The following is a 72,089-nucleotide window of genomic DNA, read 5'->3' as shown; positions in this document are numbered from 1 at the left end:
TGATGGTTCATTCCTATGGTACTGAAAGTTTCTCAAAGTCCTAACATGAAAATTTCTCAATGCCTTTCTAAACTCATATGCATTGGTGAAGCAAAGGTCCTTGCACAGTTGCTCATGTGCATCAGGTACCTTTGGGTCATACCATTTCCTCTATTTCTTCTTCTTCAATCTTCTCTTTCTTCCAGAAGGTAGTCTTGGAGTCTCTCCATCTGAGTCAGAAATGCCCACATCACCAGGGAAGCAATACTCATCAGCTTCAGGTACAAAATCTTGAAACTTTGGGATCTCTGGCTGACTGTGAGCTCTGGAAGTTGGACCTGGATTTGTTGTTGCTCTTCTCACAGGCTTGAGTTTCTCAGGACTGCATTTTTCCACAACTATTTCCTCTCCACTGTCAGCCTCTTCCTCCTCCTGCCAAAACTCTGAAACATCACTGTCACCTTCAAACTGTGGTCTGTCTTCTAAAACATCTCTTTCTTCTTCATTTCCAATATTTTCTTCACCTCTCTTCCAAGCCTTGTAAGACATCTTTATCCCTCTATAGCCACCGCTATCAATCTCAAAGTCTAAGGATGATTTGTCAATATCATCATCCTCTTCACCAGCAGCCTGTCCATCATCATCTCCACCATTAGCATCTGAAATGTTCAAGTTACAGCTTTGTTGTGCATTCAAATTAACTTCAAGAGGGTGGACCACTCCATCTTGTGACAGACTTAACACAAAACCAGGACCCCCCCACTGGACTGCCTATTGAAATTTGTTCTTCACAAACATTGTGAGCCCTGTTACATTCAACATCTGTATCTTCATTTGCCTTGGAAACAATGATATTGAGCACTGTGAAATCTGAGTGGTCTACCATTTCTTCAACTGCATCTTGATTGTCCAGAAGAAATAAACCTTCCTGTCCAATCCCTTGTTCTTTTACCCAATACATGTAGTCATCTGACCCATAGCCTTCAGTCTCAGTAAGTGCTATCAAGTTCAGAAAAGTGATGTCTGAAATAGAAAACCTCCTTTCCATGTTATCTCTGCCCTGGAAATGCAGCCTAACCTCCCAAATGTCATCATCCAGCCTGCATTACATAATATGTTATTTGAAAAGCCCAACTAACTAAGTGTTTTTTGCTACAAAAATTCAGTGCACACTAATTATAAAGTACAGAAAGGAATCTGAATCCAACAAATGCTTCTTTGAATCCACCATGCATTTCTACTAAATCTAACTAATCCTTCAGTGCTTAGTGATACTGTTGCATCCAAAACTTGCCACAGAGTGTTTGCTCAACTATTATTCAGTGCATGTTCATGTTCTAAGATGAATCACAGCAACATCAACCTATGGTTTGGTCAAAAAACTAACTAAATTGTGCTATGTTGTTTGAAATGAACAAGCAGAAATGCAGAAACTGTTGAAGGAGCTCATAAGAGAGAAAAAACTTACTCCACCCCTCCAAATGCAGAGGCCCAGTGCTGGGAGTTGGCCGGATCTGCCTGCATGGCGCTAGCAAAAGACCTCGCTGCTCTGTACTCAAGCGAGAACTGGCAATCATCAGGCGACGGCGGTGTAGCCTGTGGCGTAGGAGCCTGCATCAGAGCTGCAGCCTGTGGTGTCCACTGCGGCAGTGGCGGCGCCACCGGCTGGGTTGCGAAGCTACCGCTCCCCAGCCAGTTATCAACCTCTAAGAACTCGCCGCCTCCATCCCCCTTCCACCTCCACCCGTTGAATGGCCGCCATCACCTGGTTTCGCCGCTGCCGCCATCTGAGAGGGAGGTGCGTGAGAGAGAGGGAGACAGAGAGGGGGAAAACAGAGTGAGGGCGGGCCGGATCCGTTTGACCTGGTCGGGACGGCCCATGCGCCCTAACAGCCATCACCCGCGCGCCGTGAGCACTGTGGCCGACAAAACCCTGACGGGCGGGCCCCACATGTCATAACCCCATTTAAAACTTAACCGTTCGACCACTTGGGTTTTTTGGAACAGCCAGCCACTTTTGTGGTAGTTTTTTGAAAAATTAAAAAAAAGCAGTAGTTTTTCGGAACGATAGCACGTAATGTGGTAGTTTTTTGCTATTCAATCTGCGCCCTTCGTATAGATACAATAGCATCCTTCTTTCCAGCCAACTAATAGTGAGAATCCTGATAAAGATCCGGCAAAAGTTAGGTTTTGCAAGCACTAAACTAAATCTCTCTGGCAACAAGTACAAACAAGTTGACAAGCGTGCAGCACTACATAAGGAACCAATGCTGTTCTTGCTAAAAGAGAAAGAGTAAGATTACCTCCTGGATTGTACGAGGGTGCGATGAAATTTCGTTTCAGTAACCCATACTCTAATAACATAACAAAGTAGGAGTAGTAGGCAGAAGGAGCATGTTCCAGCTACAGTCAGAGAGAGATATGGTGTTATTGCAGCATTCTCTTCCCCAGACTGTTGTAGCAAAAATTTAACTCCTAGCTACAAAAACATAGAGGCGTAGCCTACAGGTTGACCTTTTGCCAGTGTCAAACAAATGCTACATGTAAGCAAAAGACCAAATCAGCAATTAAGCATCTCGTGCATGTGTATAACTGAAAAGACAATTAAGTTCCCCACACAAGCAAGTGTTTCTTTCTAGCCCAACTTAGGCAGAACAAGGCCATAGTTGTGCAGGGTAAGACTGTAAGAGAAGTTTCAGCAGACTGGCAGTATTCTCATCCCCTTCCCATGGAAAATTTCCACAGGGCACTATTTTTGGATTCAGGAACATCTTTTGCAGTTTTAACAGGGGTAACTTAATAAGTTACTGGAAATATTACCAAGGAACTTTTAGACTAAGACTACCCACAATGGGAGTAACATAGGTGGTAACATCACATTTATCTAGGCAAAATAGATGATGTGGCATGTAATTAATGAAGAAAGAGATGCATGTGATAACATAGCTAGTTACTGTAACATCACACATATCAAGAAAAGATGAGTCTACAACCTAATAAATGAAGTGATGCATGACACTACACATATGTTACTACCCACTATGGAGGTAGTAACATAGACTAGTAACATATGCATGTTACTATTCTAAGTTACTCCCCATTGTGACTAGTCTAAGAAATAGATGAGACTTATGCGGAAGACGATGAAATCTTCAGGCATCAACACCATCTACAAAATGAGCACAAGACAGTGAAATCTTCAGGCATCAATGCCGTCTATGGCTTGGTTGGCCACTGACAAATCATGAATTCAAACCGAGCATCTCGAGAAGCTCTGTTTTCCACCTATAGCAGCATGTGCTGATAAGCCGCCGTTTCACTGTTGTACTCATTATATATACTTCAAATTCAATTTTGTCTAGCGCCTTTGCATTCAATACAAAGAACCTCGCAAATTCAAGATGTTTCCCATAGCCCAGGAATGACTTAAACACCACTTTTTTCTAGGTGGGTACTAACATTTTTCCTCTATATACATGCCACAAGTATTGGGTACCAACACTTTTCCTCTACTTGTGTCCCTGGAAACATTTTCTCTTCTACTGATTTACCAGAGCCCACAACGAGGTTTCTTGATGATTCTTTTATGTTCGTGGGGAAGATACAAGAATCTCCAGCGACGAGATGCTGTCAATTTCATTGAAACTGCTGATGTACCTCAGGATCTCAAGCTTCTTTTAGGGGCTTTTTACGATAGGGACGGAGAAATATAGGCCATCCAGCCAACATAGCTGGTGATCTAGATTGAACAATACTAGATGACCAAAGGAGTAGTGTTTTTCAATCAAAGGGCAAATTAGGTGGATTAAAAAAGCATTCGACACAACGAATGGTAGTTTTGGCAGACCAAAATCTAGTCTTGCAAGTAACAAATTTATATCTATCTTTAGCAACTAGGATTGAACTATCTTTAGAGATGTTTAGTAATGATGTAAACAAGTTAAGAAGCAATATACAACAGAATCACTGGCAAAGCCAACACTATCTTCAGGTCCTTAGCCCAATACGACGCTGTTAAGGATGTGATCAATTCAATTTCGGTGAACTCAACTATAATAAAGAACAAACAGTAGCCAACTGAAGCATGTTGATCATTAGCAGAACTTCTAGCTGATAACATACACAGATATATCTTAAAATTATAGAGATGCATCTCCTTCCTAGCTAGAAAATCATAGGGGCCTAAGCCACAGGCTGACCTTTCATGAGCATCAAACATCTCGTGCTTCTTCATACAAATGAAAAGACAATTAAGTATCCAACACCCAGCATAGGCAGAACAAAAGCCATAACTGCACAGTTACAACTTCCAGCAGTAATATTTTTGCATCCCTGCCCATCAGAAATTTACTTCAGTGCACTTATTTTTGCATCCATAAACAACTTTTTCAGTTTTAACAGGGGCAACTTCATAAGTTACCAGAATAAGAGAGGAACTTCAGACTAGAAATTGAGCAGACTTATGTAGAAGATGATGCAGCCTTCAGGCATCAATAGTGTTTACAAATGAGCAGAAGACACTAAGACAGTGCAATCTTCAGGCATCAATCCTGTCTATGGCTGATGAAGGTGTCAGCCAGTGACAAATCATGGACGTGTGCTCTACGAGCTGATGCTCGGTACGAATATATCTCCTGAATTCAAATTGAGCATCTCGAGAAGCTTTGTCTTCCTGTTGTAGAAAACTGTGTTGATAAGCCAACGATACACTGTTGTAGTCACCGAATCCTTCAAATTCAACTTTTTTTAACACTGCTGCATTCAAAACAAAGAACCCGGCAAACTCATACTGTTTGTCATTGCCCGTGAATGGCCCAAACACCACTCTCTTGAGATGGGTTTGAAGGCATTCAATTGGATGTAGTGGGTCATACTGAGGCCATTTTTCTTATCCTTCTCATTGTGTTTGTGAAACTGCAAATGGAAATAAGAGGGATATGTTAAAGCTGTTGCAAACTAGACTAGATACAAACAATGACATTCAAAGCAAGCAAAGATGAGTACTCACAATGACATAGAGCTTTTCCAGACAGGGAAACCACCTGAGGATGTTAAGAACTGCGTCCAATTCATGTCCAGAAGACCTGAGAGCAAAAATCTTCATGGTGCGCATCGAGTTTGCCGGGCTGACTGGGCTTATTCCCTGAAGGAAACAAACAATAGACATGACAGATAATTATCTGCATGAAGGAATGCCAAATACAAGATTCAAGGATGCTGCTGCTGCTACCTGGGAGATTAGCTTTGAGGCGACGGGTAGCAAAGGGCCCAATATCTCCAGTTTAGGCACCCTAATTACCCGGATAGTAACACAATAATTAACACGGGAACTGTAAGTTACTATTAGTAACCTTACCAGGCAAGGAGCATCCTCGATGACCAGTTCTCTTTCTGGTATGGAGCTACGGAAGCAGATGCTCCTGATTGTGGGCGAGCTAATACGGAGGCATCGCACACCACTAACTTCGAAAACGTAAAGGCTCTCCAAGGCATGGAAACCAGAGAGCCAATGGTGGAAGACATCCTCCGAGATGGAAACTTCCATCAAGGAGAGCTGCTTGAGGAGGGGGGAGTTCATGGACGACCCGATCTCGTTGGGGAAACGACAATGGCTCATCTTGGCAACTAGGAGAGTGGACGCAGAGCGGAGCGCAGATGGCATCAGCCGGCGGTTGGCGTAGCTGATGTCGAGCTCCTGGAGCTTGGCGAGTACCAGGGAGTGAAGCCAGCTCTCCACCTGGGCGCAGAGGTCGCCGGCGCCGGGGTCGTCGGGGCCGGGTCAATGGAAGTAAAACCGGCGGGCGGGGCCAGGGTGCTGGGAGATTATATCAGAGACAGCAGAGGGTGGGGCATCGGAGGAGGCGCGGACGGGGGCACAACTGACCTTGAGGTTGAGAGGCGCGGAGCGCCACAGGTGGCGCCATCAGCGGGAGTGGACCGGCATGCGGCCGCCGTGCTTGGTGGGGAGGAGGGAGATGATGGTGCCAAGGACGACATCGGGGAGCCCGCTGATGAAACCGTCGGCCGTCTCGTCGCCGTGGCCACTCCTTGGCCGCTTCTCTGCGGCTCCGTGGGGTTCGGGCTTGTCGGGCCCAGGCGTTGCCGCCGCGGCCTCCCTCTTCCCCATGGCCGGCGGCTGGCGAGCGCGAGACGGAGGATTTGGATCCTCGCCACCAGTCACCGCTCGATGCAACTGGAAATGGGGAGCTAGGGTTTCGGCGAGGCTCGGGATTTGGGGGAATCGGCCAGGCTCAGCCTCAGTGCTCAGTGGGTTTGGCCGTCTGGGGAATGCGGGCGCTCGGACGCTTCGAATTTGGAGACATTTCACATTTCCTCAAGCGCACACGCACGGTGCTCCTGGCCAGGCTGGTTGTACTCCCTCTTTCCGATTTATAGGGTTTAATTTAAAAATCTCACCAACCAAGATAGATGGTGAGTGGTGGAATGATTGTTGTAGTTTGTAAAATCACTTAATTAATGTGCTTGTTTTTCTCAAACAATTATGTTTACCAATGCATTAATTGCAGTGCATGCATGCATAAAGCACATTACAAGAGAGTAGAGGGGGAAAACTCAAATCCTTAAAGACTCAATCCGATAAGATAACTTCAAAGGGAAGACTCAATCCATTATAAGAGAGTAGAGGGGGAGAAACATCATAAGATCCAACTATAATAGCAAAGCTCGCGATATATCAAGATCGTACCACCTCAAGAACATGAGAGAGAGAGATCAAACACATAGCTACTGGTACATACCCTTAGCCCCGAGGGTGGACTACTCCTTCCTCGTCATGGAGAGCGCCGGGATGATGAAGATGGCCGCCGGAGAGGGGTTTCCCCTCCGGTAGGGTGCCCGAACGGGTCTAGATTGGTTTTCGGTGGCTACGGAGGCTTCTGGCGGCGGAACTCCCGATCTATTCTGCTCCCAAAGTTTTTAGGGTATATGGGTATATATGGGAGGAAGAAGTACGTCGGTGGACCTCTGGGCTGTCCATGAGGCAGGGGGGCCCGCCCCCCCACCCTCGTGGGCAGCCCGGGACTCTCCTGGTCCAACTCAGATACTCCATGGGCTTCTTCTGGTCCAAAAATAAGTTCCGTGAAGTTTCAGGTCAATTGGACTCCGTTTGATTTTCCTTTTCTGCGATACTCTAAAACAAGGAAAAAATAGAAACTGGCACTGGGCTCTAGGTTAATAGGTTAGTCCCAAAAATCATATAAAATAGCATATAAATGCATATAAAACATCCAAGGTTGATAATATAATAGCATGGAACAATCAAAAATTATAGATACGTTGGAGACGTATCAGCATCCCCAAGCTTAATTCCCGCTCGTCTTCGAGTAGGTAAATGATAAAAACAGAATTTTTGATTTGAAATGCTACCTAACATATTTATCCATGTAGTTCTCTTTATTTTGGCAAGAATATTCAGATCCATAAGATTCAATACAAAAGTTTAATATTGACATAAAAATAATAATACTTCAAGCATACTAACCAAGTAATCATGTCTTCTCAAAATAACATGGCCAAAGAAAGTTATCCCTACAAAATCATATAGACTGGCTATGCTCCATCTTCACCACACAAAATATTTAAATCATGCACAACCGCGATGACAAGCCAAGCAATTGTTTCATACTTTTGGTGTTCTCAAACTTTTTCAATCTTCACGCAATACATGAGCGTGAGCCATGGACATAGCACTATAGGTGGAATAGAATGGTGGTTGTGGAGAAGACAAAAAGGAGAAGATAGTCTCACATCAACTAGGCGTATCAACGGGCTATGGAGATGCCCATCAATAGATATCAATGTGAGTGAGTAGGGATTGCCATGCAACGGATGCACTAGAGCTATAAATGTATGAAAGCTCAACAAAAGAAACTAGTGGGTGTGCATCCAACTCGCTTGCTCATGAAGACCTAGGGCATTTTGAGGAAGCCCATCATTGGAATATGCAAGCCAAGTTCTATAATGAAAGATTCCCACTAGTATATGAAAGTGATAACATAGGAGACTCTCTATCATGAAGATCATGGTGCTACTTTGAAGCACAAGTGTGGTAAAAGGATAGTAGCATTGTCCCTTCTCTCTTTTTCTCTCATATTTTTTATTTATTTATTTTTATTTGGGCCTTTCTCTTTTTTATGGCATCTTTTCTCTTTTTTTATTTGGGCTTCTTTGGCCTCTTTTATTTATTTATTTTCATCCGGAGTCTCATCCTGACTTATGGGGGAATCATAGTCTCCATCATCCTTTCCTCACTGGGAAAATGCTCTAATAAGGATGATCATCACACTTTTATTTACTTACAACTCAAGAATTACAACTCGATACTTAGAACAAAATATGACCCTATATGAATGCCTCCGGCGGTGTACCGGGATGTGCAATGACTCAGGAGTGGCATGTATGGAAGAATTATGAACGGTGGCTTTGCCACAAATACGGTGTCAACTACATGATCATGCAAAATAATATGACAATGATGAAGCGTGTCATAATAACGAAATGGTGGAAAGTTGCATAGCAATATATCTCGGAATGGCTATGGAAATGCCATAATAGGTAGGTATGGTGGTTGTTTTGAGGAAGATATATGGTGGGTTTATGGTATCGGCGAAAGTTGCACGGTACTAGAGAGGCTAGCAACGGTGGAAGGGTGAGAGTGCGTATAATCCATGGACTCAACATTAGTCATAAAGAACTCACATACTTATTGCAAAAATCTATTAGTTATCGAAACAAAGTACTACGCGCATGCTCCTAGGGGGGTAGATTGGTAGGAAAAGACCATCGCTCGTCCCCGACTGCCACTCATAAGGAAGACAATCAATAAATAAATCATGCTCCGATTTCGTCACATAACGGTTCACCATACATGCATGCTATGGGAATCACAAACTTTAACACAAGTATGTCTCAAATTCACAACTACTCAACTAGCATGACTCTAATTGAAGGAAATATGCCCTAGAGGCAATAATAAAGTTATTATTTATTTCCTTATATCATGATAAATGTTTATTATTCATGCTAGAATTGTATTAACCGGAAACATAATACATGTGTGAATACATAGACAAACAAAGTGTCACTAGTATGCCTCTACTTGACTAGCTCGTTAATCAAAGATGGTTATGTTTCCTAACCATAGACAAAGAGTTGTTATTTGATTAACGGGATCACATCATTAGTTGAATGATCTGATTGACATGACCCATTCCATTAGCTTAGCACCCGATCGTTTAGTATGTTGCTATTCCTTTCTTCATGACTTATACATGTTCCTATGACTATGAGATTATGCAACTCCCGTTTACCGGAGGAACACTTTGTGTGCTACCAAACGTCACAACGTAACTGGGTGATTATAAAGGAGCTCTACAGGTGTCTCCAAAGGTACATGTTGGGTTGGCGTATTTCGATATTAGGATTTGTCACTCCGTTTGTCGGAGAGGTATCTCTGGGCCCTCTCGGTAATGCACATCACATAAGCCTTGCAAGCATTGCAACTAATGTGTTAGTTGTGAGATGATGTATTACGGAACGAGTAAAGAGACTTGCCGGTAACGAGATTGAACTAGGTATTGGATACCGACGATCGAATCTCGGGCAAGTAACATACCGATGACAAAGGGAACAACGTATGTAGTTATGCGGTCTGACCGATAAAGATCTTCGTAGAATATGTAGGAGCCAATATGGGCATCCAGGTCCCGCTATTAGTTATTGACCGGTGACGTGTCTCGGTCATGTCTACATTGTTCTCGAACCGTAGGGTCCGCACGCTTAAAGTTACGATGACAGTTTCATTATGCGTTTATGTATCTTGATGTACCGAAGGTTGTTCGGAGTCCCGGATGTGATCACGGACATGACGAGGAGTCTCGAAATGGTCGAGACATAAAGATCGATATATTGGAAGCCTATATTTGGACATCGGAATCGTTCCGGGTGAAATCGGCATTTTACCGGAGTACCGGGGGGGTTACCGGAACCCCCCGGGGGGTTATTGGGCCTACATGGGCCTTGAGGGAGAAGAGAGAAGGAGGCAGGAGGTGGCCACGCGCCCCTCCCCTTCCTAGTCCGAATAGGACAAGGGAAGGGGGGCGGCGCCCCCCCTTTCCTTCCCCTCTTCCTCCTCTTTCCCCCCTTCTCCTTCTCCAACTAGGAAAGAAGGGAGTCCTACTCCCGGTGGGAATAGGACTCCCCCCTGGCGCGCCCCTCCTTGGCCGGCCGCCCCCTCCCCTTGGCTCCTTTATATACGGGGGCAGGGGGCACCCTAGAACACACAAGTTGATCTTCGTGATCGTTCCTTAGCCGTGTGCGGTGCCCCCTCCACGATATTACACCTCGATCATATTGTAGCGGTGCTTAGGCGAAGCCCTGCGACGGTTAAACATCAAGATCATCACCACGCCATCGTGCTGACAAAACTCCTCCCCGAAGCTTTGCTGGATCGGAGCCCGGGGTGCGTCATCGAGCTATACGTGTGTCAAGAACTCGGAGGTGCCGGAGTAACGGTGCTTGGATCGATTGGACCAGGAAGACGTACGACTACTTCCTCTACGTTGCGTCAACGCTTCCGCTTCGGTCTACGAGGGTACGTAGACAACACTCTCCACTCTCGTTGCTATGCGTCACCATGATCTTGCGTGTGCGTAGGAATTTTTTTGAAATTACTACGTTCCCCAACAGTGGCATCCGAGCCTAGGTTTTATGGTTTGATGTTATATGCACGAGTAGAACACAAGTGAGTTGTGGGCGATATAAGTCATACTGCCTACCAGCATGTCATACTTTGGTTCGGCGGTATTGTCGGATGAAGCGGCCCAGACCGACATTACGCGTACGCTTACACGAGACTGGTTCTACCGCCGTGCTTTGCACACAGGTGGCTGGCGGGTGTCAGTTTCTCCAACTTTAGTTGAACCGAGTGTGGCTACGCCCGGTCCTTGCGAAGGTTAAAATGGCATCAACTTGACAAACTATCGTTGTGGTTTTGATGCGTAGGTAAGATTGGTTCTTGCTTAAGCCCGTAGCAGCCACGTAAAACTTGCAACAAACAAAGTAGAGGACGTCTAACTTGTTTTTGCAGGGCATGTTGTGATGTGATATGGTCAAGACATGATGCTAAATTTTATTGTATGAGATGATCATGTTTTGTAACTGAGTTATCGGCAACTGGCAGGAGCCATATGGTTGTCGCTTTATTGTATGCAATGCAATCGCCCTGTAATGCTTTACTTTATCACTAAGTTGTAGTGATAGTCGTAGAAGCATAAGATTGGCGAGACGACAACGATGCTACGATGGAGATCAAGGTGTCGCGCCGGTGACGATGGTGATCATGACGGTGCTTCGGAGATGGAGATCACAAGCACAAGATGATGATGGCCATATCATATCAGTTATATTGATTGCATGTGATGTTTATCTTTTATGCATCTTATCTTGCTTTGATTGACGGTAGCATTATAAGATGATCTCTCACTAAATTATCAAGAAGTGTTCTCACTGAGTATGCACCGTTGCCAAAGTTCGTCGTGCCCAGACACCACATGATGATCGGGTCTGATAAGCTCTACGTCCATCTACAACGGGTGCAAGCCAGTTTTGCACACGCAGAATACTCAGGTTAAACTTGACGAGCCTAGCATATGCAGATATGGCCTCGGAACACGGAGACCGGAAGGTCGAGCATGAATCATATAGTAGATATGATCAACATAATGATGTTCACCATTGAAAACTAATCCATTTCACGTGATGATCGGTTATGGTTTAGTTGATTTGGATCACGTGATCACTTAGAGGATTAGAGGGATGTCTATCTAAGTGGGAGTTCTTAAGTAATATGATTAATTGAACTTAAATTTATCATGAACTTAGTCCCTGATAGTATCTTGCTTGTTTATGTTGATTGTAGATAGATGGCCCGTGCTGTTGTTCCGTTGAATTTTAATGCGTTCCTTGAGAAAGCAAAGTTGAAAGATGATGGTAGCAATTACACGGACTGGGTCCGTAACTTGAGGATTATCCTCATTGCTGCATAGAAGAGTTACGTCCTGGAAGCACCGCTGGGTGCCAGGCCTGCTGCTGATGCAACTGACGACGTTAAGAACGTCTGGCAAAGCAAAGCTGATGACTACTCGATAGTTCAATGTGCCATGCTTTACGGCTTAGAACCGGGACTTCAACGACGTTTTGAACATCATGGGGCATATGATATGTTCCAGGAGTTGAAGTTAATATTCCAGCAGAATGCCCGGATTGAGAGATATGAAGTCTCCAATAAATTCTATAGCTGCAAGATGGAGGAGAATAGTTCTGTCAGTGAGCATATACTCAAGATGTCTGGGTATTGTAATCACTTGATTCAACTGGGAGTTAATCTTCCGGATGATAGCGTCATTGATAGAATTCTCCAATCACTTCCACCAAGCTACAAGAGCTTCGTGATGAACTATAATATGCAAGGGATGGATAAGACAATTCCCGAGCTCTTCGCAATGCTAAAGGCTGCGAAGGTAGAAATCAAGAAGGAGCATCAAGTGTTGATGGTCAACAAGACCACTAGTTTCAAGAAAAGGGCAAAGGGAAGAAGAAGGGGAACTTCAAGGAAAACAGCAAGCAGGTTGCTACTCAGGAGAAGAAACCCAAGTCTAGACCTAAGCCTGAAACTGAGTGCTTCTACTGCAAGCAGACTGGTCACTGGAAGCGGAACTGCCCCAAGTATTTGGCGGATAAGAAGGATGGCAAAGTGAACAAAGGTATATGTGATATACATGTTATTGATGTGTACCTTACTAGAGCTCGCAGTAGCACCTGGGTATTTGATACTGGTTCTGTTGCTAATATTTGCAACTCGAAACAGGGACTACGGATTAAGCAAACACTGGCAAAGGATGAGGTGACGATGCGCATGGGAAATGGTTCCAAAGTTGATGTGATCGCGGTTTGCACGCTACCTCTACATTTACCTTCGGGATTAGTATTAGCCCTAAATAATTGTTATTTGGTGCCAGCGTTGAGCATGAACATTATATCTGGATCTTGTTTGATGCGAGACGGTTATTCATTTAAATCAGAGAATAATGGTTGTTCTATTTATATGAGTAATATCTTTTATGGTTATGCACCCTTGAAGAGTGGTCTATTTTTGATGAATCTCGATAGTAGTGATACACATATTCATAATGTTGAAGCCAAAAGATGCAGAGTTGATAATGATAGTGCAACTTATTTGTGGCACTGCCGTTTAGGTCATATCGGTGTAAAGCGCATGAAGAAACTCCATACTGATGGACTTTTGGAACCACTTGATTATGAATCACTTGGTACTTGCGAACCGTGCCTCATGGGCAAGATGACTGAAACGCCGTTCTCCGGTACTATGGAGAGAGCAACAGATTTGTTGGAAATCATACATACAGATGTATGTGGTCCGATGAATGTTGAGGCTCGTGGCGGATATCATTATTTTCTCACCTTCACAGATGATTTAAGCAGATATGGGTATATTTACTTAATGAAACACAAGTCTGAAACATTTGAAAAGTTCAAAGAATTTCAGGGTGAAGTGGAAAATCATCGTAACAAGAAAATAAAGTTTCTACGATCTGATCGTGGAGGAGAATATTTGAGTTACGAGTTTGGTGTACATTTGAAACAATGCGGAATAGTTTCGCAACTCATGCCACCCGGAACACCACAACGTAATGGTGTGTCCGAACGTCGTAATCGTACTTTACTAGATATGGTGCGATCTATGATGTCTCTTACAGATTTACCACTATCGTTTTGGGGTTATGCTTTAGAGACGGCCACATTCACGTTAAATAGGGCACCATCGAAATCCATTGAGACGACACCTTATGAACTGTGGTTTGGCAAGAAACCAAAGTTGTCGTTTCTTAAAGTTTGGGGCTGCGATGCTTATGTGAAAAAGCTTCAACCTGATAAGCTCGAACCCAAATCGGAGAAATGTGTCTTCATAGGATACCCAAAGGAAACTGTTGGGTACACCTTCTATCACAGATCCAAAGGCAAGACATTCGTTGCTAAAAAATGGATCCTTTCTAGAGAAGGAGTTTCTCTCGAAAGAAGTGAGTGGGAGGAAAGTAGAACTTGATGAGGTAACTGTACCTGCTCCCTTATTGGAAAGTAGTTCATCACAGAAACCGGTTTCTGCGACACCTACACCAATTAGTGAGGAATTTAATGATGATGATCATGAAATTTCAGATCAAGTTACTAGTGAGCCTCGTAGATCAACCAGAGTAAGATCCGCACCAGAGTGGTACAGTAATCCTGTTCTGGAAGTCATGCTACTAGATCATGATGAACCTACGAACTATGAAGAAGCGATGGTGAGCCCAGATTCCGCAAAATGGCTTGAAGCCATGAAATCTGAGATGGGATCCATGTATGAGAACAAAGTATGGACTTTGGTTGACTTGCCCGATGATCGGCAAGCAATTGAGAACAAATGGATCTTTAAGAAGAAGACTGACGCTGACGGTAATGTTACTGTCTACAAAGCTCGACTTGTCGCAAAAGGTTTTTGACAAGTTCAAGGGATTGACTACGATGAGACCTTCTCACCCGTAGCGATGCTTAAGTCTGTCTGAATCATGTTAGCAATTGCCGCATTTTATGATTATGAAATTTGGCAGATGGATGTAAAAACTGCATTCCTAAATGGATTTCTGGAAGAAGAGTTGTATATGATGCAACCAGAAGGTTTTATCGATCCAAAGGGAGCTAACAAAGTGTGCAAGCTCCAGCGATCCATTTATGGACTGGTGCAAGCCTCTCGGAGTTAGAATAAACGCTTTGATAGTGTGATCAAAGCATTTGGGTTTGTACAGACTTTTGGAGAAGCCTGTATTTACAAGAAAGTGAGTGGGAGCTCTGTAGCATTTCTGATATTATATGTGGATGACATATTACTAATCGGAAATGATATAGAATTTCTGGATAGCATAAAGGGATACTTGAATAAGAGTTTTTCAATGAAAGACCTCGGTGAAGCTGCTTACATATTGGGCATTAAGATCTATAGAGATAGATCAAGACGCTTAATTGGACTTTCACAAAGCACATACCTTGACAAAGTTTTGAAGAAGTTCAAAATGGATCAAGCAAAGAAAGGGTTCTTGCCTGTGTTACAAGGTGTGAAGTTGAGTAAGACTCAATGCCCGACCACTGCAGAAGATAGAGAGAAAATGAAAGATGTTCCCTATGCTTCAGCCATAGGATCTATCATGTATGCAATTTTGTGTACCAGACATGATGTGTGCCTTGCTATAAGTTTAGCAGGGAGGTACCAAAGTAATCCAGGAGTGGATCACTGGACAGCGGTCAAGAATATCCTGAAGTACCTAAAAAGGACTAAGGATATGTTTCTCGTATATGGAGGTGACAAAGAGCTCATCGTAAACGGTTACGTTGATGCAAGCTTTGACACTGATCCGGACGATTCTAAATCGCAAACCGGATACGTGTTTACATTAAACGGTGGAGCTGTCGGTTGGTGCAGTTCTAAACAAAGCGTCGTGGCGGGATCTACATGTGAAGCGGAGTACATAGCTGCTTCGGAAGCAGCAAACGAAGGAGTCTGGATGAAGGAGTTCATATCCGATCTAGGTGTCATACCTAGTGCATCGGGTCCAATGAAAATCTTTTGTGACAATACTGGTGCAATTGCCTTGGCAAAGGAATCCAGATTTCACAAAAGAACCAAGCACATCAAGAGACGCTTCAATTCCATACGGGATCTAGTCTAGGTGGGAGACATAGAGATTTGCAAGATACATACGGATCTGAATGTAGCAGACCCGTTGACTAAGCCTCTTCCACGAGCAAAACATGATCGGCACCAAGGCTCCATGGGTGTTAGAATCATTATTGTGTAATCTAGATTATTGACTCTAGTGCAAGTGGGAGACTGAAGGAAATATGCCCTAGAGGCAATAATAAAGTTAATATTTATTTCCTTATATCATGATAAATGTTTATTATTCATGCTAGAATTGTATTAACCGGAAACATAATACATGTGTGAATACATAGACAAACAAAGTGTCACTAGTATGCCTCTACTTGACTAGCTCGTTAATCAAAGATGGTTATGTTTCCTAACCAAAGACAAAGAGTTGTTATTTGATTAACGGGTCACATCATTAGTTGAATGATCCGATTGACATGACCCATTCCATTAGCTTAGCACCCGATCGTTTAGTATGTTGCTATTGCTTTCTTCATGACTTATACATGTTCCTATGACTATGAGATTATGCAACTCCCATTTACCGGAGGAACACTTTGTGTGCTACCGAACGTCACAACGTAACTGGGTGATTATAAAGGAGCTCTACAGGTGTCTCCAAAGGTACATGTTGGGTTGGCGTATTTCGAGATTAGGATTTGTCACTCCGTTTGTCGGAGAGGTATCTCTGGGCCATCTCGGTAATGCACATCACATAAGCCTTGCAAGCATTGCAACTAATGTGTTAGTTGTGATATGATGTATTACGGAACGAGTAAAGAGACTTGCCGGTAACGAGATTGAACTAGGTATTGGATACCGACGATCGAATCTCGGGCAAGTAACATACCGATGACAAAGGGAACAACGTATGTAGTTATGCGGTCTGACCGATAAAGATCTTCGTAGAATATGTAAGAGCCAATATGGGAATCCAGGTCCCGCTATTGGTTATTGACTGGAGACGTGTCTCGGTCATGTCTACATTGTTCTCGAACCGTAGGGTCCGCAAGCTTAAAGTTACGATGACAGTTTCATTATGAGTTTATGTATTTTGATGTACCGTAGGTTGTTCGGAGTCCCGGATGTGATCACGAACATGACGAGGAGTCTCGAAATGGTCGAGACATAAAGATCGATATATTGGAAGCCTATATTTGGACATCAGAATTGTTTCGGGTGAAATCGACATTTTACCGGAGTACCGGGGGGTTACCGGAACCCCCCGGGGGGTTATTGGGCCTACATGGGCCTTGAGGGAGAAGAGAGAAGGAGGCAGGAGGTGGCCGCGCGCCCCTCCCCTTCCTAGTCCGAATAGGACAAGGGAAGGGGGGCGGCCCCCCCCCCCCTTTCCTTCCCCTCTTCCTCCTCTTTCCCCCCTTCTCCTTCTCCAACTAGGAAAGAAGGGAGTCCTACTCCCGGTGGGAATAGGACTCCCCCCTGGCGCGCCCCTCCTGGGCCAGCTGCCCCCTCCCCTTGGCTCCTTTATATACGAGGGCAGGGGGGCACCCTAGAACACACAAGTTGATCTTCATGATCGTTCCTTAGCCGTGTGTGGTGCCCCCTCCATGATATTACACCTCGATCATATTGTAGCGGTGCTTAGGCGAAGCCCTGCGACGGTTAAACATCAAGATCGTCACCACGCCGTCGTGCTGACAAAACTCCTCCCCGAAGCTTTGCTGGATTGGAGCCCGGGGTGCGTCATCGAGCTGTACGTGTGTCAAGAACTCGGAGGTGCCGGAGTAACGGTGCTTGGATCGGTTGGACCGGGAAGACGTACGACTACTTCCTCTATGTTGCGTCAACGCTTCTGCTTCGGTCTACGAGGGTACGTAGACAACACTCTCCCCTCTTGTTGCTATGCGTCACCATGATCTTGCGTGTGCGTAGGAAATTTTTTGAAATTACTATGTTCCCCAACACTAATATCACCATCTTCATATCTCAAAACAATCATCAAGTATCAAACTTCTCATAGTATTCAATGCACTCTATATGAAAGTTTTTATTATAACCCTTTTGGATGCCCATCATATTAGGACTAGTTTCATAACCAAAGAAAACTACCATGCTGTTCTAAAGACTCTCAAAATAATATAAGTGAAGCACGAGAGTTCATCTAATTCTTCAAAATAAAACCACCACCTTGCTCTAAAAAGATATAAGTGAAGCACTAGAGCAAACGACAAACTACTCCGAAAGATATAAGTGAAGATCAATGAGTAGTTGAATAATCATGCAACTATATGAAGACTCTCTAACATTTAAGAATTTCAGATCTTGGTATTATATTCAAACAGCAAGCAAAACAAAAGTAAATAAAATGACGCTCCAAGCAAAACACATATCATGTGGCGAATAAAAATATAGCTCCAAGTAAAGTTACCGATGAACGAAGACGAAAGAGGGGATGCCTTCCGGGGCATCCCCAAGCTTAGGATTTTGGTTGTCCTTTAATATTACCTTGGGGTGCCTTGGGCATCCCCAAGCTTAGACTCTTGCCACTCCTTATTCCATAGTCCATCGAATCTTTACCCAAAACTTGAAAACTTCACAACACAAAATTTAAAGTAGAAAATCTCGTGAGCTCCGTTAGCGAAAGAAAACAAAACACCACTTCAAGGTACTGTAATGAACTCATTATTTATTTATATTGGTGTTAAACCTACTGTATTACAACTTCTCTATGGTTTATAAACTATTTTACTAGCCATAGATTCATCAAAATAAGCAAACAACACACGGAAAACAGAATCTGTCAAAAACAGAACAGTCTGTAGTAATATGTAGCTAACGCAAGATCTGGAACCCCAAAAATTCTAAAATAAATTTATGGACGTGAGGAATTTATCTATTAATCATCTTAAAAAAGAATTAACTAAATAGCACTCTCCAGTAAAAACTGGCAGCAATTCTCGTGAGCGCTAAAGTTTCTGTTTTTTACAGCAAGATCAACAAGACTTTCCCCAAGTCTTCCCAACGGTTCTACTTGGCACAAACACTAACTAAAACATAAAAACTCAATCAAAAAAGAAGCTAGATAAATTATTTATTACTAAACAGGAGCAAAAGGCAAGGAATAAAAATAAAATTGGGTTGCCTCCCAACAAGTGCTATCGTTTGACGCCCCTGGCTAGGCATGATGATTTCAATGATGCTCACATAAAGGATAAGAATTGAAATATAAAGAGAGCATCATGAAGAATATGACTAGCACATTTAAGTCTAACCCTCTTCCTGTGCATAGGGATTTTGTGATCAAACAATTTATGGGAACAATAATCAACTAGCATAGGAAGGCAAAACAAGCATAACTTCAAAACTTTAAGCACATAGAGAGGAAACTTGATATTATTGCAATTCCTACAAGCATAAGTTCCTCCCTCATAATAATTTTCAATAGCATCATGAATGAATTCAATAATATAACCAGCACCTAAAGCATTCTTTTCATGATCTACAAGCATAGAAATTTTATTACTCTCCACACAAGCAAAATTCTTCTCATGAATGATAGTGGGAGCAAACTCAAAAAAATAATTATCATGTGAGGCATAATCCAATTGAAAACTAAAATCATGATGACAAGTTTCATGGTTATCATTATTCTTAATAGCATACAATTCATCACAATAATCATCATAGATAGCAACTTTATTCTAATAATCAATTGGATCCTCTTCCGGAATAGTGGAATCATTACTAAATAAAGTCATGACCTCTTCAAATCCACTTTCATCAATATAATCATCATAAATAGGAGGCATGCTTTCATCATAATAAATTTTCTCATCAAAACTTGGGGGACAAAAAATATCATCTTCATCAAACATAGCATCCCCAAGTTTAATTTGTGGCTTTGCATATCATTAGCATCATGGATATTCAAGGAATTCATACTAACAACATTGCAATCATGCTCATCATTCAAATATTTAGTGCCAAACATTTTAATGCATTCTTCTTCTAACACTTGGCACAATTTTCCTTTCCATCATACTCATGAAAGATATTAAAAAGATGAAGCGTATGAGGCAAACTCAATTCCATATTTTTTTGTAGTTTTCTTTTATAAACTAAACTAGTTCTAAAACAAGAAACAAAAAGATTCGATTGCAAGATCTAAAGATATACCTACAAGCGCTAACCTCCCCGGCAATGGCGCCAGAAAAGAGCTTGATGTCTACTACACAACCTTCTTCTTGTAGACGTTGTTGGGCCTCCAAGTGCAGAGATTTGTAGGACAGTAGAAAATTTTCTTCAAGTGGATGACCTAAGGTTTATCAATCCGTAGGAGGCGTAGGATCAAGATGGTCTCTCTCAAGCAACCCTGCAACCAAATAACAAAGAGTCTCTTGTGTCTTCAAAACACCCAATACAATGGGAAATTGTATATGTGCACTAGTTCGGTGAAGAGATGGTGGTACAAGTGGTATATGGATGGTAGATAAAGGTTTTTGTAATCTGAAAATATAAAAACAGCAAGGTAACTAATGATAAAAGTGAGCGTAAACGGTATTGCAATGCTAGTAAACAAGGCCTAGGGTTCATACTTTCACTAGTGCAAGTTCTCTCAACAATAATAACATAATTGGATCATATAACTATCCCTCAACATGCAACAAAGAGTCACTCCAAAGTCATTAATAGCGGAGAACAAACGAAGAGATTATGGTAGGGTACGAAACCACCACAAAGTTATCCTTTCTGATCGATCTATTCAAGAGTCCGTAGTAAAATAATATGAAGCTATTCTTTCCGTTCAATCTATCATAGAGTTCGTACTAGAATAACACCTTAAGACACAAATCAACCAAAACCCTAATGTCACCTAGATACTCCAATGTCACCTCAAGTATCCGTGGGTATGATTATACGATATGCATCACACAATCTCAGACTCATCTATTCAAACCAACACAAAGTACTTCAAAGAGTGCCCCAAAGTTTCTACCGGAGAGTCAAGACGAAGACGTGTGGCAACCCCTATGCATAGGTTCATGGGCGGAACCCGCAAGTTGATCACCAAAACATACATCAAGTGAATAAATAGAATACCCCATTGTCACCACGGGTATCCCACACAAGACATACATCAAGTGTTCTCAAATCCTTAAAGACTCAATCCGATAAGATAACTTCAAAGGGAAAACTCAATCCATTACAAGAGAGTAGAGGGGGAGAAACATCATAAGATCCAACTATAATAGCAAAGCTCGTGATACATCAAGATCGTACCACCTCAAGAACACGAGAGAGAGAGAGAGAGAGAGATCAAACACATAGCTACTGGTACATACCCTCAGCCCCGAGGGTGGACTACTCCCTCCTCGTCATGGAGAGTGCCGGGATGATGAAGATGGCCACCGGAGAGGGATTCCCCCTCCCGCAGGGTGCCGGAACGGGTCTAGATTGGTTTTCGATGGCTACGGAGGCTTCTGGCGGTGGAACTCCCGATCTATTCTGCTCCCCGAAGTTTTTAGCGTATATGGGAGGAAGAAGTACGTCGGTGGACCTCCGGGCTGTCCATGAGGCAAGGGGCGCGCCCCCCACCCTCGTGGGCAGCCCGGGACTCTCCTGGTCCAACTCCGATACTCCGTGGGCTTTTTCTGGTCCAAAAATAAGTTCCGTGAAGTTTCAGGTCAATTGGACTCCGTTTGATTTTCCTTTTCTGCGATACTCTAAAACAAGGAAAAAACGGAAACTGGCACCGGGCTCTAGGTTAATAGGTTAGTCCCAAAAATCATATAAAATAGCATATAAATGTTGGGGAACGTAGTAATTTCAAAAAAAATCCTACGCACACGCAAGATCATGGTGCTGCATAGCAACAAGAGGGGAGAGTGTTGTCTACGTACCCTTGTAGACCGAAGCGGAAGCGTTGGCTCAACGTAGAGGAAGTAGTCGTACGTCTTCCCGGTCCAACCGATCCAAGCACCGTTACTCCGGCACCTCCGAGTTCTTGGCACACGTTCAGCTCGATGACGCTCCCCAGGCTCCGATCCAGCAAAGCTTCGGAGAGGAGTTCCGTCAGCACGACGGCGTGGTGACGATCTTGATGTTCAACCGTCGCAGGGCTTCGCCTAAGCACCGCTACAATATGATTGACGTGTAATATCGTGGAGGGGGGCACCGCACACGGCTAAGGAACGATCACGAAGATCAACTTGTGTGTCTATGGGGTGCCCCCTGCCCCCGTATATAAAGGAGTGGAGGAGGGGAGGGCCGGCCCTCTCTATGGCGCGCCCTAGGGGAGTCCTACTCCCACCGGGAGTAGGATTCCCCCTTTCCTAGTCCAACTAGGAGTCCTTCCATGTAGTAGGAGTAGGAGACAAGGAAGGGGAAGGGAGAAGGGAAGGAAGGAGGGGGCGCAGCCTCTCCCCCTAGTACAATTCGGACTAGGCCTTGGGGGGCGCGCGGCCTGCCCTAGGCAGCCCCTCTCTCTTTCCCGTATGGCCCAATAAGGCCCAATCTTCTCCCCCCATATTCCCGTAACTCCCCGGTACTCCGAAAAATACACTAATCACTCGGAACCTTTCCGATGTCCGAATATAGTCGTCCAATATATCGATCTTTACATCTCGACCATTTCGAGACTCCTCGTCATGTCCCCGGTCTCATCCGGGACTTCGAACTCCTTCGGTACATAAAAACTCATAAACTCATAATATAACTGTCATCGAAACCTTAAGCGTGTGGACCCTACGGTTCGAGAACAATGTAGATATGACCGAGACACGTCTCTGGTCAATAACCAATAGCGGGACCTCGATGCCCATATTGGCTCCTACATATTCTACGAAGATCTTTATCGGTCAGACCGCATAACAACATACGTTGTTCCCTTTGTCATCGGTATGTTACTTGCTTGAGATTCGATCATCGGTATCCAATACCTAGTTCAATCTCATTACCGGCAAGTCTCTTTACTCGTTCTGTAATACATCATCCTGCAACTAACTCATTAGTTGCAATGCTTGCAAGCCTTAAGTGATGTGCATTACCAAGAGGGCCCAGAGATACCTCTCCGACATTCGGAGTGACAAATCCTAATCTCAAAATACGCCAACCCAACATGTACCTTTGGAGACACCTGTAGAGCTCCTTTATAATCACCCAGTTACGTTGTGATGTTTGGTAGCACACAAAGTGTTCCTCCGGCAAACGGGAGTTGCATAATCTCATAGTCATAGGAACATGTATAAGTCATGAAGAAAGCAATAGCAACATACTAAACGATCGGGTGCTAAGCTAATGGAATGGGTCATGTCAATCAGATCATTCAACTAATGATGTGATCCCGTTAATCAAATAACAACTCTTTGTCCATGGTTAGGAAACATAACCATCTTTGATTAACGAGCTAGTCAAGTAGAGGCATACTAGTGACACTCTGTTTGTCTATGTATTCACACATGTATTATGTTTCCGGTTAATACAATTCTAGCATGAATAATAAACATTTATCATGATATAAGGAAATAAATAATAACTTTATTATTGCCTCTAGGGTATATTTCCTTCAGTCTCCCACTTGCACTAGAGTCAATAATCTAGATCACATCGCCATGTGATTTAACATCAATAGTTCACATCTTTATGTGATTGGTTCACATCTCCATGTGACTAACACCAAAAGGGTTTACTAGATTCAATAATCTAGTTCACATCGCTATGTGATTAAGACCCAAAAAGTGATCATGTTTTGCTTGTGAGAGAAGTTTAGTCAACGGGTCTGCCACATTTAGATCCGCATGTATTTTGCAAATTTCTATGTCAACAATGCTCTGCATGGAGCTACTCTAGCTAATTGCTCCCACTTTCAATATGCATCCAGATTGAGACTTAGAGTCATCTGGATCAGTGTCAAAACTTGCATCGACGTAACCCTTTACGACGAACCTTTTGTCACCTCCGTAATCGAGAAACATATCCTTATTCCAGTAAGGATAATTTTGACCGCTGTCCATTGATCTACTCCTAGATCACTATTGTACTCCCTCTCTTAACACAATGTATGGTATACAATAGAGCTGGTACACAACATGGCATATTTTATAGAACCTATGACTGAGGCATAGGGAATGACTTTCATTCTCTTTCTATCTTCTGCCGTGGTCGGGCTTTGAGTCTTACTCAACTTCACACCTTGTAACACAGGCAAGAAACTTTTTCTTTGACTATTCCATTTTGAACTACTTCAAAATCTTGTCAAGATATGTACTCATTGAAAAAACTTATCAAGTGTCTTGATCTATCTCTATAGATCTTGATACTCAATATGTAAGCAGCTCACCGAGGTCTTTCTTTGAAAAAACTCCTTTCAAACACTCCTTTATGCTTTGCAGAATAATTCTACATTATTTCCGATCAACAATATGTCATTCACATATACTTATCAGAAATGTTGTAGTGCTCCCACTCACTTTCTTGTAAATACAAGCTTCACCGCAAGTCTGTATAAAACTAAATGCTTTGATCAACTTATCAAAGCGTATATTCCAACTCCGAGATGCTTGCACCAGTCCATAGATGGATCGCTGGAGCTTGCATATTTTGTTAGCACCTTTAGGATTGACAAAACCTTCTGGTTGCATCATATACAAATCTTCTTTAAATCCATTAAGGAATGTAGTTTTGTTTATCCATTTGCCAGATTTCATAAAATGCGGCAATTGCTAACATGATTCGGACAGACTTAAGCATAGATACGAGTGAGAAACTTTCATCGTAGTCAACACCTTGAACTTGTCGAAAACCTTTTGCGACAATTCTAGCTTTGTAGATAGTAACACTACTATCAGCGTCTGTCTTCCTCTTGAAGATCCATTTATTTTCTATGGCTTGCCGATCATCGGGCAAATCCATCAAAGTCCATACTTTGTTCTCATACATGGATCATATCTCAGATTTCATGGCCTCAAACCATTTCGCGGAATCTGGGCTCATCATCGCTTCCTCATAGTTCGCAAGTTCGTCATGGTCTAGTAACATGACTTCCAGAATAGGATTACCGTACCACTCTGGTGCGGATCTCACTCTGGTTTACCTAGGAGATTCGGTAGTAACTTGATCTGAAGTTACATGATCATCATCATTAGCTTCCTCACTAATTGGTGTAGCAGTCACAGGAACAGATTTCTGTGATGAACTACTTTCCAATAAGGGAGCAGGTACAGTTACCTCATCAAGTTCTACTTTCCTCCCACTCACTTCTTTCAAGAGAAACTCCTTCTCCAGAAAGTTTCCGAATTTAGTAACAAAAGTCTTGCATTCGGATCTGTGATAGAAGGTGTATCCAATAGTTTCCTTTGGATATCCTATGAAGACACATTTCTCCGATTTGGGTTCGAGCTTATCATGTTGAAACTTTTTCACATAAGCATCGCAGTCCCAAACTTTAAGAAACGACAACTTTGGTTTCTTGCCAAACCACAGTTCAGATTGTGTCGTCTCAACGGACTTAGATGGTGCCCTTTTAAACGTGAATGTAGCTGTCTTTAATGCATAAACCCAAAAACGATAGTGGTAGATCGGTAAGAGACATCATAGATTGCACTATATCCAATAAAGTACGGTTATGATGATCAGACACACCATTATGTTGTGGTGTTCCAGGTGGCATGAGTTTGTGAAACTATTCCACAATGTTTTAATTGAAGACCAAACTCATAACTCAAATACTCTTCTCTATGATCAGATCATAGAAACTTTATTTTCTTGTTACGATGATTTTTCACTTCACTCTGAAATTCTTTGAACTTTTCAAATGTTTCAGACTTATGTTTCATCAAGTAGATATACCCATATCTGCTCAAATCATCTGTGAAGGTCAGAAAATAATGATACCTGCTGCAAGCCTTAATATTCATCAGACCACATACATCAATATGTATGATTTCCAACAAATCTGTTGCTTGCTTCATTGTTCCGGAGAACGACGTTTTAGTCATCTTGCCCATAAGGCATGGTTCGCAAGCATCAAGTGATTCATAATCAAGTGATTCCAAAAGCCCATCAGCATGGAGTTTCTTCATGCGCTTTACACCAATATGACCTAAACGGCAGTGCCACAAATAAGTTGCACTGTCATTATTAACTTTGCATCTTTTGGTTTCAATATTATGATTATGTGTATCACTATGATCGAGATCCAACGAACTATTTTCATTGGGTGTGTAACCATATAAGGTTTTATTCATGTAAACAGAACAACAATTTATTCTCTTACTTAAATGAATAACCGTATTACAAAAACATGATCAAATCATATTCATGCTCAACACAAGCACCAAATAACACTTATTTAGGTTCAACACTAATCCCGAAATTATAGGGAGTGTGCGATGATGATCATATCAATCTTGGAACCACTTTCAACACACATCGTCACTTCACCCTTAACTAGTCTCTGTTTATTCTGCAACTCCCGTTTCGAGTTACTAATCTTAGCAACTGAACTAGTATCAAATACTGAGGGGTTGCTATAAACACTAGTAAAGTACACATCAATAACATGTATATCAAATATACTTATGTTCACTTTGCCATCCTTCTTATCCGCCAATCACTTGGGGTAGTTCTGCTTCCAGTGACCAGTCCCTTTGTAGTAGAAGCACTTAGTCTTAGGCTTAGGATCATACTTGGGCTTCTTCACTTGAGCAACAACTTGCTTGCCGTTCTTCTTGAAGTTCCCCTTCTTCCCTTTGCCCTTTTCTTGAAACTAGTGGTCTTGTCAACCATCAACACTTGATGTTTTTCTTGATTTCTACCTTCATTGATTTCAGCATCACGAAGAGCTTGGGAGTTGTTTCTGTTATCCCTTGCATATTATAGTTCATCACAAAGTTCTACTAACTTGGTGATGGTGACTAGAGAATTCTGTCAATCACTATCTTATCTGGAAGATTAACTCCCACCTGATTCAAGCGATTGTAGTACCCAGACAATCTGAGCACATGCTCACTGCTTGAGCTATTCTCCTCCATCTTTTAGCTATAGAACTTGTTGGAGACTTCATATCGCTCAACTCGGGTATTTGCTTGAAATATTAACTTCAACTCCTGGAACATCTCATATGGTCAATGACGTTCAAAACGTCTTTGAAGTCCCGATTCTAAGCCATTAAGCATGGTGCACTAAACTATCAAGTAGTCATCATATTGAGCTAGCCAAACGTTCATAACGTCTGCATCTGCTCCTGCGACAGGTCTGTCACCTAGCGGTGCATCAAGGACATAATTCTTCTGTGCAGCAATGAGGATAAACCTCAGATCACGGATCCAATCCGCATCATTGCTACTAGCATCTTTCAACACAATTTTCTCTAGGAACATATCAAAATAAACATATGAAAGCAACAACGCGAGCTATTGATCTACAACATAGATATGCTAATACTACCAGGACTAAGTTCATGATAAATTAAAGTTCAATTAATCATATTACTTAAGAACTCCCACTTAGATAGACATCCCTCTAATCCTCTAAGTGATCACGTGATCCAAATCAACTAAACCATGTCCGATCATCACGTGAGATGGAGTAGTTTCAATGGTGAACATCACTATGTTGATCATATCTACTATATGATTCACGCTCGACCTTTCGGTCTCCGTGTTCCGAGGCCATATCTGTATATGCTTGGCTTGTCAAGTATAACCTGAATATTCCGCGTGTGCAACTGTTTTGCACCCGTTGTATTTGAACGTAGAGCCTATCACACCCTATCATCACGTGGTGTCTCAGCACGAAGAACTTTCGCAACGGTGCATACTCAGGGAGAACACTTCTTGATAATTAGTGAGAGATCATCTTAAAATGCTACTGTCAATCAAAGCAAAAATAAGATGTATAAAAGATAAACATCATATGCAATCAAAATATGTGACATGATATGGCCATCATCATCTTGCTTCTTTGATCTCCATCTCCAAATTACTGTCATGATCTATATCATCACCGGCATGACACCATGATCTCCATCATCTTGATCTATATCAATGTGTAGTCACGTGGTCGTCTCGCCAACTATTGCTCTCACAACTATTGCTATCGCATAGCGATAAAGTAAAGCAATTATTGGACGCTTGCATCTTATGCAATAGAGAGACAACCATAAGGATTTTGCCAGTTGCCGATAACTTCAACAAAACATGATCATCTCATACAACAACTTATATCTCATCATGTCTTGACCATATCACATCACAACATGCCCTGCAAAAACAAGTTAGACGTCCTCTACTTTGTTGTTGCAAGTTTTACGTGGCTGCTACGGGCTTAGCAAGAACCGTTCTTACCTACGCATAAAAAACCACAACAATAGTTTGTCAAGTTGGTGTTGTTTTAACCTTCGCAAGGACCGGGCATAGCCACACTCGGTTCAACTAAAGTTGGAGAAAATGACACCCGCCAGCCACCTGTGTGCAAAGCATGTCGGTAGAACCAGTCTCGCGTAAGCGTACGCGTAATGTCGGTCCGCGCCGCTTCATCCAACAATACCGCCAAACCAAAGTATGACATGCTGGTAAGCAGTATGACTTATATCACCCACAACTCACTTGTGTTCTACTCGTGCATATAACATCAAACCACAAAAACCTAGGCTCGGATGCCACTGTTGGGGAACGTAGTAATTTCAAAAAAATTCCTACGCACACGCAAGATCATGGTGATGCATAGCAACGAGAGGGGAGAGTGTTGTCTACGTACCCTCGTAGACCGAAGCGGAAGCGTTGACTCAACGTACAGGAAGTAGTCGTACGTCTTCCCGGTCCAACCGATCCAAGCACCGTTACTCCGGCACCTCCGAGTTCTTGGCACACGTTCAGCTCGATGACGCTCCCCAGGCTCCGATCCAGCAAAGCTTCGGGGAGGAGTTCCGTCAGCACGACGGCGTGGTGACGATCTTGATGTTCAACCGTCGCAGGGCTTCGCCTAAGCACCGCTACAATATGATTGAGGTGTAATATCATGGAGGGGGGCACCGCACACGGCTAAGGAACAATCACGAAGATCAACTTGTGTGTCTATGGGGTGCCCCCTGCCCCCGTATATAAAGGAGTGGAGGAGGGGAGGGCCGGCCCTCTCTATGGCGCGCCCTAGGGGAGTCCTACTCCCACCGGGAGTAGGATTCCCCCTTTCCTAGTCCAACTAGGAGTCCTTCCATGTAGTATCATCACCGGCATGACACCATGATCTCCATCATCTTGATCTATATCAATGTGTAGTCACGTGGTCGTCTCGCCAACTATTGCTCTCACAACTATTGCTATCGCATAGCGATAAAGTAAAGCAATTATTGGACGCTTGCATCTTATGCAATAGAGAGACAACCATAAGGATTTTGCCAGTTGCCGATAACTTCAACAAAACATGATCATCTCATAAAACAACTTATATCTCATCATGTCTTGACCATATCACATCACAACATGCCCTGCAAAAACAAGTTAGACGTCCTCTACTTTGTTGTTGCAAGTTTTACGTGGCTGCTACGGGCTTAGCAAGAACCGTTCTTACCTACGCATAAAAAACCACAACAATAGTTTGTCAAGTTGGTGCTGTTTTAACCTTCGCAAGGACCGGGCATAGCCACACTCGGTTCAACTAAAGTTGGAGAAAATGACACCCGCCAGCCACCTGTGTGCAAAGCATGTCGGTAGAACCAGTCTCGCGTAAGCGTACGCGTAATGTCGGTCCGGGCCGCTTCATCCAACAATACCGCCAAACCAAAGTATGACATGCTGGTAAGCAGTATGACTTATATCGCCCACAACTCACTTGTGTTCTACTCGTGCATATAACATCAAACCACAAAAACCTAGGCTCGGATGCCACTGTTGGGGAACGTAGTAATTTCAAAAAAATTCCTACGCACACGCAAGATCATGGTGATGCATAGCAACAAGAGGGGAGAGTGTTGTCTACGTACCCTCGTAGACCGAAGCGGAAGCGTTGACTCAACGTACAGGAAGTAGTCGTACGTCTTCCCGGTCCAACCGATCCAAGCACCGTTACTCCGGCACCTCCGAGTTCTTGGCACACGTTTAGCTCGATGACGCTCCCCAGGCTCCGATCCAGCAAAGCTTCGGGGAGGAGTTCCGTCAGCACGACGGCGTGGTGACGATCTTGATGTTCAACCGTCGCAGGGCTTCGCCTAAGCACCGCTACAATATGATTGAGGTGTAATATCATGGAGGGGGGCACCGCACACGGCTAAGGAACAATCACGAAGATCAACTTGTGTGTCTATGGGGTGCCCCCTGCCCCCGTATATAAAGGAGTGGAGGAGGGGAGGGCCGGCCCTCTCTATGGCGCGCCCTAGGGGAGTCCTACTCCCACCGGGAGTAGGATTCCCCCTTTCCTAGTCCAACTAGGAGTCCTTCCATGTAGTAGGAGTAGGAGACAAGGAAGGGGAAGGGAGAAGGGAAGGAAGGAGGGGGCGCAGCCTCTCCCCCTAGTCCAATTCAAACTAGGCCTTGGGGGGCGCGGCCTGCCCTAGGCAGCCCCTCTCTCTTTCCCGTATGGCCCAATAAGGCCCAATACTTCTCCCCCCGTATTCCCGTAACTCTCCAGTACTCCGAAAAATACCTGAATCACTCGGAACCTTTCCGATGTCCGAATATAGTCGTCCAATATATCGATCTTTACGTCTCGACCATTTCGAGACTCCTCGTCATGTCCCCGATCTCATCCGGGACTCCGAACTCCTTCGGTACATCAAAACTCATAAACTCATAATATAACTATCATCGAAACCTTAAGCGTGCGGACCCTACGGTTCGAGAACAATGTAGACATGACCGAGACACGTCTCCGGTCAATAAACAATAGCGGGACCTGGATGCCCATATTGGCTCCTACATATTCTACGAAGATCTTTATCGGTCAGACCGCATAACAACATACGTTGTTCCCTTTGTCATCGGTATGTTACTTGCCTGAGATTCGATCGTCGGTATCCAATACCTAGTTCAATCTCGTTACCGGCAAGTCTCCTTACTCGTTCCGTAATACATCATCCCGCAACTAACTCATTAGTTGCAATGTTTGCAAGGCTTAAGTGATGTGCATTACCGAGAGGGCCCAGAGATACCTCTCCGACATTCGGAGTGACAAATCCTAATCTCGAAATACGCCAACCCAACATGTACCTTTGGAGACACCTGTAGAGCTCCTTTATAATCACCCAGTTACGTTGTGATGTTTGGTAGCACACAAAGTGTTCCTCCGGCAAACAGGAGTTGCATAATCTCATAGTCATAGGAACATGTATAAGTCATGAAGAAAGCAATAGCAACATACTAAACGATCGGGTGCTAAGCTAATGGAATGGGTCATGTCAATCAGATCATTCAACTAATGATGTGATCCCATTAATCAAATAACAACTCTTTGTCCATGGTTAGGAAACATAACCATCTTTGATTAACGAGCTAGTCAAGTAGAGGCATACTAGTGACACTCTGTTTGTCTATGTATTCACACATGTATTATGTTTCCGGTTAATACAATTCTAGCATGAATAATAAACATTTATCATGATATAAGGAAATAAATAATAACTTTATTATTGCCTCTAGGGCATATTTCCTTCAATAAATGCATATTAAACATCCAAGGTTGATAATATAATAGCATGGAACAATCAAAAATTATAGATACGTTGGAGACGTATCAGGCCTGTAATCCACATTTGAGCACAGGCTCAGATGCTTTTGATGAACAGTAGATTCAGATAAAAAGATGCAAAAATAAAACTTATATATAACATTTTGTGTAAGATGCTCCAGTTTTCTAGGACCGTGCAATTTTTGGTGCTCAAATGACATCCAAGGAGTTCATGCAAAAAAATCAAGTAAAAAATGTATTCCTCTGAACTTTTTTGCAGTTTTTTTAATTTAGGAAGCGTTTGATAGCCCGCATATACCTCAGTCAGGCCCGCGCGGGAAGAAAATGGCCCGTTTGGTTACCCGTGTACTTGAGTAGGACGTTTAGGTGGCGGTAGGCAGACAACGAACAATGTTCAGCATTCACTGGTCTTGTGGTGCCTTGTACTGCCAGTATTTGGCCCATCTTGCCCTTTGTCCTGCGTCGCCGAAGTCTACCTGATTCATAGCCCAGCGCAGGATGTCCATTGACATTGCACCCTTGGCTAGGTCCGAAATCAGTGTCTTCAGCTCGTCCGGCGTAGCCTTCTTCATGACAGTGTCGGCCTCCTTGTGCATTGATACATCTCCGTCGTATCTATAATTTTGATTCTTCCATGCCAATATTCTACAACTTCCATATACTTTTGGCAACTTTTTATACTATTTTTGGGGACTAGCATATTGATCCAGTGCCCAGTGTCAATTCCTATTTATTGCATCTTTTTTTGTTTTGCAGAATATCCATATCAAACGGAGTCCAAGAGGGATAAAAACTGATGAAGATTTTTTTTGGAATATATATGATTTTTGGGAAGAAAAATCCACGCGAGACGATGCCCGAGGGGGCCACAAGGCAGGGGGCACGCCCCTGACCCTCGTGGCCACCCCGTAAGGCGGTTGGTGCCCTTCTTTCGCTGCAAGAAAGCTAATATCTGGATAGATATTGTGTTAAAATTTCAGCCCAATCAGAGTTACAGATCTCCGGGAATATAAGAAACGGTGAAAGGGTAGAATCTGAGAACGCAGAAACAGAGAGAGACAGAGAGACAGATCCAATCTCGGAGGGGCTCTCGCCCCTCCCATGCCATGGAGGACAAGGACCAGAGGGGAAACCCTTCTCCCATCTAGGGAGGAGGTCAAGGAAGAAGAAGACGAAGGGCCCCCTCTCCCCTTCTCTTCCGGTGGCGCCGGAACGCTGCCGTGGCCATAATCATCATCACCGCGATCTACACCAACACCTCCGCCATCTTCACCAACATCGCCATCACCTTCCCCCCCTCTACCTACAGCGGTCCACTCTCCCGCAACCCGTTGTACCCTCTACTTGAACATGGTGCTTTATGCTTCATATTATTATCCAATGATGTGTTGCCATTCTATGATGTCTGAGTAGATTTTTGTTGTCCTATCGGTGGTTGATGAATTGCTATGATTAATTTAATTTGCTTGTGATTATGTTGATGTCCTTTGGTGCCCATCATATGAGCACGCGCGTGGATCACACCATAGGGTTAGTTGTATGTTGATAGGACTATGTATTGGAGGGCAAGAGTGACAGAAGCTTCAACCTAGCATAGAAATTGATGCATACGGGATTGAAGGGGAACCAGTATATCTTAATGCTATGGTTGGGTTTTACCTTAATGAACGTTAGTAGTTGCGGATGCTTGCTAATAGTTCCAATCATAAGTGCATATAATTCCAAGTCAGGGATGACATGCTAGTAGTGGCCTCTCCCACATAATACTTGCTATCGGTCTAGTAAAGTAGTCAATTGCTCAGGGGAAATTTCGCATCTCCTACCACCACTTTTCCACCCTCGCTATATTTACTTTATTGTTTCTTTATCTAAACATCCCCTACTTTTTATTTACGTAATATTTATTTTCTTGCAAACCTATCCAACAACACCTACAAAGTACTTCTAGTTGCATACTTGTTCTAGGTAAAGCGAACATCAAGCGTGCGTAGAGTTGTATCGGTGGTCGATAGAACTTGAGGGAATATTTGTTCTGCCTTTAGCTCCTCCTTGGGTTCGACACTCTTACTTATCGAAAATTGTTGCGATCCCCTATACTTGTGGGTTATCAAGACCTTTTTCTGGCGCCGTTGCCGGGGAGCAATAGCGTGGGGTGAATATTCTCGTGTGTGCTTGTTTGCTTTATCACTAAGTAATTTTATTTGTTGTTCTTAGTTGTTTTCTATCTTTAGTTATGGGTAGGAAACGCAAAATACCAAAAAATTAGTTGTACCTACTAAACCAATGGTTGAAGAACCACTCAAAATCTATCACACTGCTGAAGCTTATTACTTGGATCATCTTCGATCCCTATGTGCTCGTGCTGAAATCCCAACTAGCTTAGTTGAGGGCAAATCCTTAGATGAGCATGTTTGTTATGTGCGACACCGAATATCTGAAAAAGGGAAAATTTTACTGGGTCAAATTCATCGTTTGCAATGCTATGCTTGGAATTATGCGAAATATATGATTTTACTTGTTGTTCTGAAAACCCTAAGAAACACCTTCCCTATCAATGTGAGTTTAGTGATAATGGAATCGTATCTTCGTATGCTAAGGGTGTTTATAGTTACTATGATGTTCAACAAATTGAAGAATTTGTTGCTTTTAAGGGTGCTTATGAAATTGCTTCTTTGATTGAAACGTATGATGCTACTCTTTACAAATCTGAAAATTTTGACATACTTAAATATTGCTATGATAATTATGCTTCTAATGCCTATGTTGAACCATATATTGAGGACTACCCCGCTGTCCAAGAAGAGACTAATATTTTGTAGGAGTCTATGGAAGAAGAAATTGATGAAACTGTGAGCTCATTGGATGAAAAAGATGAGGAGGAGAGCAAAGAACAAAAGGAGGAAGAGCGGATTAGCTACCCATGCCCACCTTCTAATGAGAATAACTCTTCAACTCATACATTGTTTAATTTCCCTTCGTGCTTACCGAAGGATGATTGCTATGATGATTGTTATGATCCCGTTGATTCTCTTGAAATATCCCTTTTTGATGATGCTTGCTATGCTTGTGGCCAAGATGCCAATATGAATTATGCTTATGGAGATGAACTTGCTATAGTTCATTATGTTAAACATGAAATTGTTGCTATTGCCCCCACACATGATAGTCCTATTATTTTTTTGAATTCTCCCGACTACACTATATCGAAGAAGTTTGCCCTTATTAAGGATTATATTGATGGGTTGTCTTTTACTACTACATATGATGATTTTGACAGATATAATATGCATGTGTTTGCTGCTCCTACTTGCAATTATTATGAGAGAGGAACTATATCTCCACCTCTCTATGTTTCCAATACGATAAAATTGCAAGAAACTGTTTATACTATGCATTGGCATTTACTTTGTGTGCATGAAGTTTTCTTTTATGACATGCCGATGCATAGGAAGAGAGTTAGACTTCGTCATTACATGATATATGTTACTTTGTGCTCACTACTAAATTACAAATCATTGTTAATTAAAATTGGCTTTGATATACCTTGGGATCCGGGTGGATCCATTACTTGAGCACTATATGCCTAGCTTAATGGCTTTAAAGAAAGCGCTGCCTGGGAGACAACCCGGAAGTTTTAGAGAGTCATTTATTTCTGTTGAGTGCTTTCATATAGTTTTAAAAAAACAAAAATAAAGAGGGGAACCCAAAACTTTTTCAAAAAGGAAAGTGAAAGTGAGAAAGACAAGCATTGTTGAAGTGGGAGAGCTCCTTGAACTTTGTTCATGCTCACGGCAACTTTGTGAATCTTGATTACAGAAACTTTTCAACAAAAATAATTATCCCCTTGTACAATTCCATTGTATTATAAAAATAATGTGCCAAGGTTTGCCTTTAGGATGTTTACATTTGCTTGATGGTTTGTACGGTGCAGGACAGAAACTTTGTCTGTAGTGCGCGATTTTTAATTTTTAGTTGGAACGTCAAACGGTTATGATTATTTCTGAACTGTCTTCCTATAAAAATTGTTTATTTTTCCTAATTTTGGTATAATTTATCAAGTATCATAAGTATGGTTAATGTTCAGATTGTTACAGACTGTTCTGTTTTAGACAGATTCTGTTTTTGATGCATAGTTTGCTTGTTTTGATGAAACTATCGATTAATATCGGTGGATTAAGCCATGAAAAAGTTATATTACAGTATCTATAATGCAAAAACAAAATATGAATTGGTTTGCAACAGTACTTAGAGTAGTGATTTGCTTTATTATACTAACGGATCTTACCGAGTTTTCTGTTGAAGTTTTGTGTGGATGAAGTGTTCGAAGATCGAGGAGGTCTCGATATGAGAAGAAGGAAGTGAGGCAAGAGATCAAGCTTGGGGATGCCCGAGGCACCCCAAGTAAATATTCAAGGAGACTCAAGCGTCTAAGCTCGGGGATGCCCCAGAAGGCATCCCCTCTTTCTTCAACAAGTATCGGTATGTTTTCGGATTCGTTTCGTTCATGCGATATGTGCAATCTTGGAGCGTATTTTGCATTCAGTTTTCATTTTTCTTTTATGCACCATGATGGTATGAGGTAGTTCTTGGTTGATTTATAGAATGCTCTATGCACTTCACTTATATCTTTTGAGTATGGCTTTATAGAATGCTTCATGTGCTTCACTTATATCATTTGAAGTTTGGATTGTCTGTTTCTCTTCACTTAGAAAACCGCCATTTGTAGAATGGTCTTTTGCTTCACTTATATTTGTTAGAGCGTGGGCATATCTTTTGTAGAAAGAATTAAACTCTCTTGCTTCACTTATATCTATTTAGAGAGATGACAGGAACTGGTCATTCACATGGTTAGTCATAAAATCCTACATAAAACTTGTAGATCACTGATTATGATATGTTTGATTCCTTGCAATAGTTTTGCGATATAAAGATGGTGATATTAGAGTCATGCTAGTGGGTAGTTGTGGATTAGTAGAAATACTTGTGTTGAGGTTTATGATTCCCGTAGCATGCACGTATGGTGAACCGTTATGTAACGAAGTCGGAGCATGAGGTATTTATTGATTGTCTTCCTTATGAGTGGCGGTCGGGGACGAGCGATGGTCTTTTCCTACCAATCTATCCCCCTAGGAGCATGCACGTAGTACTTTGTTTCAATGACTAATAGATTTTTACAATAAGAATGTGAGTTCTTTATGACTAATGTTGAGTCCATGGATTATACGCACTCTCACCCTTCCACCATTGCTAGCCTCTCTAGTACCGCGCAACTTTTGCCGATACCTTAAACCCACCTTATACCTTCCTCAAAAAAGCCACCATACCTACCTATCATGGCATTCCCATAGCCATTCTGAGATATATTGCCATGCAACTTCCATCATCATCATATACATGACTTGAGCAATCGTTGTCATATTGCTTTGCATGATCGTGAGATAGCTGGCATGATGTTTTCATGGCTTGTCCATTTTTTGATGTCATTGCCACGCTAGATCATTGCACATCCCAGTACACCGCCGGAGGCATTCATATAGAGTCATATCTTTGTTCTAGATATCGAGTTGTAATATTGAGTTGTAAGTAAATAAAAGGGTGATGATAATCATTATTAGAGCATTGTCCCAGTGAGGAAAGGATGATGGAGACTATGATTCCCCCACAAGTCGGGATGAGACTCCGGACGAAAAAAAAGAGAAAGGCCAAAAAAAAGAGAAGGCCCCAAAAAAGAGGAAAAAATGAGAGAAAAAGAGAGAAGGGGCAATGTTACTATCCTTTTACCACACTTGTGCTTCAAAGTAGCACCATGTTCTTCATATAGAGAGTCTCTTGAGTTATCACTTTCATATACTAGTGGGAATTTTCATTATAGAACTTGGCTTGTATATTCCGATGATGGGCTTCCTCAAACGCCCGAGGTCTTCATGAGGAAGCAAGTTGGATGCACACCCACTTAGTTTCAGTTTGAACTTTCATACACTTATAGCTCTAGTGCATCCGTTGCATGGCAATCCCTACTCACTCACATTTATATCTATTGATGGGCATCTCCATAGCCCGTTGATACGCCTAGTCGATGTGAGACTATCTCATCCTTTTTGTCTTCTCCACAACCACCATTCTATTCCATCTATAGTGCTATGTCCATGGCTCACGCTCATGTATTGCGTGAAAGTTGAAAAGGTTTGAGAACGTCAAAAGTATGAAACAATTGCTTGGCTTGTCATCGGAGTTGTGCATGATGTGAATATTTTGTGTGGTGAAGATGGAGCATAGCCAGACTATATGATTTTGTAGGGATAACTTTCTTTGGCCTTGTTATTTTGAAAAGACATGATTGTGTTATTAGTGGGCTTGAAGTATTATTGTTTTTATGTCAAATGATAGACTATTGCTTTGAATCACTCGTGTCTTAATATTCATGCCATGATTAGATATGTGATCATGATTATGCTAGGTAGCATTCCACATCAAAAATTATCTTTTTTATCATTTACCTACTCGAGGACGAGCAGGAATTAAGCTTGGGGATGCTGATACGTCTCCGTCGTATCTATAATTTTGATTGTTCCATGCCAATATTCTACAACTTCCATATACTTTTGGCAACTTTTTGTACTATTTTTGGGACTAACATATTGATCCACTGCCCAGTGCCAATTCCTGTTTGTTGCATGTTTTTTGTTTCGCATAATATCCATATCAAACGGAGTCCAAGCGGGATAAAAACTGACGGAGATTTTTTTTGGAATATATATGATTTTTGGAAGAAAAATCCACGCGAGACGATGCCCGAGGGGACCACGAGGCAGGGGACGCACCCCTGACCCTCGTGGCCACCCTGTAAGGCGGTTGGTGCCCTTCTTTCGCCGCAAGAAAGCTAATATCCGGATAGAGATCGTGTTAAAATTTCAGCCCAATCAAAGTTACGGATCTCCGGGAATACAAGAAATGGTGAAAGGGTAGAATCTGAGAACGCGGAAACAGAGAGAGACAGAGAGACAGACCCAATCTCGGAGGGGCTCTCGCCCCTCCCATGCCATGGAGGCTAAGGACCAGAGGGGAAACCCTTCTCCCATCTAGGGAGGAGGTCAAGGAAGAAGAAGACAAAGGGGCCCCCCTCTCCCCTTCTCTTCTGGTGGCGCCGGAACGCTGTCGTGGCCATCATCATCATCACCGCGATCTACACCAACACCTCCGCCATCTCCACCAACATCTCCATCACCTTCCCCCTCTACCTACAGTAGTCCACGCTCCCGCAACCCGTTGTACCCTCTACTTGAACATGGTGCTTTATGCTTCATATTATTATCCAATGATGTGTTGCCATCCTATGATGTCTGAGTAGATTTTCGTTGTCCTATCGGTGGTTGATGAATTGCTATGATTGATTTAATTTGCTTGTGGTTATGTTGCTGCCCTTTGGTGCCCATCATATGAGCGCGCGCGTGGATCACACCATAGGGTTAGTTGTATGTTGATAGGACTATGTATTGGAGGGCAAGAGTGACAGAAGCTTCAACCTAGCATAGAAATTGATGCATACGGGATTGAAGGGGGGCCAATATATCTTAATGCTATGGTTGGGTTTTACCTTATTGAACGTTAGTAGTTGCGGATGCTTGCTAATAGTTCCAATCATATGTGCATAGAATTCCAAGTCAGGGATGACATGCTAGCAGTGGCCTCTCCCACATAATACTTGCTATCGGTCTAGTAAAGTAGTCAATTGCTCAGGGGCAATTTCGCATCTCCTACCACCACTTTTCCACACTCGCTATATTTACTTTATTGTTTCTTTATCTAAACAGCCCCTACTTTTTATTTACGTAATCTTTATTATCTTGCAAACCTATCCAACAACACCTACAAAGTACTTCTAGTTGCATACTTGTTCGAGGTAAAGCGAACATCAAGCGTGCGTAGAGTTGTATCGGTGGTCGATAGAACTTGAGGGAATATTCTGCCTTTAGCTCATCGTTGGGTTCAACACTCTTACTTATCAAAAATTGTTGTGATCCCCTATACTTGTGGGTTATCATGCATGTCATCAATGCTACTGAAGTTTGAGCACACTTCCATGGTGTGCTCGAACTTCTTGCGGTCACCGAGCGAGCACTCAAGGAAGAAGGCCCTCCATCCAATGCCCCAGGGGAAAGGGTTGGGGTTAGAGTTGGGGTTCTTGGCGAGGGAGAGGTGGTGAAACAGAGAGGTGGAAGAGGAGAGGTGGTGAAATAGATGGGGTTTGAGTGCGGTGCTGGGTTAGTACGGTGGGTTAATGTAGGAGCGTTAGGCCAATATGAATGAATGTTGACCATTGAATAGCATGTTGTTAATAATGCAGATGGATAAGGACAAGGAGGTCGTGTCACCATTGGAGAAGGGCAAGGAGGTTGTGCCACCATTGGTGGAAGTGCCGGCGCAAGAACACCCAAGCGCCAAGCGGAGGAACTATCGACACTACCATGAGGAGTCTAGACCAAGCCACTTCTGCAAGGTAATGGTCCAAAATTGGAGAGCCTGCCAATGCCTCTGGAGTTCGCCACTACTAGGAAAAGTCCTACTAATGGCGCACCTAATTTGGCCATTAATGGCGCATTAGGGGTGCGCCATTAGTGCCACGCCATTAGTATATTTTACTAATGGCGCACCAGTGGTGCGCCATTAGTATCTGGTATACTAATGGCGCACCTGGGATGCGCCATTAGTATATACAACAGTGCGCCATTAGTATGCCTCCCAGGGGCCATGTATACCCAGGTGCTTTGGCATACTAATGGCGCACAGCAACTGGATGCGCCATTAGTGACTTCGGCATACTAATGGCGCACTGTTTAATGATGCGCCATTAGTATCCTTTGGCATACTAATGGCGCACTATGGTGTGATGCGCCATTAGTATGAAAATTAGGTTTTTTTTTATTTTTTAATTTTCTGTTTTTTGCACAGGTTACAAAATGTATAATTGGACAAAATATAGACAGCACACATCAACAACAGATTCATCGAATAAAATAGAAGATTAGTCTCTGAATACAATTCATCATATTAGTCTCTGAATTGAAAAGACCGAACAAAGATAGAACATTATATTACAAGTCTCGAGACCGCGAGTTTGTCTTCATATTACAAGTCGATATCGATCATCTAAACTACCATCACATAGAAGAGAGCTGCGGTCATCGCGATGAGCATCATCACGATGAAACTCGTCTTCATCCGGTTCCTCCAACGCTCCCTCCCCTCTCCCGCTAGATAGCGGGCGTATCTAGATTCGGCCTCGGCCCTAGTGGTGTACCCTTTGTAACTGTTACCGCTGAATCGGTGAACCTGTCTCCAACACTCCTCCCAGTCGTTGTAGACTCCGGGAACCTTACCCTTGTACACGACATACCACGGCATCGCTATGCAGTAGCCAAACGAAATGTTAGTACCAATTCACAGACAATACATAAGCAACATATAAGTATGCAACAGAACGATCGGAAGAGAAAAGCAAAACATTAATAGCATCGATTACATCTAAGTTGAACGACTCTCGAAACCAAAGAGACATACTACAAGTTCATTAAAGTTTAATTACAACATGAGCCAATCGATGTTTCAGAACTAGACACAACATCACTGTTTTCGACTCGACTCAAGGGACCGGAGCGTGGATGAAGCCGCCGTCTATCGTGGGAGTCATGAAACAACGGGCGTTGTCAGCCTGCATTTGTAGGATTGTGTCGATGTCATTGTTGGACGGTTGATTTCTGAGGTAGAACTGCCCCGAGGTACGAAGGACATCTTGATGGATGATTTCTGCAAACTCCGACTGGATGCGAAAGAATTCTTGTCTGATGTCCGCGTCCTGGATTGCCGACACGCTCGCGGCCCAATCTTTGAGTCTACTCGGTAGCAGAAGTTGATGATGGTCCCGTATGATCGCCCGCATGTGATGGATGGCGTAGTAGGCACCCTTCTGACCGCCAGTTGGCTGCTTGACGCAGTAGAACGTCGTATTGTGGGAGAACACGTGCTTGCCGTACTTACGAATAGGCCTGGTGAAGGTGCCTCCAGATTTGACGTAGCCGGGGAGAACATCATCAAGAACCTTCTTGACATTCGTGTAGTCTACGTTCGACTGACGGTCCGGGTCGAAATATGTGGCCATGGAATATTTGGGGCTTAGGAGGATGAGCGTGCAACGTGTGTCACTGCAGAAAACACGGAATGTTAAAAGAAAAACGATCGAAATCTAAGAATTCATATGTTACGGGGCGGTTGAGGGGAGGACTTACTCGGGAAAGTAAGGCACGAGGAAGTTATCCTTATCTTGGTTTGCCAGAATGACGCCTTCGAGGTAAGAACTGGCGACTTGCCGGTCCCCAGCGCTGCCCAAGATCTTGGCACGCATGTAGAAGGGGTCGACTATCACGATGTCCGGGGTCTTGTCGCGAATGATCCGCATCTCCATACTCAGCGAAAATAGCCGAACAAAGGTGTAGTGCAGTGGATGAAGGTTCAACATAGCGTGGATGTCATCAAACCGCAGGACGATCGTACCCCCGATGGAGTTATCCACAAAGCCCTTGCCCTCTGGCACCTTGGCCGCGAAAACCGGGTATGCCACATCCTTCTCTCCAAGACGCCGCTTCTCCAAAGAAAGAACACTGTCATGCAGACTCCGCATAGCACCGGTTGCAGCATCGAGCATATTTCTCGGTAGCATCGGCCTACCCGCCACATGCACCCTCCTCGAGATATCCTCAGGTGCAGGTGGCCTGTCCTGAGCACGGATCGTACTCGGTGCCGGCTGGCCCGCACCCTTGTTAGTCTTTCTTTTGCGTGCCTTCTTCTTCTCCTGTAATGGGACCGAGTTCTGCTCACAGACCGCCTTCTTGAGTGTGTTGGGGCTGATAATATTTCGCACCTCGCCTATCTGAGGCTCGGTGAAGTCGGCAGCTAGAGGCGTCTCCTGAGAGCTGAACGGCAGACGACGCCTGTTGCAACTTGGCTTCTCCGCGGTACCAGCTAGATCGCGCACGTCTTTTGTTGGGTTGCATTCTTGAGAAGGAGGCCCCATGAAGTCGCCACCGTACCCATGATCGGCAAAGTACTGATCGGCGTTGGCAAATGTATCGTCGTCGTCGTCGTTCTGATCCTGTGCCATATGCATGTTTGGATCCAGTGGCATAGGGATGTCCGGCACCGTTGCGGCGGTCTTGCCATGGGGCCGACTTGGCGCCGGCACGACTGGCGGTGTTGTCTTTGGGGTGGTGTCCCCCGCCCCCAAACGAATCTGGCTCTTCGGCCAAAGCAGGGGCCAGCTCATGCAGGCGCTGAGGGTCATCACGTCATCATCGTCGGCCCCGACGGGTCGAATCGGAGGTAACAACTCGTCGCAGCCTGGCAGCACCCGAACCAGTTGAACCCTAAACAAGTTGGGTGGCATCTGGGTACCGTGGAACAAGGGGTTGCCCGGTTGAACGATTTTGCCCTTGGCGACATCGACCAACTCGTTGTTCACGAAGTGCAGGAGAGTGCACGGAACGTCGGCGGCGCCCTACGAAAACATGTAGGGCGTCAGGGATGCCCAGTCAAAGGCAAGGAGATGAAGTCCTCGGTGGAGAGAGGCTTAATTAGTTACCGTGATGATGGCATCGAGCTCGGCTAATGTCGAGGCACTGCCAACGGCGGGCGTGCAGTTGACGGAGGGGTCGCTTGCTGCAGAGGTGCCGGCCGGCGTACACCCGGGTGCATTAAGCTCCCGTGCCGGCGTCGGAGACACCAATGGCCCCGCCATCGCGTTCTACGAGTTGCTGGCCGTGAAGCTAGGAATCAGGGGCGGCCCCTGTTGGCCGCCCGCAATCCACGCACTAATCCCCTGGATCAAGGTAGGCACAATGGCGGTGATCGTCCTTCCGAGTTGTTGTTCCACTTGCTCTTGGACCATCTCCGGAATCCGCGCCACCTGTGCCCTGAGTTCTTGAACCTCGCGCGCCTGGCTTTCCGAGCTGGTATTTTTCTCCTTTCGCCCACCAGTGTTATAGTATGACGACCATTTTGTCGACAAGCCTTTGCCGGCCACACGACCAGCTGACGTCGGCTTACTGAGCTTATCCTTGTTCTTCATTACATTCAACGCCCTATTTAGAGTGGTGTCCCGAGGGTTGCTCTTAGTCGACCCCGTGCTACTGCTTTCAATCGCCTGCGGAAGGAATGTGAACCATTTAGAAATTTGGCTTCATTAATTAGAATGCAACCATATGGAGCTAATTACGCGGGGGTGTATTCCTTACCAGAACAAGCTCAAGCTCCCTGGTCTTCGGATCCATGGTAAGCTCCTTTGTTTTCGGGTCCTTCTTGTACCGGGCCCTGACAAAGTTCCTGGTCTGCTTGTCACCGTATTTATCGAAGAGGGGCGGTAGGCCTTGCTCGGCACGGTCCGCCTCCTCCTTGTCCCATATAGGCTCCGCCACTCTGTAACCGCCGGGACCGAGTGTGTGTTCCCCTAAGTTCAGCTCCCGCATTTCTTTCCCCCACTTACTTGATTCGGAGCTTGCGGTGCTGGAGCAAGTGATCTTGAAGTCGTTGTAGTCATCTTCGGTGATCGAAGGATTTTTCTCCTTGATCTTCTCATAACTCTCACCTTTCTCGATCATTCTCTTCACATTGCTTTTCCAAGTAGATAGGGTCGTGCTCATCTTCGTGAGGGCAGTACTGTTCACTTTATTCCCTTTGAGGCTTGTGTTTTCAAATTCAGCAGGGAACTTGTATCGTTCATGCAGCTTCGTGAATAGGAGGTTGCGCAAATTCCTGTGGTTAGGATGCCTGAGGTTCTCGGTGTTGATCGAGACGGTGCTCCGGAGAATGCACCCGAGCTGAAGCGAGTACCCCTTGACTATTCATTCGGGCGCCGTTGGATTCCCGTCGGAGTCCACTTCAGTAACTTCCTCCTTGAGGGTGCGGAGCACGGTCGGGCGCCGGTCCTTCCGTTGCCTCTTCGGTTGGCTGCCATCTGTGCGTGCGCCGCCATCATCAGTGGTGGCATCCTCGGCGGCACCATCAGTGGTGGCATCAGTGGGGTCATCCTCGGTGGTACCATCAGTGGTCTCAGGATCGGTGGGGAAGGCGGCAGCCTCATACAAGTGAGGTTGTTCCTCCATCTCCTGGGACAGCTCCCAGAATGCCTTGACGCCCGAACCCCCGGCCTCATCGTTGTTGGCCATGTTTCTCTCTAAATAGGAACAAAGTTTGGTCAAAAAGCCCCGGTGGTGAAAATTCCTTTTACTGTCAAAAAACTACTAATAGCACAAGTGACATGAAAATTCAGGAGTAGGAGATCATAATAGACACTAGAGATGCTGAGGATAGATGACAGTTGAGATGCTGAGGATATGCCATAATACCATCATTTTTGAATTTGTTCAAGTGAGCCAAAAAGCTTCATGATACAAATGGTTATGGTCACAATATTGATTAGCCTTCAAAAGGGATTTGGAAGAAATAGCTAGAGAATTTCAAAATCCAATTTATCAGGCTAGATAGGAAGTATATATTATGTAGAGGAGATCTAGGAACGTGCATTGCCATATAGACAAGTTTTAATAATTTTGGTAAGCCTCTCAAAAGGCAATCTTTAAACAGAAGTGAAGACAGGTCTAGAGCTCAAATTTGAATTTCTACTCTGAAGAAAAACAAGTCATGAGTGGATTTTTAGTTTGGTACACACACCCACACAAACAATCATATAATAGGAATTCAAAGCAAGCAACCAATGTAATTACCCCAAAATTGGGTATTACAAACAAACACAAAATGGCTCCACATACTAGCAAGTCATAACCTAAGTTCAACTCATAACTCGATACCTTTCAAAAGTTTGGATGGTAACCAAGCATATGGGTAATATACTTCCCACTTGTACTCTTTCCAAAGGATGGTTAAAATAAGGGATTGAATCCTTGTAAAGGTACTAGGGTTGAAAATAATTAATAGCTTGCAATAACACATCTTAGTGGAACCAGGCAAGAGAAATAAAAGTTGGCTTGCATTGTGGAACCAATTAATCTTCTCAAGGCTCACAAATAAAAGTAGCTTCCTTGTCTCCTCTCACTATCTCTCTCACACACATGGCAAGCAAGGGTGTCTGAGTGTGAAAAAAATACTAAACTAATCCAACCACTAAAGCAAATTAATTTTTATTTCGGTTGAGAATTGGGCACCTTCTAGGTCAAGAAAATTGGGCATGACCTTTGCTAATTTTCTTGACCTTGAAGTGCCCCATTTCTCAACCGAAACAGAAATTAATCAACGTTTCAGGAGAAAGGGGTCATTTTAGAAGATCACAAGTAGCAGCAGCATCACTTGACAAAATCACAACTAGCAGCAGCAACTCGCAGATAGCAGCAGCAGCATCACTTGACAAGTAGTACAACAGCAGCAGCATCACAAGTAATACACTGTGATATAACTGAAACAGAGTTCATTTCAAAAAAGGTTCAGCACCAGATGAGTTTATCCACCTAGTTACCATGTGTTTCACTTACCTTATCACATAAATTTTCTCTAGTGCTCATAGATCAGAAAATACTCTTGTTAGATTTTGAAATCACATATCTTCAAACAAGAAAAGATTTTAACAGAAAATCTGTAAAAATATGAAAAACAAAAGCTATACATTCGGGCCTGCTACTACTATACTTTCAATTTCTGGAGTTGTGCCATATGCCACAACTTTTAAGAAATCAAAAAGACCTCGCTTAGTCTGAGAAGTTTGAAGTATTCAGAAGAAGACTAGACATGCTCCCTACAAACAGACACACACAAAAATTCAGTTATGCCTCTTAAATATGAAAAAAGAAGAAGACCTCGCTTTGTCTGAAAAAAGAAGGATTGCAATGTATGCCACTGAATATCAAAAAGACCTCGCTTAATCTGTAAAAATATGAAAAACAGACACACAGAAGAAGACCTCGCTTTGTCTGAAAAAAGAAGGATTGCAATGTATGCCACTGAAAATGTTTATCCACTCGCATTATGCCTCTTAAATTTCAGACAAAAATGGCAGGCAACTCTGTCTTCTGTTTATATGTAGTATGTGCTACAAACTCAAGATTACAAAATGGGGTGCTAGCTGCTACATTCAGATTACAAAACTGGGGTGCTCGCTGCTACATTCAGATTCACACACACACAAAAAACTGGAAGTCCCTAGATGTACAGACTCAAGTTACAAAACTAGGGGTGCTCGCTGCTACAATCAGATTCACACAGAAAAACAAATCTACAGCCATGGACATGAACATAACCGGGTTGGATTGCTAGTTACTATTCATCAGCTGCATATATAGGCATGTATTCAGACATTCCACACTTAAAAACAGCAAGCACCTCATGTATGCCACTCATATAAACGAATCTAATGTTGCAGTGATCAAAGTGGCATAATTTAACCATACAAGATAATGCTAAGGGATTTAACAGTGGCATAATTCAACCCAAATGGATTGGGCTTAATTGACTTGACAGATTACCACAGAAACCATAAATAAGGCAGTTCCTACTCACATTTAACCATGCAAAGTTCCAGGGGTCAAGATATGCTTTCACATTCAGAAACACAGGAAACCTAAAGATGGTCCAACTGACAAGGGGTGCCCATCAATGGGCATGCAGGCTCACCTTAGCAGCAGCTTGGATTCAATGGAGCTTGGAGGGGAGGAGACGGTGCCGAGGCCGTGTGGGAAGTGACGGAGCTTGGAGGAGAGGAGCTTGGCGGGCTGCTGCAATGGAGAAGGGCTAGGCATGGTCAGACTGGATTGGACCTAGGGTTAGGATGGATAGAAGCAAGCAGCCGAGGGGGGAGGGGGCAGCTCACCTGGCTTGGCGTCGAGGGAGAGGAGGAGCCGCTCTGCTTGCTTGGCGTCGAAGGGGAGGAGGAGCCGCTCAGCTTGCCTGGCGTCGAGGGGGAGGAGAAGCCCCTCTGCTTGCGTCGAGGCGGTGGTTGGAGACGTCGGGCGTCGAGGCGCAGGGGCGCAGGGGCAAGGGGCGGCGTCGGGGCAAGGGGCGGCGTCGTGGCGGCGGGGCGGCGTCGAGGCGGGGCAGCGTCGGGGGCGGCGTCGAGGCGGCGGGGCAGCGGCGTCGGGAGAGGAGAGGGGAAGGGGATCGAGGGAGAGAGAGGGGATTGATAGGTTTGGGCCGGGAGGAAGTATGGATGGGCGGGGGCGGCACAATACTAATGGCGCACCACCCCTCGGTGCGCCATAAGTACATTCATGCTAATGGCGCACCTCACCCTGGTGCGCCATTAGTATTTTGCTCGAGCCAATAGGTTATCTACCACCTGAGCTGATCCACATCAAGTCCCCTCTACTAGCTCAACTGGTCAGCAGCCAGTTCTCACACCAGGAGGTCCTGGGTTTGATTCCCAGGCTCCACAATTTTTTTATGCATTTAAAATGTTGTTTGATACTTATTTGTGTTTAAATATGTTCAAACTGGTTTAAATCATATCAGTAATATTTTTTTTATAAGACAGTAATATTTTTTTAAAAATATCATCAAACAGTAATGTCGGTGGAGCAGGGGAGGGTGCGGGGGGTCGGCGGCGGCGGTTGAGTAGGGGAGGGGTGCGGGGGGTCGGCGGCGGCGGTTGAGTAGGGGAATCGAGGGTGCGGGGGGGTCGGCGGCGGCGGCCGGTGGACCGGGGGGTGCTCGGCGGTGAGGGGACCGGATCTGGCGAGGTGGGATAGCGATCGAGATGGAGGGGGGTCGAGATAGAGTGTCCATGAAATTTAAAAATATTCATGATAGTTCAAAAAGTGCCCATGAAATACAATCGAGAAATGAAGGCTACGATTTAAATATAATCGATCATAGCTAGCTATCTGTTCACAATCTTCTTGCCCTTCTTTTTCGCAAATGGAGTTCTTCTGTGGAACGGACATCCTTTAGGTAGGGTGGTCCTGCTTCTTCTTGTGGTGTATGCTGCTACTTCATCATCGTCGTCATGTTCGATCCTCGGGTCGCCGTACTTGTCGAAGTCTTGCTCATTGGCTACTCCATCCATTCCGATGATCTTCCTTTTGCCTCTCCTCACGACAACACGACTGGGCTTTGACGGGTCAGTAATGAAGAAGCATTGGTCCACTTGGGAAGCCAGTACCCATGGCTCATTTTTCGCGGTGACGTTTGCGCCCGCGGTCTTGGATTTGGCTTCGGGTATAACCATGGTGGTGAAATACCGGTCTTCTTTTAGGACGCTCTTGGCCCATCTGACACGGAACATCGGGACCTTCTCTCCAGCGTAGCTCAGCTCCCAGATCTCCTCGATCCTTCCGTAGTATCTGTCCTTGTCGTTACCGGTGTAGGATTCCATCGTTACCCCGGAGTTCTGATAACCATCGCTCTTCATGTCTTTGGCCTCGGTGTAGAATGTGTAGCCGTTGATATCGTACGCCTCATAGGTCATCAGGTTGTGCTCGGCGCCCTGTGACAAGGCGAATATGAGTTGTTCTTCCGCGGAAGAATCCTCATGTAAAGGGTACGACAGAAGCTTCTGCTTGAACCAACGCGTGAAACATGAGTTGTGCTCTTTGAGTATATCTCCGTCCGTCCTCTATTGGCCTCGGTCATTGTACGTCTTCTTAATAAAGGTTTTGTGCTGTACCACCCAAGGATCGACCATGTCTATGTGTTGTAGCGCGACTAGGTTTGCTCTTTCAAAGTCAGTGAGTCGACCCTCGAAGTCGACATGCATTTCGCGACGACCCTCACGGTGACCCCATCCAGCGAGCCTGCCGAGGTGCCTGTTGACGGGCAGACCAATGGGGTTCTCGATGCCTAGATAATTCGTGCAGTAGGATATGCACTCTTCGGTCAGAAAGCCCCTGGCTATGCTTCCCTCTGGACGTGACATGTTGCGAACGTATCCTTTGATGACACCATTCATCCTTTCAAACGGCATCATGCTGTGCAGGAACGTCGGCCCGAGTTGGATGGTATCGTCCACGATATGGACCAGCAGATGCACCATAACGTCGAAAAATGCGGGCGGGAAGTACATCTCAAGCTCGCATAGTATCACCACGATCTCTTCCTGTAGCCTTCTGAGTTGCCTCACGCCAACAGACTTCCGAGAGATGACGTCAAAAAAGTTGCATAGGCCAAATAGGGTTTCACGGACGTGCACGTCCATGATCCCACGGATTGCAACTGGAAGTATCTGCGTCATTAGCACGTGACAGTCGTGAGACTTCATCCCGCTAAACTTCTGCTTCGCTGGGTCTAGGTATCTGCTTATCTTCCCCGCGTAACCGTAAGGAAGTTTTACTCCTACGAGGCAGGTGAAAAACTGCTCGATCTCCTCCCGACTTAGAGTGAAGCACGCGGGAGGGTAGTCATTTCCGGTCTTCTTGGCATTCTTGCCTTTGCGACGACTTTCCGTGTCCTGCTTCGCCTCATCATCATCATCATCATCATGATCATCATATATAGTGTGAAGCTCCTGCCTGATGCCCATTGATTTCAAGTCTGCCCTTACTTTCGGCCCATCTTTGGTCCTCTCTGGCATGTTGAGCAGGGTACCAAGCAGACTCTCGCACACGTTCTTCGTGATATGCATGACATCAAGGCTGTGAGGCACACGGTGGATCTTCCAGTACGGCAAGTCCCAGAAAACAGACCTCGTTTTCCATACCTTTAGCAGCGGCTCTGGCGCCTTTCGCTTCTTTCCCGGCTCTGGCGCCTTTTGCTTCTTTCCCGGCAGTGGGCAGTCTTTCCAATTTTTCAACAGCTCGTCTATTTCCTCGCCGCTCCTCGTACGCGGGCGTCCTCGGGGTTCGGTTTCACCATCGAACAGATCCTTGCGTTTTCTCCACGGGTCATCGTCGCGAAGCCACCTTCGATGTCCCATGAACACGGTTTTCGAAGACCCGGGATCTCTATCTAGCTGGCGATACGTTGTGTCATCCATGCACCTGACGCATCCAGAAAATCCATGGACCACCTGCCCCGCGACATATCCGTAACCGAGATAGTCGTGCACCGTCGTGAGCAGCGCGGCTCTCATAGGGAAATATTCTTTCTCTGCGGCGTCCCACGTATTGGCTGGCGTTTTCCACAGCGTGTCAAGCTCCTCTTTCAGCAGCCCCAGATACAGATTGATGTCGTTCCCTGGTTGTTTCGGTCCTTCAATTAGCATACTCATGTGAATGTACTTCCTCTTCATGCACAACTAGGGGGGAAGGTTGTACATCCACACAAACACAGGCCAGGTGCTATGTGTGCTTCTCTGGCTGCCAAACGGATTGACTCCATCGGTGCTCGCGCCTAGCACAATGTTCCTTGGATCGTTCCCAAATTCTGGGTCTTCGAAGTTCAACGCTTGCCACTGGCTCGCATCCTTAGGGTGACTCAGCATCTTGTCTTTTTTATCTATCTCCGGATCATTTGCGTCATCTTCTCGCTTCTTCTCCTCCCTATCCGCGTGCCAACGCAGGAGCTTTGCTACCTTAGGGTCCGCGAAATACCGCTGCAGACGAGGAGTGATCGGAAAGTACCACACCACTTTTCGAGGAGCTTTCTTCCTCTTCTTGTATCGAGTGACGCCGCACACCGGACATATGGTAGACTCCGCGTGCTCGTCCCGATAAATGATGCAATTGTTCATGCACACATGGTATTTCACGTGCGGTAAATCCAGAGGACACACGATTTTCTTCGCCTCCTCCAAACTGGTCGGGCACTTGTTCCCCTTGGGAAGACGTTCATGCCAGAATGACATGTTCTCGTCGAAGCATGCGTCGGTCATTTTTTGTTTTACCTTCATCTCCAGAGCCATGAGCGTTACTTTTAGGCGGGTATCCTCGGGCCTGCATCCTTCATACAATGGAGTGACCGCGTCTAACTCAAGTTGATCCATCTTGGCTTTCTCTCGGGCGGCAGCTCTTGCGTTATCCGTCTGCTTGAGAAGCAGCTCTTGAATATGAGGGTCCTGCACCCAGCCCATCGATGGTCCAGCATCATCTGCTCCGCCGGCATCATCATCTTCATGATCATGCCCGTCGTCTGCGCCGGCATCTTCCTCATCATCATGTCCTGCATCTTCTACATGATGACTATGTACAGCATCACCGTCATGATCATCTCCTGGGGATTCTTCGTCTTCTCGCCCGCCCGAGCCGCGGTGGTTGTCTTGCTGCCCTTCCTCATTTCTTGCCCGGCCCCCATGGACGACTTCGTAGTCATCTTCATCACCTTGCCACCGATAGCCATCCATGAAACCACGCAAGAGCAGGTGGTCCCACACCTGCCTGGATTCCGGGTCCGCAATAAGGCTCTTCAGCTTGCATCTTCGACATGGACATCTTATCTCCGTCTCATTCTTTTGAAGCATCTCGGCCTTCGCGGACCTCAAAAACCTATTCACGATGCCTTCGGTCATCATGCGGACCATGGTCGCCTGCGGGATAGAGCAAAACGATATTTTAGAACCAAGAAAAAATTTGGCATGACTTTCCCTAAAAATAGGACCAAAAAGAATGCTTAATGCCAAAATTCTCGCCGAAACGGAAATCAATCAACATTCCGGCAAAATATTGGCAACTATCGCATTTCAAATACCGGTACACCTCCAAACACAAACACATATGCAACACCACAAACATATGCAACACCACGAACATACATAGATCTAGCTAGGCCATAAAAAGTGCATGTGCACATTGTTGTAGGGAGAACAACATAAATATAGCTTCCCCCATTACTTACCTATCAAAACAAGGTAATTTAACCACTTAAATTGAATGAATCTATGGTGGAAATGAGGTGAAAAAGAGGAGGCACCCGAGACAAGGAGGAGGTGGAGACAATGAAGTGGGGAGAAAGTGAGTGTGGGTAGGAGAGGCTCCCCAAAATATCTTGTTGCTGCCCACTTACTAATGGCGCACCAACTAGAAATGCGCCATTAGTAATCCAGGTTACTAATGGCACACCGTATGATGGTGCGCCATTAGTAGTTTTGCAAAAAAAAATTACTAATGGCGCACTGTGTGACAGTGCGCCATTAGTAGTTTTGCAAAAAAAGGAATAAAAAATATAATAAAAAAAACAACTTTAGTGGCGCACTTTCCAACATGTGCGCCATTACTAGTTACAACTAGTAATGGCGCACTTTGTCCGGATGCGCCATCAGTATGTTTGGACAGGCGCACTAGTTCAAAAAAAATTTGATACTAATGGCGCACCCTGTGCAAGGTGCGCCATTAGTAGTTTCAACTCTAATGGCGTATCAGAAGGTGGTGCGCCATTAGTATATACTAATGGCGCACCGCTTGTCTGGTGCGCCATTAGTGTTAATCCCATCTATAGCCCTTTTTCTAGTAGTGCACCAATCACTTCCCCGCCGTCCCTGCAGAGTTCAAGCTCAAGACAAACACCGGTTGCGCATGGAGGGCGGCAGTGAGGGTGATCAATGGCAGGGTCACCCTTGATTACGGTTGGGCCACATTTGCCGCTGTTCACTAGATCATGATCGGGTATATGCTGACATTCAAGCTGATGACCCACGACACCATGAAGGTGATTGTCTTCAACGATGAGGGCGTGGAGGTGGTCACCAAGTGCAAGGAGCACGACAACGCCTTCACCGTGATCGCCTGAGCTCATGTTGCCCGTTCATTGTTGGTTGCTGGTTTAAGACTTGGGTTTCGTTTAAAACTTATTGTACTATGTTGGTTTAAAACTTGTGATCGCCTGAACTATGGACTTATTTTTGTGTCTTAGTTTGTTCTGTTGCTCTAGTTTGGTTCTTTTCATGTGTGTCTCTAATAACCTCACCACATCGAGAAGGAGGTTACCACACAACTGTCCTGATGTAACCAAACAACAAACAGCAGACCTTCCGTTTTCTGCACATGCAGGCAACCAATTAACATGCAGATGCTGATTTTTTTATCTGCGTATGCTCAGTTAACCCAGTTGGGACAAGTATATTGTAACGCCCTCGATGCGGCTATATCTCCCACGTGTCGAAGCACGACTTAGAGGCATAACCGCATTGAAAGCAATGTCGCAAGTGAGGTAATCTTTGCAAACAACCCATGTAATACAATAAGGGGAAAAGAGATACATAGTTGGCTTACAATCGCCACTTCACACAATTACATGAATAAAGCATTACATCATCCAAATACACACAAGGTCCGACTACGGAACCAAAATAAAAGAAGACTACCCCAAATGCTACACAGATCCCCGATCGTCCCGACTGGGCTCCACTACTGATCAACTGGAAGCGGAACAACACAAAGTACAAGATCTTCATCGAGCTCCTCCTGAGCTTGGTTGCGTCACCTGCTCGGACTCATCGGCACCTGCAAACTGGTTTTGGAAGTAACTGTGAGCCACGGGGACTCAGCAATCTCGCACCCTCGCGATCAAGACTATTTAAGCTTATGGGTAAGGTAAAAGGTATGAGGTGGAGCTGCAGCAAGCGACTAGCATATATGGTGGCTAACATGCGCAAATGAGAGCGAGAAGAGAAGGCAAAAGCACGGTCGAACAACTATGATCAAGAAGTGATCCTAGAACAACCTACGTCAAGCATTACTCCAACACCGTGTTCACTTCCCAGACTCCGCCGGAAAGAGACCATCACGGTTACACACGCGGTTGATGCATTTTAATTAAGGTCAACTTCAGGTTTTCTACAACCGGACGTTAACAAATTCCCATCTGCCCATAACCGCGGGCACGGCTTTCGGAAGTTCAAATCCCTGTAGGGGTGTCCCAACTTAGCCCATCACAAGCTCTCACGGTCAACGAAGGATATTCCTTCTAGCGGGAAGACCCGATCAGACTCGAAATCCCGGTTACAAGACATTTCGACAAGGTAAAACTAAACCAGCAACACCGCCCGAATGTGCCGACAAATCCCGATAGGAGCTGCACATATCTTGTTCTCAGGGCACACTCATATGAGACTAGCTACGATTAAAACCAAACCTCAAGTTGCCCCGAGGTGGCCCCGCAGGCAGCTCAGTTCGGACCAACACTCAGAGGAGCACTGGCCCGGGGGGGTTAAAAATAAAGATGACCCTTGAGTCTGCAGAACCCAAGGGAAGGTGGTAGGTTGTTAGTGCAAATGGTAAAACCAAGGTTGGGCATTGCTGGAGGAGTTTTATTCAAGGCGAACTGTCAAGGGGTTCCCATTATTACCCAACCGCGTAAGGAACGCAAAATCCGGGAACATAACACCGATATGACGGAAACTAGGGCGGCAAGAGTGGAACAAAACACCAGGCATAAGGCCGAGCCTTCCACCCTTTACCAAGTATATAGATGCATTAATTAAATAAGAGATATTGTGATATCCCAACAAGTAAATAATGTTCCAACAAGGAATGGTCTCCATGTTCCAACAAGGAACAAACTTCAATCTTCACCTGCAACTAACAACGCTATAAGAGGGGCTGAGCAAAGCGGTAACATAGCTAAACAATGGTTTGCTAGGACAAGGTGGGTTAGAGGCTTGGTTCAACAATATGGGAGGCATGATAAGCAAGTGGTAGGTATCGCAGCGTAGGCATAGCAAAAGAGCGAGCAACTAGCAAGCAAAGATAGAAGTGATTTCGAGGGTTTGATCATCTTGCCTGAAATCCCGCAAGGAAGAAGAACGAGTCCATGAAGAAGACAGACGGACGTAGACAAATGGGTCCTCACAAACGCGACGTTACCGAAACCAACCCGAAGAAGCAAACACCGGAAAGAAGCACACAACAAAGTAAACAACCAACACATGAACAATGGTATGATATGCGGGATGCGGTATGCGATGCATATGCATGATTTGACAAGAGATGAATGAACCTGGCCTCAACTTGGAAATCCAAGTGTGCCACTGGAAAGGTGAGATGAAATCGCTTGAAAACGATATAAAGATCACCGGAATCGGAGTTACGGTTTGGAAATGGCAAGCAATTCAAATATGGCACTGGTCTGCGATATACAACAAGTAGCCATCTAAATGCAACAAGATGAACATACTACAACACTCAAACATGGCAAAAAAATACATGGCAGGGATCCATTCATGATGCTTAACAAAAGTTGAACACTGAGCTACGGCCAATTCATCCAATAACAGGTTCAAACAAGCATGGCAAAAATGCATTTGGCAAACAGATTTCAGACTTAGTGAAATTAACACTTGTCTGAAATTTCAGATCAGATAGCAATCTTTGGAGTATGAAAACTATATGCTACAGGACCTGAACATGGCAAAGTAAAGCATGGCATGGAGATACTCAAAGATCTTAACAAAAGTCCCTTAGTGACCTTGAGTCAAAAGGGATCAAAAAATACATGGCAAGCGTGTGAACATGGCAAAAACATAATCAGATCACAGACTTAGTGAAAAACTGGAGCATGCAAATCAGATATCAAGTAGGCATGTTTACGAGCTCGATGCACTCACTACAGAGCAAGTCATGACAATCTAAGCATACACCCATCAAGAATACACATTATACAAGCTAGACATGGCAAGAACAATAACATAGCATGCACGGATCAACTACAACATCCTCGGCAAAATCGCTAACAAGTAGACAATCTGCCCAGATTCACGAAATAGCAAAAGTAGAGCTCGATTGACTCAAGCTAGCGTGCTCCATACTTGCAAACAAAGACATAGATGGATAGAGCACTACAAAATTAACAAAACATCCTTACTGATCATCCTCAAAAGAGGCACGGATCACTAGGAAACAACATGAACATATGGCATATTGAGATAAACAAATCAAGGACTTAGTGGAAATGCTAAGTCCCTAAAATCAGCCTTAACGAATGCACCACTTTGCAACCTTGTGCTAGTCACCACACACATCACAAAAATACATGGGTTGCACCTCTGGAAAGATGGCAAAGCATATAACAAAACATATGTAGAGCTCATGAGCATATCATGCACACAATAATCATGGCAAAAATGACAAGTAGCTATTTGGAGCAGCAGATCTGACAACTAACTCAAATAGCACTCTTCCAACAGCATTTCGGGCATCAAAATGAACTCAAATGAAAATGATGCAATGAGATGAAATGATGCACTCTCTGAGATGAACATTTTGATATGCTACATGCTCAAATCGGAGTTACGGATGCGGAGTTACGACATGATGAATATGGACATATGAAACATGGAAATCTCGGGGACTTAGTGGAATTTATACCTCCGCGAAAAGTCAACGGGACGAGGATATCCGGGACGAGGAGATCCGGATCGAGGGGCTGCGTTTGGTTCCCGGGATTGGTGGATCTCATCCACCTTCCCCGGATCCGGCGAGGGAGGAGGACTCCGGTGAGGTAGCCGTCTCCGGCGATGGCCGGCGACGAGGGCGCGGGCGGCGGGCCTCTGGCGAAGGTTGACGGCGGTGGCGCGCTCCGGGAGGCGGCGCGAGGCGACGGGCGTAGAGGAGGCGCCGGAAGCGGGCGGCGGCGCGAAGGGCATGGCGGCGGCCGGCGGCGGGCGTGGGGAGCGCGGGCGGCGGGGCGCCGGCGATGAGGCGGCGAAAGAGGCGGGCGGCGGCGCCTGTCGGGTGCGGCGGCGCAGGGCGCCCAGGCGTGGGGCGGCGGCGGTTCGGGCCCCGCGGGCCGGATCTGGGCCGCGCGGGCCCGCGGCGGCGGAGGAGAGAGGAGGTCCGGCGGGAGGCGACGTGGCGCGTTTTGGTTGGCTGCGGAGGCGGGAGAGGGTGATGTGGCAGCCTCCGATTGGCCGGAGCGAGGTGGCAGGCGGCGGTGGACATGTCCGGCCTGGCGGACTTCGTCCGGCGGCACGAGGAGGGAGATGGCTAGGGTTTATCCGCGAATTTCGAGAGGGGAGAACATATTTATAGGTAGAGGGACTTAGTAGAGTCCAAATAAGGTGCGGTTTTCGGCCACGCGGTCGTGATCGAACGACCGAGATGATGAAGGAGGTTTAGGTGGGTTTTGGGTCACTTTGGAAGGGTGTTGGGCTGCAACACACACGAGGCCTTTTCGGTCCCTCGGTTAACCGTTGGAGTATCAAACGAAGTCCAAATGATACGAAACTTGACAAGCGGTCTACCGGTAGTAAACCAAGGTCGCTTGGCAAGTCTGGGTGCAATCCGGAAATGTTTAAAACCCATACACGAGAAGAAGGTAGAAATGACCACCGGAGGAGAACGGAGCACCGGAATGCAAAACGGACAACGGGGAAAAAGCTCGGATGCATGAGACGAACATGTATGCAAATGAAATGCACATGATGACATAATATGCAATGCATAACACGGAAGCAATGACAAGGCAACAACAGCGAATAACTGAAGGACACCTGGCACATCGGTCTCGGGGCGTTACATATACGTAGGTAACCAAACACATCCTTAGTTTTCATGAGCCAAATTCTCTGCTCTTGCGAATGGGCCTCGATCTCATAGGCTGCACAGCTCGGTGTCGAATGGCAGTGTTTCAAGCATCAAAGCAAAGCTAACAGCAGCAGTTTAATTGACCAAACATTATCAACTGAAACATTGCCACATCCATTCATGCCAAATTGTTATCGAACGCAGAGAACAATCACAATCAAGCTAGCATCATGCAATCAGGCATATTCATATTCCATGGCACGGTTGACACTAGAATTGCAGAAGATCCATATTCCATGCCACGGTTGACACTAGAATTGCAGAAGAGAGAGTTGATGCAACAGCTGCCTTATATAAATAGTCGGTGTCACAGTGTGTATAAATACAATTCTGACATAATATACTCTAAGCAACAAAGAACAAGTATCACAAATGGGGAAAAAAAGGAGAAAAAATCACAATGTACGCTGCAGGTTTCGTAGGCAGTGGAGGCTTGACTGTTTGTGGTTCCCAGCAGCATGGGCGACAAGGGTACTAACAAAGGGACAATAATTTAGATAAACTCCTTCCGTCTTCATCTACAACCAAAAAATCCCATCTAACCCCCTCCGGTATTTACACGAGGGGGGCAGATACTCACTCTTGAGCGCCGGCGATCCGATCAGCAGTTGACGCCGCACTGCCCCATGGCGACGGCCTTCTGGGTGTCGGAAATGAACGGGTCGATCTTCACCCACAGGAGGGAGAAGATGGAGGCGAGGAGGATGGACCAGACGATGACGATCGTCGGCGTGCGGTTCTGCTTCCCCATGAGACCCTTGAGGAAGGGGTAGAGATGGAGGATCACCCAGATCGAGAAGAAGAGCTTTCCGAAGAGCGGGCCCCAGGACTGGTAGCCGCTGTTGATGGCGTACGATATGCCGGCCACCATGCCCACCAGGTTGATCACGAGGACGGTGGTCGGAGGGATCAGGAGACTGGTCCACTTGAACACGTATAGCTCGGCGAAGTCGCCGTCCTCGTCGTTCGCCTTGGATGTGACGGTGAAGTTGGTGTCGATCCCGGCGAGCACCTTGAGCAGGCCCTGGAACACCGCGAAAAGATGGGCGGATGTGCCACCGATGACCCAGAACTGCTCGTTTCTCCACCAGTCCTCGATGCCGACACCGCTCCATCGGAGCTCCAATATACCGGTGGCAAAGATGGACGCAAACATGAGAATGAAGAACATCCCAGCATAATTACTGATCTGCATATCAGAAAGAAAGAATATATCAACATCAGACACAATGACACCTGATTGTGAGGGTTTTAGCAATGCGGGATTTAACAAGAGGAACATAGCTCTGCACATGTGAAAGGGTTTCTTTCTTGTGACTAACCTCGGGGATGATAAATTTGTTGGTGAGGAGGCAGATAGCAGGAAGCACACAATAGGCGATAAGTGGGAGGGATGTTAATGGGTAAACAATGGTGTTGATGTAAGCCACCCTCTCCAGAAGTTTCAACCGCCCACCGTAATTGTACCAGATAGGACAATGTCTGCTAAACAGAATTTCAACTGACCCAAGCGCCCATCGTAGAACTTGATTAAGACGGTCAGACAGATTGATTGGCGCAGAACCCTTGAAACAAGGCCGGGGTGGCATGCAGTAGATTGATATCCACCCTCTTGCGTGCATTTTAAACCCGGTAAGAATATCTTCAGTAACTGAACCATAGATCCAGCCAATCTGAAGCAAAATAAAAGGAAATCTCAGTTCCAGTTTCGTATCTCCGCATAGAGAAAAGAATGACGGAAACTATGACTCTCAAACTAACCTCTTTTCCCCATTCGGTCTTGTCCTCGTATCCACAGCTGATGACATGGATGGCTTCCTTTAGTAGAGAAGCTGGGTTTGTTGAAGGTGGTATGCCTCCTTGAGTCATAAAGGTGGATGCAGTAAATATAGGAGACTGACCAAATCGTTTCTCCAATCTCTTCTGGGACATAAGCATTGACCTTTCATCCTCATAACCTGATGAGATTCAGACAGGGTGGTTAGCTGAAGCAAGTCATAACTCAGAATCTCAAGAACCAAAGCGAAGACAAAATAGAAGCATAATGTTTTAGTGATGCAGTATATACGGCACCTTGTCTTCAGATGCCAAGAATAAATGTTAAGGTAAAAATTGCAAGCACATACCTTCTATACCCTCTTCTATATCTTCCATGTTGAAGATGGGAGCAGAAGACTCAGTTCTCTTCATCATACGGTTCTTGTTATCCATATAGCTCTTGCTCTTTTTCTTTCTGCCACCGCAGCAGCTCTTAACAACAATGTTAGGTTCCAAATCAGCCTCAGTTAATACAGGATCATAGCCATACAAGGCCTGCCTGTTGAAACAGCATCCTGTCCCGACATACATTGGACCCTGAATGCCATCTAAACCTTTCATGTTGATCTGCAAAGAGGAAAACCATGTAAGAGACAAGAAAGTGTTGTCGTCATGATGAACACAGACACCACCAGACTTACATCAAAGAAAACAATGTTGCGATTAGCATATCGATCGTGCAAATCAATGCCATCAAATCTTTGTGGAAATTGGACATAGCAAGTTTTCCTTCCTAGAGCGGGATCCATCATGAAGCACATTGCTTCTCTAAGAGCTTTGCTGCTATTGAAGTAGTGATCACAATCCACATTAAGAAGATAGGCACCATTTGTCAACACGGCAGACACACGAATCTGCCAACCAGCAAAAGATATGCAATCGTATAATTAGCAACGAACAAGATAAAATCCAATGCAATGTACACAAGCAAATTCGCGGAAGAGAACACATACCAATGCATTCATTGCACCAGCCTTCTTGTGATGCTGGAAACCTGGCCTCTTTTCACGAGAGACATACACAAGCCGTGGCAACTCATTACCATCAGTGTCAAGGCCACCACTGTGCCCCAAGAACACCTGAATTCCATGAAAAGCAAGTTTAATCCATAAGATTCAAATTAAGTTGACATTATTTTGAAATGGTTGTCAAATGGCAGACGCGTTGAAGTAAAAAGTACCTGAATCATGCCAGGATGGTCCCTAGGGTTGTTCCCAGGCCAAGCGGTGCCATCAGCCATGGTCCACCCCTCTTCAGGCACTTTTTGGGCTTTGGCAACAAGTGCATTGATTCGTATTTTAAATTCTTCATACTCTCTCTGAAACAAAGCATACCCCAAAGTTAATATCCAAGCAGAATTTGGGGAAAGAGCAATCTAACCATGTGGCTTGTAGCTTACCTTCATTGCTCGTCTTTCCTTCACAAAAGAAGGCTGGATCTTGTCCTTGAGGTAATCTATTTTTTGCTGGAAGTAAAACTCTGGGGCCCTTGGTTCAATGTTGTGCTTCTTGCAAAATGGAACCCACTTCCTAGCAAATTCTGCAGTTTCTGAGAGCGACTCAAACGTCAACATAGCCGAACCATCATCAGAAACATAGCATGACACTTTGTCGACAGGGTAATCCACAGCAAGAATGGACAGGACAGTATTTGCTGTGATCAGTGGAGGTTCCTTCAGTGGATCCACTGTACTGACAAAGATATCAATGGGACACAGCTGTGATGGCTCTCCCTCCCTATCATACCTGCAACATTAGATTATGCACCTCAGGACACATAATAATGTTAATGAAAGATGTTATGGTGCCAAAAATCATGAACAAATGTAGACCCATTTGTCGTAACTTACCTCAATGCAAGCCTGTCAAGGTATGTTTCACGGTTGATTGGGTACCATTTTGGAAACTGATCAAGAAGCCAAGACAAGGCAAACCAAATTTCACAGATAACAGACACTAGCCATAATCCATAAGCATCACGCACTGGATGACTGACACGATACTGGAAGAAGAAGCACAGGATGATAAGTCGGAGAATGATCACTATCCGGTAAAGGTTGAGCTGGTTTGCAGGAATAGGCACTATACGGCTCAGAGGTAGACGTGCATCATCAACCCTGCCAAAGACAAAAGTACAGATATCTCAGTTTCATTGAGTCATTTCAAATCAAACATCAAACTGCAACAACACTACAAGTAAAGCATAGTCAAGACAAAAATTATAGATCATAATCAACCCAGAAACATAAAGCTATCAGAATAGACATTGATTATAATCGAGAAAGGTTATTTATACATTTGCATATCTTCACCATTTGAGCCAGTTCCTTCCATGTCTCCTCCTCCTCCTCTTGCATCTGGATATTTATTGGTCACCTGCATCATGTTTTTGTCCTGCTTAACCCTCCAGCTTTCAACTCTTTCCTTCCAGTCAACACTGTTAAGCCCATAGGAGTTCAAGTCCTTGGAAGGGTCCACAATCCTCACAGGAACTGATATCATAGTAGAGAAATGTTAATATTTTCATCAATAAGCAGACAAATTCTCCAAAAGATGCTATTATGACAGATAAGAATATACCTGGCACACTTGGATCGACATAGCTTGATGTTGGGCTGCGGATAGAGTGGCGGTCAGGGGAAGCATCAGGGATTTCCCCGGACATCTGAAAAAGATTTTCAATGCATTAATGCACAAGAGCAAGGAGTTCTCATGGAAACAAACTCAGCTTTCATCAATGCATGAGAAAACCAAGCGTCTGAATGATAGGTATTTACCTGTTGCCCACTTGTGAGCCGAGGAATACGATGATGAGGTTCATGGCGAGAGGATGAAGACAAATCAATGTCTTCTCCTTGCCACTCTGGACCTTTGCCATTCCCTTGCTTATAGTTGAACTCATTGTCCAGGTCATCAACATCTTCTTCCTCCTCATCTCCCGGAACCCGGGGGCTACCTGAATTTTGTCAAGAAGCGATGCATACACCAATTAGCATGATTTTATAAACAAAAACATAAGAGTATGAGGGCGACGGGTTTAATTTTATATGTCGAGCAACAAGGAATGACCAGTATACCGCGACTTTGGCTCATAGTATAAAGCAGACTTCCATATGCATTTCTCATACAGATGACATAACAAATCAACATGTTGTATAGGAACAAACCTTTGAGCCTCTTGTATCGAGTCTTGCACTGGGGACAGCATTTGACCCCATCCTTGCGCTCGTACTCGTAGCAAGGGCGGCAGACCGGGAAGGCGCACTCATTGCAGGCGACAAAGACGTCGCCAGTGGCCGAAACGCCAACAGTGTCGCCACATATCTGGCAGGCCTGACCAACCGTGCCTTTGACCTCCTTGCCCTGCATCAATGAGATGAAAACAGGTCAGCACAAACCCGTACGAAATCACAGAGGTTGCCAGGAGACACAGCAATCCCCCATGTACCATAATCGGTCGGTCAGCAATTGATCGTCTGCTTGGCTTACAGCTGAAACTATGATCCAAGCGTCGGGAACGGCATGAATTGCAGGATGCTAGGGTAAGGCAGGCTCATCAGTGAAATGCTAAACATGGACCCAAATATATCTGTGTCGGTGAGGTCTGGAACAGACAACATCTCCCAATTGCTCCACCGCTCGTCAATTCCTCGCATGAACGGGGTCACAATTAACGGACAGGGGAAATGCCGCAAATCTATCTAGTATCTACGAATCCAACACGCGACTACGAGCACCCCCACAGATTCATAGGTAACCGGGGGAAATTCGAGCTGTTACACCTAGCACCGCAACCTAGATCCACCCACCGCCTCACGCACACCAGATCGATCCACCGACGCGCGGACGCGCGCACCTCATCAACGAGCCGTGACGAACCGAAATGGCACCGACAAATTAAGCCGCGGCAGGAAGAGGAAGAGAGAGGGGGAGACAAATTAAACGTACCGGGGCGGGCGCGTCGCCGTCGTTGCGGATCATGACGAACTCGTTGCGGTTGTGCGAGCCCGCGACCATCCCCCGGTTGGCCGCCATCTCTCCTCTCCGCCCTCGCGCCCCACCGGCGGCGGTCTCTCACTCGAGCGAGAGAGAGAGGGGCACGGAGAGGCCGCTCTAGATCCGGGAGGAGATGGCCACCATTCCCAGATCCCCCGCGAGCTCGCTCTCGCTCTCGCCCTCTCTCAGCTGGCTGCTGCTCCAATGCCGCCGCTCCTCCCCTCTTACATACGCACGCGCTCGGCCAGTTGAGCTCAGTAGGTGGGGTGGAGTCGCGGTCGCCTCCTCTCCCACCGGCTACCGCCCGTCGCCCGGTCCGGGTTCGCTGGCCCCGTGGCCCGTCCGCGTCGCGGCGCTGGGCACAGGCTGGAGCGAACGGTGACCGGCTGCAGCCGTTGGATGTGTCGGTGTCGGCGCCTGGAGGCCGGAGGCCGGACCGAAATGCCCCCCTACCTGCCGCTCCTTTCCCTATCGGTCAGTGGGTTTTTTTTCCCGCTGTTTTTGTTGATTTGTGTGCTTTTTTTATTGGCTAGGAAACGGAAACGCCATGTGCACCATGCGTGTTGCATGTGAGTTGGCATCAAATCGATGGGCATGTGATTGTTGTTAGACCCGGAGAACATTATGCAAATCAGGAGGGAGGGCTCACCAACCATGCTCCTAGGAGCATGAATCCGTTTAGAGTTCAGAGTCTACAGCAATTGTAGGCACGTGAAATTCCGGCATACTTGAAATGCGGTGGGTTTCATTGTTTTACGGATCTGGATGTAATTTTTATTTGTTTCTGGTGTTCGTTGTCCTGCCATGATTGAATATGAATGGATCGAAAGTTTTCCCGCAAAAATATATACGAAAATCATGTGCGAAAATTAAGTGCACGAGGATGAAATGGCCGGTGCGAAGTTCGATTGCAAGTCTGAACTTTCTCTCGACTTTTAAATAACGAAGGTGCCTGGAAAGGGCCTTGGCGTTTAAAAAATAAAATAAGGAGTTTGAGAAGGGCTTATGAAAATTATTAAATCTCGCCCTTTTCTAGTTTATGTGGCGGACTACCGGTTTTTCTAAATGTACTAGAAGGGTTGAGCGCACTTAGATGCGTTGTTGGTGTTGTCGGGATTTCCATAATTTTTGTTTGTTATTTGGTTTGACGCGTGGGAAAGATGGTGTTTTTATAGGGTTTTTATTATTTATTTATGTCATTAATTGTGTCCCATTGCTTTTAATTTTGCTACTAGAAATTTTAACTTCTCAAAAATGATATCGCTCTGCTAGGCACATGCTCAAAAATGTCATTAGACACCATTACTGTCAGCTCAAACTTGTTTATCATGCCATAATTACCAAAATAACCATGGACCAACATGTCAGCTCTCCTTCTATCTCACTATGATGATGTGTGGGTCCCACTTGATCCCAGCAACGTTCTTGTTTTTCTTTAAAATTATCCGTTTGTTTACTCCTCACAAGTGGGGCTCACACTTATCATTGTGAGATAGAGAGAGATGACATGTAGGTCTACGGGTATTTTGGTCACATAACATGCTCGATGGGTTTGACATGACAGTAACGGTGTCTAATGGCATTTTTAGCAAACATCTAATGGAACGATGACATTTTTAGATATCTAATGTCATTTTTTAGCAAGCATCTCACGAAATGATGATATTTTTTAGTTGTTATATCTTTTGTGGCAACACTGAGTAGTGAGACACAATTGGTGGCATAAATGATGGAAATCCTATTTTATAACTCGGTGTTTTGGTGGTATGATTATGTATTATCAGCTAATTAGCTCATACTTACTTGAGGAAGTTTTCTTGCATTGGTGGCCGCATATATTATATTAGTGCCACAGCGTCACATGTTGATGCTTATTTTTTCTAAGTGGTGAGAGAATGCACGGTACTTATGTGTTTCTTAGGCTGGTTGCTGCGAATTAGTTTGAGAAATCGTTGACCCACTCAAAATCATAAATCAAATCCAATGTTGAATACTTTGACTGAACTAGAGAGTTCCTTGAAAAATTGTTGGCCCAGTGAAAATCGTGAACCAAATCCAAAATAAAACACCTCAATTGAATGAGAGGGCTCTAAAAATAGAAAGCATAGTCTATTAGATTATCACTCTCTTGTGCCAATTGACGTGCTTGGGCTACCTAACATTTATGTTGGACAACTATTCCCAACTTTCATTTAATCTACCGACAAATGGTAAGAAACACAAGGTATATGGAAGTATTTTTGGGTCGATTGATATGAATTCGTTTCCTTGAATCCAAATATTTCATGGTGCAAGTGGGCTTAAGATCTTGCAACAATGATGCCCGGCCCCATTTGATCTAAAATCCGGTATCTGAAAAGCTCATGCAAGATATCAAAGAACTAAAGCTCTTGATTTGCGATTTCGCATACCAAGCACTAACAAAGTATTGCCTCCGATCTAGAACACAAATTCTTTCGTGATGTTGCCAGTCAAACATTTGTAATATTTACCATCCGCAAAGAAAGAACTACTAACATCCAAAATGCAAAAAAGACATGACAATGTTTATCATGAAATATAATACGTACAAAGCAAAATTACTTTCCATAAGATTCAAATTACAAAATAAGTAACCAAGTTCAATAAAGCAAAAAGCAGTCGTGTCAATTTTTGTCATGGAGTACTCCCTTTGTAAACACAAATCAACTTTTACTATTTTAATTTAAAATAGATGATTTTTTGAAATTCCTGGGTTTCAAATCATATACAAAAATTAAGTACATAGGAAATAAATAGCTGGTGTGAAGTTTGGTTCATCTTTCTCTCAACTTTTAAATAATGACCATACTTGTAAGGGGTCTTTAGTATTTTAAACATTCGAATAAGGAGTTTGAAAGGGACATGTGGAAATTATTAAATGTCACCCTTTTCTAGTTTATGCAACACACTAGTTTGTCATTGTTAGACCGAGACAACTTTGTGGAAATCGAGGGGAAGGCTCACCAACCATGCGTGAATTGCATAAAACTACCACATTTGTGGACCCTGAATCAAGACACCACCATGTTTCATCTGTTTTGGAAAAAACCATCATCATTGCGTTGGTAGTTTGCGAAAAATGTTGATTGGTCAATTAGAGAAGTTTGAGGGAAAACTTGACAGGTCGATTCTATTGTCAATGACACATGACCTGGGGACTCGGGTGGCGGACGGACGAGCACATGCGAGCGAGGGTGGCGCGTGAAGGAGGGGTCGGAGAGGCGGCCGGTGGAGCTGGCAAGGAGCGTTTACACGTGCAAGTCAAAAGCCCATATCCAACTTAATAGTATAGGCAAACAGTGTGACATTTGACCGCCACATCAGCACTTACAACTGGGCCCCGTCTGTTAGATTTTGCGTCAAACGCTGCTTATTGATCGATTAGTTAGGAAACGGAAACGCCATCAATTTACTCGACCAACCACACTACAAGTATAAATCTGTTTAGAATTCAGAGTCTACATCAATGGTACGTGAAATTCCAACATACTTGAAACACAGTGTATCTCATTATCTCCATTTGAATTTTGAAATAGATTATTTTCTGAAATTCCTAGGTTTTGAATCATATACAAAAAATTAAGTGCACGACAAAGAAATAGCCGGTGTGAAGTTTGATTCCAAGCCCGAACTTTCTCTAGACTTTTAAATAACGACAATGCTTGGACGGGGTCTTGGTGTTTTAAAAAGTCGGGTAAGGAGTTTGAAAAGGACGCGTGGAGATGATCAAATGTCACCCTTTTTTTTCTAGTTTATGCAACAGACTGTCGGTTTTCATTCATATATCATCACTCTAAGTGTCAATTGACGTGCTTGGGCTACCTAACATTCATGTTAGACAACTATTCTCAACTTTCATTTGATCTACCGACAACAAGCAAGGAAACAAGGTACTCCTATATAGCAAAAAAAAATTGGATGGATTGTTATGATTTCCTTTCCTTGGATCCAAATGTTGGATGGGTGCAAGTGGGCTTAAGATCTTGCAAGAATGATGGTGGGCAGGCACATGTAAAATTATGCAGCAATAATCATCTAAAAAAATCATTCAGCAAGAAAAGCAATCTCCACCACGCACATGAAAGTGCACGGAGCGATTCCTGGAAGCCGCCACCTTTGTGTGTGCAACTGGTGCAGAGTGTGGGAGCGATGTAGGAGTGTGCGCGGCGCAGCTGGCTCGGCCTCGTGCTTTTCATTAAACTAAAACTAAACTAACCCGTCTGGTGAGGTGATCCGTTCTTGTCCCAATAATGGCGGTTGAGGCGCCGCTGTCAATGGCCGTCGGTGGCCTCTTTCTTTACTCCTCTTCCCATCTCTCTCTCTCTCTCTCTCTCTCTCTCTCTCTCTCTCTCTCTCGTCTAACGAAATGTTGATCTGATTGGGGGTCGGAATCTTATTCCATCTCGTAGCTCCTCCGTGCATGGAAAAGGATTTGAGATTTGTCATCGGATCTCAACAAACATCCATTCATTCATTCATTCATTTGCGATATATCGTCGGTGCAACACTGCCGATAGGTACATGAGGCTTGATAGGAAGTTTGCGGTGCCTGAACAACGGAATCTAGTTAGCTAGAGCAAAAAATATTAACTTGTTAAGATTTTTCTGTCACGCAGAAAATATGTGTCTAACTAATTAGTTATTGCCCATCATTATTGGGGTGTAAGCTTTACCATCAACTTGCAGTTACCAAGTAACTTTCATCTCTTAACAACGGTCAATTTGGTGGCGTGCCACTGTCCATGTGGTACTCAGTCCATGTAAGAGCATCTCTAACAGACCCTTTATATTGCGCAAAATAATTGTCAGTTTACAGTTATGCGTGAAAAATGCGACCCGAACAGAAAATATGCATCTAAATACTAATTAGTTATTGCCCCTCATTTTTGGGGTGTAAACTTTACCATCAACTTGTGGTTACCAAGTAACTTTCATCTCTAACAACGGTCGACTTGGTGACTTGCAAATGTCCATGTGGTATCCATGCCATGTAAGTGTACATTAAGGGCCTCTTTGATTCACAGGATTGTCAAAATGAAGGAATAGGAAAAATGCAGGAATAGGATGGCATGTCCCATAGTATCCTACAGGATTTGAAAGAATGTTTGATAGCGCGGGAAAAACAAAGGAGTTCTACAAAGAGGTTTGAGTGGATGGAAATTTTCCTCCAAAATATAGTACAAATGGATCCTATGGAAAAATTCCTAAGGATGTCAATCCTACGAATCAAGCGAGCATCACAGGAAAAATTCCTAAAGGTTCAAATCCTTCAAAAATCCTATGCAATTCCTTTGAATCAAAGGAGCCCTAACCTTTGCACGTAGCAATATACCAATATACCGCAATTCGATGCAGAGGCCGGGGCTTGTTCCCCACTCCGGAAAAAGCAATATACTTCAAGGAGTACCCCCTTCGCATAGTAGTATGGCACAAATAAAGGAGGGTGTGTTTTCTGTCAGTCTCATTTTAGGGTCGTGCAGACAAACAGGGCTGCCCAAAAAAGCACCCCTAGGTGATGCAAAAAAGCACCCCTAGCAGTTGGGGCGCACCCCTGATGCGCCGCCTGAGCGAAAGCTCGGCGGTGCCAGGTAGGCGGTGCTCCTTCCACTGTCTGTTTTATGCTAATGATCATGATCAGTGAAGAAAGTGGCATTCGTAACAAAACAAAACAAGAGAGACGGGACACATGTAGCTAGATAATCATGTTATAGACAAAGCTGATCAGGAGCGACCTTTGAGGTTACATGCACGAGTTCAAGCTAAGCAAAGTTGTTGTAGTTACAGGACCAACAGAAATGCATTGCTCAAAATGTACTCCCTCGTATGAATAGCTCTCATGGACGGTACATCGACGATAAAAAGTGAGATTTTTTTTTTAAACTCAAGCATCCACCAAATGAAATCATCTGGTGATGATAACCACCGGACTTTATTGCAGAGACCCAACAAGAAGCCAAGATTCCTCGACTAAAATTCTGAATCGCAAGAGAATCATAGCAAGCCTATGATCTAAACTACAAACCAGGACTCCTTCTTTATCTGAATTACAAACTTTAGCAGTCAGAACCACTTGCATCTGCAAATTACCAAACAAACATATAAATCACTGAATTGATTTAACTGAGGTTTGGTTTTTGAGAGAAAGGAGTGTGATAGGAGAATATATATATAGCAAATAGGTAAATAATTGGAGAATCTCTACTCCTAATGTCTCACTTGGTAGGTCGCGTTTCGGGTTTTATTTTCGTCCCACCTCACCCGGTCTTTTTTGGTACTTCTTTGGTACTTCCTCCCACCTCCCACCCGTTTTATTTCGCAGTTTTTTTTCGTCCCTCCCCCACCCCATCGGTTTAGTTTCGCGTCACCCTCTCACACAACGAAAAAAATCTTAATCTCTACTCCTAATGTCTCAGTTGGTAGGTCGCGTTCCGGGTTTTATTTTCGTCCCACCTCACCCGGTCTTTTTTGGTACTTCTTTGGCACTTGCTCCCACCTCCCGCTCAGCCGAGACGGTTTATTTTCGTACTCCCTCCCACCTCCCAGGTAGTTTCCTCCACGCAAAAAGAATCGAACCAACCAATCTCTATTTCTAATGGAGCAGTTGGTAGTCTTCGCCGGTCAATTTTCGTCCCACCACTTCCGTCCGGTTTTTTTTCGTAGGTTAACAGTCGTAGATTTTTTTCGTTGCCTCCCCCACTTCATCGGTTTATTTTCACTTCACCCTCTCACACAACGAAAAAAACTGAACGGATCAGAACTTTCCATACGACGCAAATTATTTAGTAATGTCTTTATGTAAAAGAATCAATCACAATCAATCTCTAAAGATCAAATCTAAATTAATTAATCTTCATAACGTTTGTTTCCTTTCGAATCACGTCCATAACTTTCCTTCCTTGTTTGGGCAGAAACTGTTCGGTAGCAGAGATTAGGAAGCTTCCTATGAGTGTAGTAATAGGAAGTATTCTTTTTCTTGATGATTCGTTTCCATGCATGATGATAGTAAATTATGCCAACATTCACCACTATTTATCAATGTCATCAATCGTATCCATTTCTATCAGTTTTAAGGGAATCTGCTCGCTATGTCTTAAGGGGATCCGCTCGCTAAGTCGTCGTCGCATGTTATTTTCACAAACAATCTCTACTCCTAATGGAGCAGTTGGTAGCCTCGCACGGTTTATTTTTGTCCTCCTCCCACCTCCCCTGGGTTTTTTTCATCCTCTCTCCCACCTCCCAATTTCGTTGGTTTTTTTCGTCGGTTTTTACTCGCCCCCTCCCACCTCCCAATTTCGTCCGGTTTTTATTCGTCCCACCTCCCACCACCCCCTCGTACTGGTTCTTTTTCTCTCGACTCTTTCCTTGCAAACCAATAATTTCCTAACATACAAAAGATCACGAATCTATCTTTCCTTACCCGAACCAATCGCACCCTACATCAGTGCATTTCTTTATTAAGAAAACTAACACGTAAATCTTAACGCATTGCAAACAAATCCCGTTATGGACCTAATTAATTTATTATGGAATCTATACGTGGTCGCATTGGTTCTTTTTCTCTCCACTCTTTCCTTGCAAACCACTAATTTCCTAACATACAAAAGATCACGAATCTATCTTTCCTTATCCGAATCAATCGATCCCTACATCAGTGCATTTCTTTATTAAGAAAACTAACACGTAAATCTTAACGCATTATAAAGAAATCCCGTTATGGACCTAATTAATTTATTATGGAATCTGTACGTGGTCGCATCTCTCCCCTCGTGAAAAAATCGCATCCATCTCCCGTTAAAAAAGGAAAAGAGAACATAAACGATCAATCCCACACCCTGCATCTCAGTAGCAAAAAATCGCCCCCGCCTCTGCTACTGCGCCTCGCCGTGTGCCCGGCTCGACCCATGCCTCGCCTGCATGGCTGGACGCCGCCATCTCCACCGCCACGTACAAGAAAACGGTGGGCAGAACCATCCATTCAAATCGCACACCCCCACCCTCCTCCGCAATCCCTAGCCCCGCATCACCCTATCGCTTTCTCGCCTCTCTTTCCCCTCGATGTAGATGGTGCCGAGCGGCGGCCTCGAGCACTGGCAGTGCCGCCCTCTCTATCTTCACTGCGTCGAGAGATGGGCCGAGGCTATCGTCGGTTCGCCGCCCACGATTGGGCCGCCTCCGGTTGTCGCGCACCACCGACTCCACCTAACGTGCCCGACCCTCTCCGTTTTCGACCTTCTGGTGACCACATCCCTCCGCGCCTCCATCCATCATCCACAAGGCCACTCCCTGCACCCACCCTCCTAAATTCTCCATACCGGCAGACAATCACCGAAGATCCAAGTTGGCCCGATATCAATTTTCTTACATGCTTTCTTTATCAGTTGGTGATGGGAATGGGTTCCAATTTCTCTCTCTGAT

General features: G+C 44.6%; 1 protein-coding gene across 1 annotated transcript; it reads right to left on the bottom strand.

Moving 5' to 3' along the window:
- Positions 1-58,112: 58,112 nt before the first annotated feature.
- On the bottom strand, positions 58,113-63,913 carry LOC123131945 (probable cellulose synthase A catalytic subunit 1 [UDP-forming]). The gene is made up of 14 exons (XM_044551676.1): positions 63,606-63,913; positions 62,825-63,020; positions 62,435-62,613; positions 62,238-62,322; positions 61,954-62,149; positions 61,508-61,774; positions 61,058-61,403; positions 60,839-60,976; positions 60,612-60,737; positions 60,300-60,512; positions 59,967-60,225; positions 59,602-59,798; positions 59,163-59,513; positions 58,113-59,029 (listed from the first exon to the last, which is right to left on the bottom strand). Exons 1-14 carry the CDS (start codon positions 63,690-63,692, stop codon positions 58,442-58,444), a joined length of 3,228 nt encoding a protein of 1,075 aa, XP_044407611.1. The 5' UTR covers positions 63,693-63,913; the 3' UTR covers positions 58,113-58,441.
- Between the last annotated feature and the right edge of the window lie 8,176 nt (positions 63,914-72,089).

Source organism: Triticum aestivum, chromosome 6A, assembly GCF_018294505.1.
Source record: "Triticum aestivum cultivar Chinese Spring chromosome 6A, IWGSC CS RefSeq v2.1, whole genome shotgun sequence".
NCBI lineage: Eukaryota > Viridiplantae > Streptophyta > Magnoliopsida > Poales > Poaceae > Triticum > Triticum aestivum.
Note: the sequence above shows the minus strand (reverse complement) of the source record. Positions and strands in the feature narration are given on the sequence as shown.

Bases quoted from the DNA above. Each gene is read 5' to 3' on its own strand.
- LOC123131945 (XM_044551676.1), bottom strand. From the start codon at position 63,692: ATGGCGGCCAACCGGGGGATGGTCGCGGGCTCGCACAACCGCAACGAG. The intron at 60,738-60,838 runs GTACTTTTTACT...CATGGAATTCAG, and splicing joins ACCATCCTGGCATGATTCAG to GTGTTCTTGGGGCACAGTGG. The intron at 59,514-59,601 runs GTTAGTTTGAGA...ATTTTGCTTCAG, and splicing joins AGACCGAATGGGGAAAAGAG to ATTGGCTGGATCTATGGTTC.